The sequence below is a fragment of the Rhinolophus ferrumequinum genome, chromosome 7, assembly GCF_004115265.2.
Source record: "Rhinolophus ferrumequinum isolate MPI-CBG mRhiFer1 chromosome 7, mRhiFer1_v1.p, whole genome shotgun sequence".
NCBI lineage: Eukaryota > Metazoa > Chordata > Mammalia > Chiroptera > Rhinolophidae > Rhinolophus > Rhinolophus ferrumequinum.
The window spans coordinates 40,737,111-40,809,199 of NC_046290.1; the positions used below are offsets into that span (position 1 = coordinate 40,737,111).

General features: G+C 37.7%; 1 protein-coding gene and 1 pseudogene across 1 annotated transcript; one reads left to right on the top strand and one right to left on the bottom strand.

Moving 5' to 3' along the window:
* The first annotated feature begins 9,518 nt into the window (after positions 1 to 9,518).
* LOC117025392 (uncharacterized) lies at positions 9,519 to 9,714 on the top strand (annotated as a pseudogene).
* Positions 9,715 to 26,454: 16,740 nt separating this feature from the next.
* On the bottom strand, positions 26,455 to 30,990 carry HTR1A (5-hydroxytryptamine receptor 1A). The gene has a single exon (XM_033109873.1). It carries the CDS (start codon positions 30,402 to 30,404, stop codon positions 29,136 to 29,138), a length of 1,269 nt encoding a protein of 422 aa, XP_032965764.1. The 5' UTR covers positions 30,405 to 30,990; the 3' UTR covers positions 26,455 to 29,135.
* Between the last annotated feature and the right edge of the window lie 41,099 nt (positions 30,991 to 72,089).

The window sequence follows — 72,089 nt, forward strand, 5'->3', positions numbered from 1 at the left end:
AACTAAAGGCATGTCAGAACTGCAGGAGTTGTAATTTCAAAAGGAAAAAGCCACTGCTGGAATCATGAGGCAGAGGTTAAAAAAGGAGAGTGGGAAGGACCTAGAAATACCATAACCTCATTCTCCTCTGGCTCTTACATCTGCTATGGAAGCTTCCTGTTGGTGGAACCTTGTTAAAAGTCAAAGCAAGGGAGCCTACTAACACAGTCTAGAGCAAAGAAGGAAAAATGGGCACAGAGTGGAGATAACCAGTTTACTGACCTTGCAAAACAATGTCATTTCTGGTGCTTCCAAGGAAGACTAAGGACTGTCTTGGAAGTCATGTGGGTGCAACTGGTGTGGGGTGGGAGGCACCTCAATAACCAGCACTTTTGTATCTCCCCCATGAGATAAGCTCATAATCCTCCTTGGTTTCATTCTCTTTTGGTGGCGAGGGGCACTTTTATAAGGTCAAACAAGTAGAATTTTCCACTATGGTTCTTAAGCTGCTTGCTGATTTCACAACCTTCTGCCTGGTCTATCGCATTTCCAAAGGCAGCATTTTTATTTTTCTCCGAGAATGGCAGAGCATTATATGGGAATCCTGGAAGTGTGACGGTATCCAGCAGTGTATCCCCTAATCCTATGCTTAATCCTATGTGGAAAAGAAAAAGAGAAAAACACAGTTAACCCAGCTGTACCCTAATCCTCATTATAGACTTTAGTTTCAACTCCTTTATAATCAGGGATGCACAGAGAACTTCATTTATTTAATTGAGAAGAAAATGGAATAAAGACAAAGGAGAGAAGCTTGATGGAAGAATTCTAGCAAAGACACTTCACCTACATACCACCATTTTCATATCTGCAATGTAACTTGCACATATTCAACAAGAAAATATGTTTCCAAAAGTAATTTAAACTTAAACTAAACAGTGGGTCTGAAACAAAAGCTAGTCTTCAAGCAATTTTTTAATGTGAAATGTAAAGCTTGGAAGAATACTTTCTAAAACACCCCCACAGTATACAATGTTAGTGAAAATTATATGCTGCTGCAGGTATGGGAACAAGCTGAGCATATATTCACCCACTATTTCCTCATAAAGATAAAAGGGAAACTAACGTCAACAACAATAATTTAAAGACATTAAAGCTTCAGAATTATTCCAGAAACCTATGCATTCCCAGACCGAAAGCTGTACTTGAAGCTAGAGTATTTCTCTTGCCAGCAGAAAGCTTATTAGCTAAGAATACCCTATAGATCTGAGAAAGAACCTTCTAACACTGAGAGGAAGTGACTAGAAAAAACAAAGTTATAATTATATTAGGTAGAAATTGCTCTGGGACATGCAGGTACATGTTATACCACAATCCTTTAATTTTTTTTTCAAATTAATTAGAAGGAGCTCAATTCCCTACCCACTCAAATTGGCAGGCAGACATAACTAGTCATTTTGGGCTCTCAGCACCCTCCCTAGGATTGCCAAAACAGATTCCATAAATTGATAGATAGATAAAATAGACCTTCAAGCTTTCCAGGTTTTGAGCACAGAAGAGACTCAGTCTGTGGCTGCCACAATTGTCATTTGTTCTTTGGGGCCACATGACGCCACTGTGAAGCACTAGTCTCTCACCATCTGTCCAAGCTGGTGTATCATCTGTGGCCTAAGCCAACAAGCTCCATTTGTTGATGGGAAGCTCTCTGGCAGCTTCACTCACTTTCAGGCCAAGCCTGGCCTCTGGAGGCTTTGCCTGTCACTAATACACAGTTGTTGTTTCTTTTTGTTTTTTGTTTTTTTTTTTTTAATTTATTTATTGGGGTGACAATTGTTAGTAAAGTTACATAGATTTCAGGTGTACAATTCTGCATCACATCATCTATAAATCCCGTTGTGTTCACCACCCAGAGTCAGTTCTCCTTCCATCACCATATATTTGATCCTTCTTACCCTCATCTCCCACCCTCCACCCCCCTTACCCTCTGGTAACCGCTAAACTATTGTCTGTGTCTATGAGTTCTTGTTTCTCCTTTGTATGTCTTGTTCTTTCGTTGTTTTTGGTTTATATACCAATACACAGTTTTGTCCTCAAGAGTATCTCTTCAGACTCTTGACTCTCAGAGGTGCAGCATCTAAGTGGGTTTAGGACTTTCCACCTCTCACGTGTCCTAAAACCCTTTCGTCCTCTCACTCCTGGTAACACCAAGGCAGACATTTTTTTTTTCTTCTCATTTTAACACTTTTAAACCCAGATTGGTATGTCCTCTCTTTTGGGGAAAATTAGACCTAATTGTTTTAATTTCCTTAAACACATACACACACACACACACACACACACACACACACACACATACCCTACACACACACACCACAAGTCTGTCTATTGGCTTTTTTCAGAAGGGTCCAAATTAGCCTGCCTACATCACCATGGTGAAGACCCTCTGTGGGTAAGAACGACTCAGGCATGAGGAACCCAAAGATTTGGAGAGAGGAAAACATCCATGTCCTTCCTTCCTGATGAGATTGCTGCAAAGGAAAGTGAAGCACATGATTTTTTAGAAGGTAACCCTACTCTACTAATTTCATTATAAATCTAGTTGTTCACTCATTTAGTCAAAAATGTTTACAGAACTCCAACTATGTTTCAAGCAGTGTAAAAGCACTTGAGATGGAATAGTGAAGGGGAAAAAAGTGTTGTCTTGCTGTTACAAAGGAGTTCACAGTCTCAAATTACCAGGATGGAAACCAGTACACTCATCTCTGGAGAAACAGAAAAAGTGCAAGACAAGGTGCTCTGTGTTTGAAGGGTGTTTAAAAATAGCTAAGATGAGATAAGTACATAAAATGATAGATGCTAAAAACCAAAAGTGCGAAGTTTCATTCAAAATTCTACGAGTGACTAAATAGTTGCCATTTTTGAGGAAATCAGAAATAATTTCAGGAGGGATAGGCAGTTGAACCAGAACCCAAGGAAGATGAAGAACCTTGACAAATGAAAAAAAAGAAGAGGAAACTATCAAATTACAATAAAAAGTGAGAAAATACCTGAAAATTCAAGATATTCAAAGAGCTTAATTTCATGGGAGGAAAAAGCACTTACTTTCATTTTGTTTTAAAAGACTGTTTAAAATACACAGACTCAAATTTCATCTATCCTGTAGAAAGCTACCTTTCGCTTTGTTTTCAACTAGGAAGTATCAGATAAATTCATAATCCATTAAACTGTCTCTCAATTTTCATTTATGATAAAAAAAATTGTGTTTCTCTTATTCTTCCGCACCTGAAACAATTAGAGAAACTCCCCTTCCAAAAACAAACACGTTATATAATCTCAATGGAAGAGTAAATCAGCAAGATCTTTCTAGAAGGTAATTTAGCAATTAGCATCAAAAGCCTAAAAATGGGCAAATCATTTGGACTATAAATCTACTTTTAGGAATTTATATAGTGAAATAATAAAAAATATTCACAATGATATTGGTGAAAGACATTCATTGTTTTGATATTTGTAAAAGTAAAATAAATTTAAGGCAACTTAAATATCCAAAGTTACGGATATGGCTAAATAATTTATAGTGTAGTCACATAAAAATGATCTTGAACATATTTAAGGATATAAGAGAATGCTCACAAGGTGAAAAGAATCAGGCTATAAACTATGAACAGTACGCTCTCAAGTATATGAAATATTATGTGTATATACTATATAGAGATGGGACGAAAGATATTAAAAATGCCAAGACTTGCTGTTATCTGTTGCTGGTAGCATTATGAGTGAAATGTGTTCCTTCCTTATGCTTTCCTGTATTACTTTAGATTTTCTACATTAGCTATATGTTGGGAAAGACAGTCTGTGCACTTAGTCTTTTAACCCCCTACTCGGCCATATAAGAATTACCCTTGGACCTGGAACACTTCCTTACCAAGAGAGAGAATCCTCTCAGGCCTAGTATCTTGTGTAATATCTTTCCGTTTCAGACTCAATGTATAGTCCTTTGTTCAGCTTAAGCTTGTGCATCATATGGCACTTGGCTAACCCCACTGCTATATCTGTCCCTGTGGGGAAGGAACGGGATCCTTTCTTCTGCAGCACAAGAGAGGTGTGACCAGGTCAATTGCTTTGCATCAACCGTACTGATAAATACATCAATATGAATAATCTAACACACCAATTAAAAGAGAGAAATGTTCAGATTAATAAAAAAAAAAGATCCAACTACATGCTGTCTATAAGAAACCCACTTTAAATATAAAAACTCCAGTAAATTAACAGGAAAAAGATTAAAGATGATGCACCTTACTAACACTAGCCAAAATAAAGCTACCATTGCTGTATTAATATCAGATGTACAGAATAAGGAATATGATCAGGATAAAGACAGACATCAAAAATAGAGGGGTCAGTTATCTAAGAAGACATAACAATACTAATTGTTGTAGGCACATAACACCAGAGCTTCAAAAATACCTAAAGCTAAAAGGGATAGAACTGACAAATCTATAATTACAACAGGATAGAACAGATAGATAGAAAAATCAATAATGATACAGAACGCCCAAACAGCCATATCAACCAACTTAACAAAATAGACGTTTATAGTAGAATGCTTCACTCTACAACTGCAAAGTACACATTCTTTTCAATAATAAATTGAACACCCACCAAGAGAGATATTATACCAATAAATCAGATATCAATAGATTCAAAAGTACAAAAATCATACAAGGCATCTTTTCAGAGAAAAAACAGAATTTAAACATCAATGACAGAATGATATCTGAAAAATCCCCAGATATCAAACAAAACATTTCTAAATATCCATGGGTAAAACAGAACCTATCAGAGTGATATTGGCAAAAGGATAAACACATAGATCAATAGAAAATAATAGAGTTTTCAAAAATAATCCTGCACAGATATAGTCAACTAATATTTGACAAAAACCAAAAAGAATTTCAAAAAAGAAAGGATCACTTTTTCAACAAATGGTGATTGAAAAACTGAATATCCAGAAAAACATGAAAATCAGTACATAGCTAAACTCGTCTTCAAACATTGACCATAGACCTAAATGTAAAAAGTAAAACTCTCAAAATTCTAGAAAAAAATAGGAGAAAAATTTTTAGACCTCAAGTTAGGCAAATATATTTTTAAAATATGACATAAAATATTCAGTCCATGGGGGCAACGATAAATTGGGCTTTATCAAAATTATAAACCTCTACTTTATAAAAGGCATTGTTAAGAGAATGAAAAGACAAGCCACAAACTGGGAAAAAATATTTGCAAATTACATTCTAACAAAGGACTTGTATACACAGTATATAAAGAACACTCAAAACTAGGAAATAGGAAACAACCTAATTTTTTTTTACTAATGAACAAAAGATCTGAACAATTAAGCAAAGAAAATGTCCAGATGGAAAATAAGCATGTTAAAAGATGTTCAACATCTCTGATCATTACTAAGTGTAAATTAAAACCACAATATTACATGAATATACATATATTAGAATGGCCAAAAAAAAAAAAAACCCTAATTACATCAAGTTCTAAGAAGATATGAAGAAACTGGAACTCTTGTACACTGTTGGTGGGAATGTAAAATGTACAATCACTTAGAAAATTTCAGTTTGGCAGTTGCCCATAAAGTTTAGGGTATAGTTACCATATGAGCCAATAATCCCAATCCTAGGCATTTACCCAAGAGAAATGAAAAATTATGTTCACACAAAACCTAGACAGGAATATTTATATCAGTTGTGTTCATAATTGCCAAAAACTGGACACAACCCAGATGTTCTTCCACCAGCGAATAAATAAAATGTGGTTCATACATACAAATAGAATACTACTAACCAATAAAGAGAAACAAATTATTGATTCATGCAACAGCATGGATGAATCTTAAATAAATTTTGCTAAGTGAAAGAAGCTAGAAACAAAAGGTTGTGTGATTTCACTTATACAACTTTCTGGGATACACAAAAGGATAGTAATAGAAAACAGATCAGTAGTTGCCAAGGATTGGGGGTAGAGAGTGAAGTTCAGTAGCAAAAGGATAGGAGAGACTTTTTGAGGTGATGAAATTTCCTATATCATGACTGTAGTGGTAAATACACAGTTCTCTGAATATGATTAAATGCATGAAAATGTATACCAAAAAGAGTACATTTTTCTTTATGTAAATTTAAAAAGAACCAGAAATAAATGAAACACAAAATAGAAAACAAATTGTAATACATGAAATTAACTAAATTACAAATAAATAATATCACCTCAGTGAAACAGATGGGAAAGAACTAACCTAATTTTACTTTGAAAAATAGTATTTTGACTGGATACTGTAATGCTAAAGACAAAAGAACTATATAAAAACTGTCTAGTTGGTAAATCTGTTTCTCACAGGGTTACATGTTAACAATTAAAAAAAAACTTTATGTGTATACTAGAGATGAAAAAATAAGTTAATATGATACAGATAATAAAGCCATGTTTCTCACTGTTGGAGAAGTAAGTTACAAATTAAGAAATTTGGAAGCCTAGAAGGAGCCTTGTGGTAATTGATTGGAATCAGAGATAAGTGTATAATCTAATGGTTTTTACTGTATACAGAGACATAGATACAAAAACAAATATAAATGTATTAAAATATATCAAAACCACATTCATCCATGATGCACTGAGAGGGACACTACATCATTTTTGCTCTGTTGTTGACAAAAATGGATAATCGCAATCTAAACATCAGAAAACATTAGACAAGTACAAGTTGAGGGAAATTTGACAAAATAACTGACTATTCTTCAAAAGTGTTATGGTCATGAAAGATAAATAAAGATTGGGAAACTACCACAGAATGAAGGAGACTAAGGAGAAATAACAGCTAATGCAATATGAGCATCTGGATTGGATCCTGGTAACAGCAAAAGGACGAGTAGTGGAAATACTGATGAAATCAGAATAAAGTCTTTCGTTTAATAAATAGCATTGTGCCAATGTTAATTTCTTCATATTAATACTATGGTTTGTGAAATGTTAACGTTAGAGGAAAATGGCTGAAAATGCATACGGGAATTCTCAGTACTATTTTTGCAACTTCTCCATAAATCTAAAAGTATTTTGAAATAATTCAAAAAAAAAAAAACTGGGAAAGAAATGACCCCAGGTAGCCTAGGCCATGTATACAGAATGGAGACACAGCATTTTCAGTCACAGCAGCCAGATTTGTAGCTAGGCACATAATCTTGAGCATCAAATCCATTGGTCAAGATAATGATGGATATCAAAGAATCAACAGCCAATTCTGTGTCCAAGAAAACCAAAGCATAGCATATGGAATTAGAGAAAATGAGAGGTGAGTGTGTCATGATTTAGTTCAGGAATACAAAACATAAACCAGTGTATCCTTTCACGTGGTGTCCAGAAAGTTCTTCACAAGCAGCCATAGTGAGTTAATGGACCACATTAATAAGTCAGAATCTGAACTCAGGAAAACACTGTGGATTGTGTTCTTTCTTACCTCCTCTAGGAAGGAATACCGTTTCTCTTCAAGCTTCATCTCCCACTTTTTCCTATTACATTATTTTTCAAGTTTGGAAACACAGGGGTCTTTCTGGTCTCCTCTCTTTGAGTTATTAACCACTGCTGATACTTCCTTGAATGATTTCACAGTCACTATCCTGGCAACTTGGCACCTATCATAGGTCACTAGCTTTGTCATTGCTCTCCTGGTCTCCAGTCTCTTCACTTAATCCCTCTTGTATGGAATAACTTTACTAAAATGCCACTTATATCTCATTTCTCCACTGTTCAAGAAGCCACAATAATTTTCTGACACCTATTCCATTGTAAATTATGGATTCATAATAAAATTTATGAATTCTTCCTAGCTTACCATGGATCTGTCAACAAAAGTTTGTTGCCACCAATCCAATACCAATAGCAGTCCCCAATCTGGGGTAAAGTAAAAGGAGATACTTTATTCAGGTGAACAGTTTGCAAACCTGGGAAACACAGCCTCTGGGGGAAACAAGCAGTGTGCTCCCTTGAAACAAAGGGGAGGCCTGCATATATAAAGGAAGTGACTGCCCTGGTCCCTGATTGATCCGTTTTTATGCAAATGATAAATCCAAATTTGTACACTTTGGTGCAAATAGTTCTGTCTTGATTGGTTGGAATCACATGGCCCAATTGGTTGTTATAGAGCTGCTCTGATTGGTCAGTAAAGATGCAAATGAGGATATAGTTGAGCAGCTCAGATTAGACAGGGCAGGTCTCAGCCCATTGGTTGAAATATGATTCCAGGAACTCCATTATAAGGGTTGACTCAGACAGCAGTTACACAGTGCAGGAGGCTGGCAGCTGTTTTTGGCTTTTCCTGAAATGCAGAGTATATGAGAGGCCTCTGCCAGCAATACCTGCTAGTCTCTGATTATGAATTTGAGCCCAATTAAACACAAAGAATCCTTCTTGGCAGGTATATTCCTTCTCCGAGTCAACAGTTCTAACCTTATTCTTTCTAATATGCAAAGAAGGTCTAATTATACCAACCACTTCCTTCTCCCCTCATAAGTCATTAATCTCTGCATCCAAAAAACCCCTTTCATCTGCTGAATCCAACCCTACCAGGCTGAAAGCCCAGGCTCATCTCCCTTCACACAAAAGGCAGAATGAGCTGACTCCTTGGGACTTTTTAAATTCTGTTTACTGACCTCCTGATGCAAATCGTATCACCTATATCACTTACATTGAGTTATTTATTTTCATTTCATTCCATCTAATGGTTTCCTGTGTGTACACTTGTCTCCACAGCTAACATATTATGGAAATAAATTTTTAATGGGTTATAGCTACATATTAAATGCATCCCAAATGGCAAAAAACATTTGCTTCAGAGTCTCAAACGCTGTAACAAATATAACACACATTTTCTATAGAAATAAAGTATTTACTACCACTATTAAATTTTTCACTTTTTGTATTGCACATCTTATGAAAATTAATGATAGAAAAAAAAGATTTTAAATCATCCTTAGTCCGACCACAGAAAGACAAACACTGTTAACATGTAGGTATATATTCAAGACTTTTTCTTATTCATACGCACAAAATATTTCTTCATGCACAAATATTTTGTAACTTGCTTTTTTCTCATTAACAATACATTTGTGCTTACACATCATTTTGAATTACTACATAGTATTCCATTGTATGGATTACCATAATGAATTCACTCAGACCCTTATTATTGAACACTAACCTCTGTCCAGTTTTTCTGTATTATTAACAAATGCTACTATGAACATCTCTATAAATGCATCCTTGATCAGTGGTCTGATTATTTCCACAGAAGAGTTTTCTAGAAGTGGAATTACTAAGGCAAAAATAGCATACATTGAAAGGTTCATGATATATAGCAGCAATTTTTCTTCAGGAAAATTTGTATTAATTTACATTTTATTAACTATGTGTATGAGTGTACATTGTCATCACACTTTCACTGAAGTGAATGTTATTCTTTTTTTAAAAATCTCAGGAGCTTTGCGCCATGGCAGTATCGTAGCCAATGAGGTTTATCCGAGGCACGATTATTGCTAATTAAAAATCTCAGGAGCCTTTTACATCATCATTTCTTCTACCAGTACATTTTTCAGTCATTAGTAGGATTAATATTTGACTTCTACTCACTGCCTACTTCCCACCCAGGCCATGCCTTCAGCTTGGACTTTGAAGGATATTTTTTAGAGATGCTACCGAGGTAATTTTTTCACAGGTCCCTATCTCCACTGCTACCTTACTGTTCCAAGCTGTTCCAAGTCGTTTTCGAAGCCATCTAGGCAACTCCTAAGGGGCCTACCTTTCTATTCCTACCCACCTACATCTCCATCCAGTAGAGAGCTGACTGACACAGAAATCCTTCTACAATATATGGCACAAATCAGGTCATAGCACTATACTGCCCCAAACCTTTCAAGGGTTCCCATGTCGATAAGTAAAAGAAATTAAAAGGTCCTTTTCAGGGCCTACAAGGTTTTAATTGTTGACTCTAACCTCTGATTCAGGGGTGAATCCAAATTTTGAGGAACCTAAGTTTATCCAATTTGGTGGGTCCAATTCAAGAAAAATAATACAACAGTAGGTTCACGGTCTTGCAAGAATGGATGCAAGAGGGACCTGAAATTTATATTTTGCTACCTTGTAGTAAAGTTATCTCTACTTGGATCTCTCATCTTGTAATTCCCTCCTTACTCCCCTTCAGTCACGTTGAACTTTTTTGATTCTTCTTAGCCTTTGCACTCATTATTGCATCTGCCTGAGGTGCTGTTCTTCCAAACCTTCCTGTGGTTGATTCTTTTTATTATTCAGATCTCAGCTCCACCGTCATCACTTCAGAGAGGTCTTTCCTGAAAGACAATAACATAAATACAGCTCCATACCTCCACACCTCTACTAGTTCTCCTCCCCTCAGGAATCCTCTTCATCACAATATTCTATATTTTTATAGTATTTTATCAGCATTTGAAGTATCTTGTTTATTTATTAATTAATTTGTGTATTATGTCTTCCTTCACTAAATTCCATGAAAGCAAAGATTGTGTCAATACTGTTCACCTTTGTGATCTCCAATACCTCAAAAAGGGTGTGCTCAGTAAATATTTGTAAACTATATAAGTAAATGAATAACTGAATGAATGAATGGATTCTGAATTAATTATATTCTAGGAATGTAGATATATCCCTCAGAGCTGGTATTATTTCTCCTACATCTTTCAGAAATGCCTCAAATTATTAACAGCTAGTTGATGGCAGCTTCACCGCTTTATTGCCACTGATATAATCATGTGGATTTTTCCCCCCTCTTTTTCTCTTTGATTGCATTAGGAATTTAGAAAAGGTGAGAATTAAAGGTGGGAAGTCAGATAACTATCAGAAACTGAAAATTCTTACACAATTTTAAGTTTCCATTTTTAACTTTAACAAATTAAATTGGAGGCATGATGGAAACAATCTATAAACAACTTTTAACAGCAAATTTATTAGGGTGGATAGGACAGCAAGGACAGTTATACTGCAACAAAATTAACATCCATCATTATCCAGCACTTAGTCTAATCATTTAACTCCTTAAAAATTATTCCTAAATTTCCCTCAGAGAATATAGTTTTGGTAAATAATCTGCATTTCTAAGTACATTCCTATTAAAGTGGTGACAGGTTAAACAAATTATTCCTCCTAAGTTAGTACACATCTACAAACAGCGCTGTAAGACAAATTTACCAAAGATTTAGGACAGCAGAAGATCAAATTTTTGTTTGTCAATATAATAATTGACCTATCTCACTGCTTCTTATTATTATTTCCTGCTTGGTCATTAGTTATTAATGGATCAATCACCTTCCTCATTCTATAGGTCCAGGAATGTGGTTTATCATTCACAAACTCATATTTGTAAACTTCTTTAACCTTCCATAAATATAATTTCTACAATATATGTGTATATACTGGGGTGCCAAAAATATATATATACATGACTTGTATTCATCTTTTGTTATCGGTATATATTGAGTATTACAGTTTCGTGCTTTCTTAAAATGTGTAGACATGTTTTTGGCACCCTCTGTCTATACATCTCTCCTTCCTGATACTGAGCAGTGACTGTTCTGCGATAACTGGGCCTTGTTGTAGCTGCCAGACGACAGCATTAACCTTTTCATCTCGGACAGTCATTTTTAAATTTCATAAGATTTGAAACTAATGCATTTGTAAAATGTAGATATCCTAAGTATTGACCACTTTGTTTGTAAATCCATTTACCTTAGTTTCTATTTATGCTGAGTTCTAACTTGTTGCCTCAAAACATATCTTCCACAAGGGCAGCCCCTGAAGGCTACTCAGTAAATCAGAGGACAGTGCCAGTGGCTCTTTATTGTTCTGGGTGGCTTCCCCAGCCACTTCTGTGCTGGTTCCAAAAAGGCTCCCTGGGATAAGGAGACCAAGAGTAATGTTTTACTGGACTTTTTTCATTCTCCCCCAAAACAGTAGATAGCCTCAAATGTCATTTATCTTTGCTGTAAAGTCTCAGACTCATAAAGTTATCATCATCTTGAAGCACACACCACATCTTCGTGTATGATGAGGTATCTAAGATGCCATCAGACATTTTCTAAACTCTTTGTATCTCTGGTTTCCTGTATTTCAGAATTGCCCATGGAATTTTCTTTGCTTTGTTAATAACAATTCCTCAGGACTAACTTTAGAATCGATGAACCAGAATCCCCAGGTGGGGTGCAGTCATTCATATATTTAAAAACTCCCCTGATAATTCATATTAGCCAAGATTAAGAACGACCATGTGAATATAAGTACTGTGTTTGCAATCAACTCCTCCATCTTCAACATACTACTTCAGTGGATAATGTGGAAGTTTTGGTCACAACTCACTTCCTAGTTGTGATCAACTTCCCATTCAAATAAATAAATAGCTTGGAAATACTGCTGTGGAGTCATTTCACCCTCTGATTTTCCTTATCCTCTTACCTTTCTCTCAGTGTTTTGCCCACCTCCCATTAAGCTGCAAATTCCTTGGAATTTCCCTTTTATTTTTGGACTCTGACAGCCTTCATCATTTCTCTCTGATACTAGGTCACCTCCCAATGGATATTCCAGAATTTACCCCAACCTACAGCCTAACTAGTACATTTTTAACTGCAGAAAACATGTGTGAATCCTCTATGCCTCTCTGGTGTATCCACAGTGTGAGATATCTAGTAGAAACTTAGTAAATATATTGAGAAAAAACACTTACTCCAATCTGTAGACCCTAAATTTTAGGAAAACTTTGATTGACAAATGAGCAAGTTAATAAGGTAGGATGAATAGCTTTGTAACTTTTCCCTCTGCATTCACTTGCAAAGGTTTATACAAGTTGTTGGAAAATATTTAATTAGAACTTATTCTGAATGATCGATATTTATACAAAGATAGTTGAGACTAGAGCTCTATCTACTTCATTTAAAATTAATTACCTCAACTATTAAAACATAAGGTATTATGTCATAATGTTAACAATTTCTAAGTTAAATCTTAATTATCTTAGTTCCTGGCCAACACAACACAGTAGGAGAAAATTTTTGATGGAAATGACTGTGGATTTCTCCTCTAGGTTCAATGTTCTGAAAATCACTGACACCATTATCCAAGATTAGCACTAGAGTTATTATCCATTGATGTTTGTTCCATTTCTCATTTAAATCTATATGCGGGCCAATGGAATTCTGTGACAAATGCATTTATTATTCAATAGCTAAAAAAGGAGTCATAACTTAGAACTTGCTGAGGAAAATCATGGAAAGGCCATATTGCTTGAGCTGTCTCAGTTTTAGCATGGTTACATTACCACAATTTACAGCATCAATTTGAGATTTACTTCCCTTGAATACTATGATTAATATTAAATATAAACTTAGAGTTAATACAAGTGAATTTAATTCTCCATCAATAAAGAAATGTTTTAATTAAAATGATAATGTGAGATTATTCAGTGTTTAATAATAGACAGAATGGTGACCTTATTCCTCTTGGATTTTTCACATTACTGAGGAAATGGGAGAAGTAGAGAAAAGACAAAGCAGGCTTTTAGCACACTTGCACTACTAGCCTGTTTTTCTCTTAGGAACATAAAAAGTCCATTTCTTTATTCCACTCTTACCATTATATTGGTAGATATATCTTTGTCTCAGGGGCTTCAATGCTTTGTAAACAGCAAACTGGGATTGCTAATCAGTAATACCTGTAAACTTAAGAAAATCACTTAAATTCTGTGTCTGTTATGCATCTGTAAAAAGGAACATTTATTTAGAAACTTCCATTTCCCATCTCAGAGACAGTATAAGAATTATAAGACATTCTAAGGGTGAAAGCTTCTGAAAAGTTAACAAGCATTACAAAAACATGGTGGAATTTATGACATTTTTGATCTTGGATTCTTCCTGTTTGCATGTACTACCTATTTGCTGGCCATAAAAGTACATTTGGTGGGAATGTAAATTGCTGCAGCCACTATAGAAGACAGTATAGAGATTCCTCAAAAAATTAAAAATAGAACTACCTTATGACCTAGCAATTCCACCTCTGGGTATTTATCCAAAGAAATCCAAAACGCCAATTGAAAACTAAATATGCACCCCTATGTTCATCGTAGCATTAATTACAATAGCCAAGATAGGAAAGCAACCTAAGTATCCACCAATAGATGAATGGATAAAGAAGATGTGGCACATCTGCAATGGAATATTATGCGGCCATAAAAACGAATGAAATCGTACCATTTGTGACAACATGATGAACTTAAAGAGTATTATGCTAAGTGAAATAAGTCAGAGAGGGAAAGGAAAACACCATATGATTTTGTATATATGTGGTATCTAAAAAACAAAATAAATGAACAAACAAAACAGAAACAAACTCATAGATGCAGAGAACAAATTGTTGGTTTCCAGATGGGAAGGGTGTTGGGAGGAGGAAAGTGAAAAAGGTGAAAAGATTAAATACAAATTGGCAGTTATAGACATTGTCACAGGTATATAAAGTATAGCATAGGGAATATAGTCAATAATATTGTAGCAACTATGTATTAATATACCATCAGATCGGTACCAGAGCTATCAAGATGATCACTTCATGGGTTATATAAATGCCTAATCACTATGTTGTACACCTGAAACTAATGTAATAGTGCATACCAACTGTAATTGAAAAAATTTTTAAAAATTTTTAAATACCTCAAATTTTTTCTTTCCAAAACATGAAAAGGCAATCAATCACAAACTCATCCATCTAGACCAGGATTTCTGAACCTCAGCACTGTTGATATTCGGGGCCATATAAGTTTTGGGGTGTCCTGTGCACAGTGGGATGTCCAGCACATCTCTGGCTTCTACCTATGAGATGCCAGTAGCACCCCTCCAGTCGTGATCATGAGGAACGTCTCCAGACATTGCTAAATGTCCCTTGGGGTGGGGGAGGCTAATCACTCCCAGTTGAGACCCACTGACTTATATCCTATTTTATACATGTGCACATAAAAATTCTTTTGTAAAAAGTACATACTTTATACGATATGCTTAAGTATGCCAAGTAATAAATTATATGTGTATATATGTAAATGTTCATGAAAAAATCAGTGATGATGCTGCCAAATCCACTGTTAGCACACTAGATGTTATTAAAATATGATTAAAAGGGTAAGAGGCATATGAAACTGATTGATTGTCATTAAAAGTTACAACAAAAAATTATCAAGGTAAGACACAATATTAGAAACGCATACCAACTGACTATTTGAATATGATCAGATACCATATCATCAAAGCTTAAATGCAAAATAAGGAAACAGATAATTAGGTCAATTTAAAATTAATCTTTTTCCTAAATTGCTAAAGCAAAAACTGTATTGTCATCACATAACACCAATCAAGTGTGTGTATTTGAGATCAAGGCTTAATTATTTAATGGTGAAGAATGAGAACAATGGCCCAGACTCTCAATACTTATTTAATTTCACAGTCAGCTCTTGAAGTCGACATTATTTAATGGCCCTCTGTCAGGACTAAAATGCAACAAAAGAAAAATAAATTTCTTCATATTTTATAGTCTATATTACTGTTTCTTTGGCAGCTCACGTATAATACATCAGCCATCTGGATCCTCTGGAGAGGTTTTACAGTGGTAACTGTTTGGTCCACTGTGAAAACCATCACGAACTGAATGCAGTGATCAGCTTCCCACCCTCCTAGAGCCAAAGATGAGTGAGCATAGGAGCTAGCGAGCTAACAAGAAAATGTCACACGTCAAGGTCAGGAAAAGGCAATGCAAAGACAGGGAGAGAAGAAGGCTGATGCTACATTTTCTGGTATTTTACTAATTACCAACCTCATTCTTAAGTCTTCTTATTTTATTTCTTTAAAATGAAAGCTCTATTTTTTGAGCAATGATAGGTTGTAAATGCCCTCGTATTTCTTCCTCAGACATTTGCAAAAGTCTTTAATAACATCCAGGTAAGTATGACTTCTACTTAATTGTCTTCTGTTTCATATGATTAAAAAAATTAGGGTATTACATCTAATATTAGATATACTTTTTCTTCCTGCTCTACAACTACAAAACCATTGAATGACCCAATGAATATTAATTTAACAGTGGTACTCAAAAGAAGAAGTAGGAATGGGGGAAAAGAGAGAATGGAAGACAATTGGGGAAACTATAACAATCATGTAATCATCCAGGTATAAACTAAAACCTGGAATATAAATATGGAAAATTAAAAATATAGAGAGAAAGGGCATATATGAGAGACATAAAGATAGGGCAATAGGACTTGTTAATGGAGAAAGCTGGGGAAGAATCTTGAAATAAGCTAGGAGTCAGCCAGTCAATGGATCTAGTTTACTGCAAAGCCAGACTGTCTAACATCAGCTGAAAATTCAGAGGAATTTGACAGTCACTAGTGCAATTTTAGTTGCATTAACTATTCTAGACCTTATTTACTCTGCTGAAGTCATTGTCTCCACTTCTATTTGTCCCCACTCCTATTTTTTAACCTTATTTCTTGCATTAAAAAAAAATCATCAGGCACAAATTCCTTCTGTTTGTCAAAATGCCAATAATTATGAGTCCTACAAATTCTTAGAGAAACAACGGTGAAGTGGAGGAAACCAGAGCAACTACCTTGCCCTATAATGTGCCCATAGGCTTTGATTCCCCATTCCCTCAATTTTGGATCACATCAAAGGTGGTGGAGGAGCAAGTTAGGCCATGAGGGACAGGAAAAGAGGTCGTATGTGCTAGAGCTTCAAGGTCAGCACACACTCTCTGGTATCGTTCAACAAGCACTGCTGTAGCCTCCTACTTCACTCAATTTTATCTGGCTCCCACGTAACAGACTCTCCAATGCAGAGGGGCTTCCATGGGCATGGAATGCCCTGGGGTACCCATCCAGACATGTAATTCTCAAATGAAACCACTGACAAGTAGATCCTCGTACAGTATCTTCCTTTCTCCCCAAAACTCGATTATATCTCTCTCTCTTCCCACATTCTCCCTTAATCTCCTATCTCACAGAATGTTTCCATCTCAAAGCTTTCCCCTTCACCTTCTTGCCTTCTTCAAGACTTTGCACCTTCAATCATCCCCTCTTCCACCAAAATCTTCCGTTCTCACTGTCTTCAATCTTCCTTCTTTGTTGTTTCCATTTTCTCAGTCTCTATAGACATACAGGTCCCATTTTATCTGAAAGAAAAGGAAATGTTTATTCCATCCAACCTTTCCCTTGAGTTCTTATAACAACCTCTCCTCTCACTGCACTGTTCCACATGCAAAGACTGTATGGCATCTCTGTGCCCCTCAGTGTCTCCTAAGTTTAGCTGGTTTCTTCCTCTTTCCTACCACTGAAATCAGAATTTTGGGAATTTATCAAAGACCTATTTCTTCTCTCCCAAAGTAGCACCTTCTGTTGCTAATGTCCCTATTTCTTGTCTATTCCAGTCTCCTCCAACCTCCAAATGAGGGTTACTCTTTAATAGCCCGTTTCACATCCAATCAGTCTCCAAGGACTCTCAGTTCTCTCTTGCAGTCCTCTGTTATTAATCATTCCCTTTCCAGTCTTTCCTCCATCATGCTAGCCTAAGCTAATCCAATGGCAATAGCAACCTAAGTATGCTAGGGAATTCTTGAATGCAGTAATAGAGGAAGACTTCTTGGTCATTTGTCCCCTTGTTAATCATCTATCAACATGTACAAATACATGGGCTTGGAAAATTGTCACTGGAAAAGAACGATAGAGCGAGAATCAGATAATTTCATTTCCTTTCGGATAATTTATATATGTTATAACCATGGGAATACTCCAAATCACAAGATGCTCTGTAGTCGTTTTTGCTTTTTGTATGATGTCGTAACAATAGGTGATATCTCTATTAGAGAATATAGAAAGCTCCCCTTCTCAGTTGTCCAAACGATAAAAAAAAAAGTTCTCATTGTATGTAATCATTGCTAGTGAATCTAGTCAACGTTCTGTCCCTTCTGTCCTGGCTTGCTCCTGCATCACCTTTGGCATGATCCAAAATTGAGGGAATGGGGAATAAAAATGGCAAGTGGGAAACTTCAGAAGGGAGACATGTAGTTTGACTTTTGAGAGAATGATGTAGAAAGCATAATGGAAGAAAAGGATGCCTCAAAGAAAGCGAACAGCATTAAAAATCAATCGTGCCTACTTTATAATATTCCCAAAGACCCAAAGAGTGGCCAAAGATGTGGCTCAAGGGCATTACTATAAATGCATTCTGCAAAACTAAAGCCAAAGCAAAACTAAGTCTCTGAACTAAGGCACCGGTGATGGGGCAGTAGGCTTCCTCTTGGCTGCCCAGAACACACATTGAAGATGTGTCGTCTTGTCCTATGTTCATTCCTGCTGACAGGTTTGTGATCTTAACCAAAATGGAAAGCGGCTGTCAGTCACGTCAATTATCTAGTGCAACCACACTGACGGGACACTGTAAAAGTTTCACTCATTATATTAGTTATGGATATTTTCTATTGATAATGGTAGACGAGCTACTGTACAAACAACCCCAAAAATCTCAGTTTAATTAAATTACAGTTAGGTTGCATTTCTGTTCATATCACGGTCAAAGGCTGGTTGGCGGGGCACGGGGTGGGAAAGACTCTGTTCTACATAGAAAATCAGAGATCCATGCTTCTTCCATCTGTGGTCCCATCTTCCTTTAGATCCAGGGAGTCCTCCCCCTTTACATACCATTGGAAAAGGAGACCACTCTGGAGGATTTCACATTCTTACACTTAAAGTAGTGATATCACTTCTGCAAATATCCCATAATCCTGACATACACACCCTACAAAAAAGGAACGTTGGAAAATGTAGTCTAGCTGTGTACCCAGGAGGAAAAGGTCTTGGGTATTGGTGAGCACAAGCAGCCTCTGATACATTATTAAACCATAATAAGATGTTGCTGTCACCAGATAGAAAGTATGAACACAAATGTCAGTGTCATTAATGATTATTAAGTTTGTTTCTAGTATTATGGATACCCACCAGATCCTTTATAGGGATTAAAATTCATTAGGGCCTTTCTAATGAAACCTCCATGCATGGTCAATCCCTCCTAAACCTTGAACTGCCCATACATGTCCATAAATAGGTTATCATTACACATTTTCAATGTGATATGCACACAGCACGTCTAGTCATTATTAAAAAATGATGGATAGGGTAGGATTATCCTAATACCCAAATCAGAAAGAGCTATAACAAAAACAGAAAACCACTAACAGATATTCCTTATGAATGCAGATCTTTTTTTAAACCCTCAAAAAATACTAGCAAACCAAATCCAACAACATATAAAAAGAATTATACACCATGACCAGGTGGGATTTATCCCAAGATATAAGGTTGATTTCACATCTGAAAAAAAAAATTAATGTAATACACCATATCAATAGAATGAAGCCAAAAAAACGAAACCAAAAAAACAACCCACACGATCATTTCAGTCGACCCAGAGAAAGTATTTCATAGAATCCATCAGCCTTTCGTGATGAAAACATTCAGCAAAGTAGGAAAATAAGGGAATTTCCTCAGCCTGATAAAGTGCAAGTGTGAAAAACCCATAGTAAACATTCTGAATGGTGAAAAGTCTGAGTGCTTTCCCCAAAAGATCAGGAAGAAGACAGGATACCTGGTCTCACTATTTTCATACAACCTTGAACTGGAGGTTCTACCCAGGGAATTAGGTCTTTCCCTAAAAATAAGGCATCCAGATTAAGGGGCAAAAAAGGAAAACTATTTCTCTTTGCAGGTGACATGATGTTGTAAATAGAAAATAATAAGACATTCACTAAAAGTATGTTGAATAAACAAGTTTAGCAAGACTGCAGAAGAAAAGATTAATATACAAAACTCTATTGTGCTGGCATACACTAAAAATGAACAATTTGGAAATGAAATAAAGCAATTTCATTTACGATAGTATCAAAAAGAAGAAAATGTCTAGGAATAAATTTAACCAAAATAAGTACAAACTTGCATTCTAAAAACTACAAAACATTGTTAAAATAAATCAAAGCAGACTTAAATAATAGGAAAAGTATTTATGTTCATGATTAAGATTTAATATTGTTAATATGATGATATCCTCCATATTGATCTATAGAGCCAATGCAATCCTTATTAAAATCTCAGTTATTTTTCTTTCTGAAATTTCCAAGTGGACCGTATAATTCACTTGGAAATGCAAGGGACACAGTATAGCTGACACAATCTTGAAAACAAAAGAACCAAGTTGAAGAATTCATGTTTGCAGATTTCAAAACATACTACTATAATATAAAGCTATGGTAACCAAGACTGTATGATGATGGCAGAAGCATAGACATACAGATCAGTGGAATATAATTGAGAGTCCAGAAATAATCCCTTACATTCATGCTCAACTGATCTTTATGATGAGTGCTAAAAATAATGCAATGAGGCAAAACAGTAGTTTTTTCAACAAATGGTACTGGAAGAACAAAAATCTGTAGGTAAGCCCCTGTTTACATGATAGATAAAAATTAACTGAACATGGATTAACTAAGTTTAAACCTAAAACTATAAAACCCTTAGAAAAAAAATATAGGAGTAAATGTTTGTGATCTTCATAGATACCACACGAAAAGCACAAGAAACAAAACAAAAAATAGATAAAAAGGAACCCTTTTACACTGTTGGTGGGAATGTAAAAAGGTGCAGCCACTTTGGAAAACATTTTGGGAGTTCCTCAAAATGTTAGAGTTACTATATGACTCAGCAATTCTACTCCTTGGTTTGTACCCAAAATTATGAAAACATGTCTACACAGAAATACGTATATGAATGTTGATAGCGCCATTATTTACAATAGCCCAAAGTGGAAACAACCCAAATGCTCATTAATGGATTAATCGATAAATAAAATGTAGTATATCCATAAAATGGAACATTATTTGGCAATAAAAAGAAATAAAGTATTGATACATATTACAACATGAATGAACCTTGAAAACATTATGCTAAATTACAAAAGACCACATATTATATGTGTGCATTTACATGAAATGTCCAGAAAGGGCAAATTCAGAAGACAGAAAGTAGATTAGTGGCTGCTTAGGGCTTAGGGTTTAGTGGGACGTAGGGAGTTTAGTTTTTGTTTATTTTAAAACATCAAAATGTTCTAAAATGGCTTGTGGTGATGGCTGCATAACTCTGTGAACATACTAAAAACTTTCAAATTTTACACTTTAAATGGGTTAATGTAAAGAACGTGAATTACATTTCAGAGATCTGTTTTCAAAATTATACAACATAGCAAGATGGCAGTGGTAGCACAGTAGGAAGTGAAACTCAGGTGACATGGCTTACCAAAGGCAGTATTTTTCACCCTGCATGCCAGAATTTAGGGGTTATGGGACAATCTGAGACTTGGTAAGAACCCATTCAGGACTTCCCACGATCCGTCTAGGCCTTATCCTGAACAGGTTGAATGCTAATACTTTCAAGCTAAATGAGTCTGCTGTCAGAAACTGGGAAAATTCTAGAATTTGAGCATACAGAGCCCCAAATCTAAAATTTCCTAGCATTTTTTATTGGAAATATATCCTTTGTAATTTTCACAGTAAGTTGTTTAAGATTTATTTGTTCCAGTGTTCATTTTCACGAAGCCTCAATCTCATACCTCTGATAACTCTTTCAAGTGTCCATTCGAATGTCACCTTATCAGTTAGCCCTTCCCTGAAAAAACAGCAGCACCTTTCCCCTCTACCTCAGCACTCTTTATATATCTTACTCTGGTGAATTTTTTTCCCCGTCATTCTGATCACCATCTGATATGTTACATATATGTGGCTTTGTTGTTTTCTCTGTCTTCCTCTGGAATGTAACTCCTTAAGGTCTGTATCTGTCTCACTTAGCCTTTCCAGTATGACAAACTACCCCTCAAATTTGGTGCCTTAAAATAACCATTTATTTAGTTCACAAGTCTGTGCTTTGACAGTTTGGAATGATGAAGGTGGGAGGTTCCTCTGGTTGTAGCTGTGCTAACTCTTGTGTCTGTAGTTAATGGCTGAGTCCATTGAGATCTGGCTGGTCCATGATGGCCTTAGCTGGGATGACTCTTCTCTGCTCCAAGGGAGTCTCTGAGTCTCCAGCAAGTGAGGACAGGCTTATTCACATGACAATTGGGCAGGGTTCTGGGGGAGCATGTGGAAGAGTGCAAGGTCATGTGAGTTCTGTGGTCAGAACTAGCATCAATTCTGCTCTGTTTTATTGGTCAAAGCAAGTACAAGGCCAACCCCGATTCAAGTGGTGAGAAAGCCTCTATATCTTGATGGGAGATGCTGAAAATCACACTGCCCTAAAGGTGGATACATAGAGGGGAACAATTGTGGCCATTTTTACAAACAATCTACCAGAGAGACTTTATCTGATTTGTTCACTACTGTATCCTAAGCACCTTGAACAGATCTAGCCTAAAGGTGCTCCAAAATTTTTACTTGAATGAATGAATCATCTGCCCACCACTCCTGAACCAGAGGCTGTCCCATAAGTTGCTTGTCTCTGTTGCAAATTTTTACAATATATTATAGGCTGGCAAGAAACTACACTGCTTGTGAATATTTGCACTTGGAGTACTTTCCCTACTGTTCTTTTACAGCTAAAACCAGCATTCACAGTTTGCTTTCTCTCTTCTTTCAGTCTTGCAAATTCAGATTCATTGCTCCCACAGACCATGAAGCACACCATATTTCATAGAATGCTTTTCCTTCTAGGACCTTGGAGAAGTTTCAAAACACTTTCTCATCAATCTCCACAGCTACATAACAAGATAGGTGAGGCCTGTTATTTACTCCTTTTCCCCTCCCCTTTTTCTCCCAGCCAGCCTGCTTCCTATTTTTATTCAAAGATGAAGCCAGCTGAAACACAACAGAATGATCACTTGCCAGTGCAAGACAGCTCCTTGAAATCCTGGCCTCGGGGACTCTCTGAAAGGCTGGGAAATTGAACAGTTATCCACAAGTGTCATGGAAGTGACTGAAATAGGATCAGATATTGAAATATCTGTAGATTCAATTCGTTTCCCCATCCCTGCCATTGCCACATAAGCAGAGTTAGAAAATATAAGTAATTTACTGGCTACTTCAGCGTCATGGATCTAGATTTTCTAGAAATATCTATTCTAAGGATCAAACAGGTCGCTATGGTTCTTGATAAGTGGACTTAAAGAGCAAACTAGATTTCTTTGTTTTCCTCTTGGTCTTCTGAAAGTCTTCTGGACTTCCTGTATCACTGTTAAAACACCGTGTGTTTGGGGTTACTCTTCTTGAAAGGCTGTTGTAGTTCCTTGGAATCGTGCCCTCTCCAAAAAACAATGTCACACACACACACACACACACACACACACACACACACACACACACACAAATGCATTGATAATCATTGAATTGAACCAATCATTACTCTATGAGGTAATGTTCCTCATATTCCCAAATGACAGATTGCTCAAAGGCTGTGACATATATCAATACCTTCTCCAGTAGGCCCTTTCCATTTGGTCTAGAACTTCTTTTATCAAAGGACAAATTGCTTTTATATTTACAGATAGAGCTGAAAAAGCAAGACCCATAGGAGAAGCAACTTTCAACTTTCCCTTTTCTATTATTTACCCAAATCTCCTTCGCTCAACACCTCATCAGTTTCTTCAACTCCCTCTCTTCACATCCAGACGCAAAGTCCTGCCAGTTCTTACTTTGATGTATTTTCCGAAGCCTTACTTGTTTTCTTTCCTTCCACAAGGGTCCCATATTCAGTCCTTTATTGTTTCACATCTGATTCATTGAAATTACCTCCAAACTGAACAGTTCTGCTTTCATTATCAGTGATCCCCATTGACTACAACTATAGTTCTAGCTTGTTAACCTGAAATTATAATTCTTCCACATATGATCTCTAGCACGTTTCTTTTTCTATACTTATCTACTACTACATGAACCTTCTGTTTTGGCTAAAATGGTCTAATGGTATTCCTAAAAGGATCTGGCACCTCAAATTTAAATGGTGTATTGTATGAAAATCACTTGGCAAAACACAAACATTATGTAAGTATGAATTATTTTGACCAGATTGACTCCTGGTCAATCTGTTGACACCCTTTAATGGTTTAATGATTTTTTCCCCTTATTCATATGCTCTGCTCTTAAGTCTGCTCAGAATCTTCTTCCTCTTATCTGGTTACCCCGATCCTCATTACTTTGACTTCAGATGCATCTTTTCTCTCTCTCTCTCGCCCCTCAGACCCTTTGAGTTGACACAACAGATGATATGTTTTGAGCCTGCATCTCTATGATCACCACTTCCATAATCAACCCAGGCAACTAGCAGCCAGCACTCCAGACAAAAATTCCATGCCAGGATCCCACTTGACAGGAAGAAGGGATCAGGCTGTCTTGGGCACCTTATAAAGAATATCTCTCTTTTCATAGCTTCCCCCTCCCCCGACCCTACACTGTCCTTGTACCCAGAGTTCAGTCCTGGAGGATCCACACAGCTTTTCCTACCTAATTTTTTCTATCTACCCACAGTCCACAGTGATCGTTGTCCTATGAATTCTTATAGAGCCAGACTCCTGTGATTTGTCCTGTTTAGTGATAGTTATATTCTGACATTCATGTTTAGTTAGCCTTAGTAGTTTTTTCTTGTACACCCAAGTAAGTTGAAAATTCTTTCAAGGTGACAAGAGTATCTTATGTTATAGTCCCACATTTCAATATTTTTCAACAGAGCCTGACATGTGATAGCTGCTAATTGATTATCTGGGTTTGTTAGTTACACTGGAAGTGACTAATAACAAGTCTCTCTCTCTTTTGGAATATTGATAGGGAAGAACTGCAGAAAGCCAAAAGCCACTGTCCCCTTGGAGGAAGATATGCCAGAGGAGTGAACAAGGGCCAAGAAGGGAGATGTGCAGGATCTAAAAGACAAATGTGCCAAATGAATCATTTTACTCAAGTCAGGGATGCATTTATGCAGCACTTTTCAAGTGAGAAACTCAAGACAGTTCTTGTTCTCTCAATTCCTCTGTCTTTACTTTTCATTATTGGGAGAATATTGATAATGGAAAGAATAAAATGAAATAAGCATTGCTCAGAGAGTCACTGAAAATAGAGTCAGGAGGCCATTAAGGAGGTGGGGCCTATGCACACCTTGTACATCATTCCAAAAGCCACTATTCCTAAACCTGTTGCTAAACTCAGCTCAAAACATCCTGGAACAACAACCTCTATATGGATATATGAGTATATGTAGTTTTCAGCTCCCTCATTTGCATATCAGAACTAACCAATCCCTGTGAGCCTAGCTAGCAAGCCTTCATTTGCATGCAAAAATTACATTTTGTGGGTTTGGCCATTATAAACCCTGCCTTTCCTTGTTCTCTCCAGAGCAGAATTTGGGTCGTTACCTAAGTCTACATGTCTCAGATTGCTATCCTTTGCTCAAATAAATATTTATTTATGTATTTATTTTTTTATTTTTATTTTTTAAAAGCCTATATCCTTTTTTGGTTAACAATTTGTATATACATACATTGCCTGACCTAGGCTTCATACAGCTTCACAGTGTTCTTTTCTGTGGTCATAATACGCCTGAGTTCTGTTTTACCCTTGGGGTTTGCCTGAGTTCACCTTGTAGCCATCATTCTGATACCAGAAAGCAGTGGAATTAGCAAATATAACATGAGAAACAAGAGGAAATCATTACTGATGATTTCAAAAGGGAAAAAGAGAGTGACCGTATGAATTAACTTTGACACAGTAATGGAGCTTATATAACGAAACCCACTATCAAATGAGACACAACCAGAAAGGAAAATGCCCCTCCAACTTTAATTGAGTGACAAACCCCAAATAGTTACTTCTTTTGAAACGAAGGGAGGACATTTTTTTTTAGCTGGACATTGTGGGGAAGACAAAGTAGGGACCACAGCACTGTCCACTGCTTTGAAAAGGCAAGCTGGGCCTCTGTTGCTTTTACCAGAGGTTGCATTTCTCTTCGGGATGCCCCCCACCCTATCCATGTCCATATTAATCAGACAGGCACCTAAATCTTATCTGTAGGTGTCGGTCTGGGGCAACGCATGGTTTCATGGCTCACCGATGAGATGTGACCTTCTCTCTCTAGAAACAGGATTTCTTAAAAAGAGAAATCACTCATCTAGAATGAGTTTCAGTGCTAAAATCTAAATTTATTTTTCTAAGTGTCGGATCCCTCATCTGTATAGAAGGATCGTCTCCTGATAACTGTATTCTTTGACATCAACTTTAAAATTATATAAATAAATACAAGTAGACAGTGATTCTGATTAAAATAATGATGCATGTATTACTTGTATTCGTTTATTATAGCATTACCATTATTAGAGTCCTTTATTGTCACAGGGAAGAATGAAGGCCAATTGTGATGCATATATACTTTACCTTAATATAAATACTTTAAAAGAAAAAAAATCACCAGGGGCTCTTTACTGCTATGCAGCTCTTTTGCATATATTCCTAATTTCTCTATTGCCTTGGCAATTGTACTCCAATTGGATGCTCCTTCCCTATTCTTGTGTAAATCCTCCCAAACAGGAAGAATATCCTCAAACCTTTGCCATGCAGTTCTGTAAAAGACACAAATAACTGGAAGTCTTAAAACTTCAAATGTAATATTTGCTGGCCAAGGCATAATTTGGATGAGCAAACTTTGGACTATTTATTTTAAATATGGAATTTGTTCTAAAGATTTGGGAAGACATACAGAAAAGTTTTTTTTTTGTTTTTTTTCATATAGCTCTACTGAAATTATTGTTAGAAAAAAAGAAATTGAATTTTCAAATGAATAATTGTTAGACTGGACAAGTCGACCTTATTTTCTCCACCATCGCCCCTTATCGACATTACATATGCATAGACAGACCATCCACTGAGTTCCCAGAGTTCTTCATACTTTCTCTTTTTTTAACGGAATGTAACGCTTACTCTCAGCTTAAGTTAGAGCAAAAGATACCAAGTGGAGGCTTTGTTCAGTTTAACAAACAATCAAATGGCTTCAAGTGATAGAGCTGTCTTTTCACCTTAATTTTAAACACAAGTGAACTTTTCTCTGGTAACTTTTCAACACGGTTCTCAAAACAGGGATGCAAACATTCAAAAGGTACATTTGAAGGGAGAGGGGAGTAAGAATCAGTAACTTCCTACAACAGCTGGAAAACGAAACCATTATTCATCAGAAAATTAGAGGCCAGCTCTAACCATAACAAACCTCTTGATCCAGTCAGGTCATGTGGGTGGAAATTTACATTCAAACAGAGCACCGAAATAACTTCCTTTCTGGGGCAGTGAAGATTTTAAACGGTTTCTTATCAGGAGTGGCAAGGCTGAAAGAATAACTTTCAGTCGAGAGAAAGCTTGGAGTGCTCCAGAAATTCAAAGAGCAAGAAGCCGTTTTCCGTAGACCTGTGGGGAAGGTTAATCAAGCCAAGAAGCCAGTGTAACCCTGTACAAACCTCTCTGGGTCTCCCCAGGGAGAATACCCCTAGCTAGGCCTTTAGAGTCCCAGTATTTGAGGTAACCGCCTATTAGGTCACAGATAGTGCTAAACTTATCAGAACCCGTTCCAGTGCAAGCCCAGAATTCCTATTTGGAAACCAAGGTCCTGGTAACTATGTGTCCTGGACGTCCTGCAGAACAAACCCTGTGTAGTGTTAGGACTCCTACACAGAGCTATTCCCCTATCCGAAAAGGTCGAGGGGATGAATTAGGAGGCAAGAGTCTGCATCCTTTGGATGAAATTACCCTTTCAGGTGCCTCGGGGAGTGCCTGGCCCCGCGCACTGAGGCGCCCTGCCTCCTGGATGCCAGACCACGCCACCCCTTGGGCCTTCTGAGTCTTTCGGCTCCCAGAGCTCTGTGGCATCTAGCGCCGCCTGCACTGGCAAATAACGGTGTCTAGCTGCACTTCCGTTTGTCCAGGGCGTAGGCGGAGGAATAGACCTAGTTGGGATCAGTCCTCTGGTCGCTGGCGGAGCGCACACCAAACCGCGGACGCCTGGGAAAGCGCTCGGATCCCAGGCCGCTGGGCGTCTCCAACGCGCACACTGGCCGGCGCGCGCCTCCCGCAGCAGGTAAGTGGCGATGCCAGCACGTGTAGACTCACCGGGAGCACCCAAACAAACAGAAGTCCGATCTCCCTTCCCGCTGTCACTTTCTCTGGTGAATGCTGACCCCAAGACAATCGCGGATGAAATCGTTCCGCACTCCTTCCTCACTTTTTCCCACGGTCCAGCCTTGTACTTACAAGTTCACTCTAAGAGACAGCTTCTGGCCACTTGTTTTGAATCCAGGAAAACAAAGCAATGAGCTGTGCGCGGGGGTGTTATTCTGCGAGTCTACAGAGGGAGGCGGGGATTCCAGGGGACACCACAGCCACCAGGGAAAGCAGACCCTCCCACCTTTTCCCGACTAGTAAATAGTGCACAGAGTCTGGCAAGGGCATAAAGGGAAACTGGGAAAGGAAAGAAGCGGTGAAACCGATAAAAAGTGAACGTTTCCAGGGCAGGAGTAATGTGCATGGGGCAAAGCCCTGAACCTTAAGTCCAAGTTCTAGCAGTGGGGCAAGCAGCTGGGATCCATTAGTGGGTGTGGCGGCTAGGTGTACAATTTCTTTTTCTGTGTGGATTTTTTGCCCTGAACAGCTGAGTCTTAAACTGCCGCCGCGAAAATCTGTGGAGCAGAAGGAGGAGGCAATTGCTGGGACAAAACTAATTTTGAGGCCAAAGTCAGAGACAAGGTTGCTGCTCTCAAAGCCGGGAAGTTTCCCGGGCCCTCCAACCACGCCGTTTGCGCCTTTTTGCACTGAGTGCCGTCCCTCTGCGCAGAGGATTGGGCGGTGGGGAGGGCAGAAGAGGTCTGGAAGCCGAAGGCGGAGCAGCAAAGTCAGAGAAAAAGTGGCAAGTTACTATAGCTGTTGACTCTGAGGGCTGGGGGGAGGCAGGGTGGATGGGGCCGGACTACTCGCCGGCTACATCATCATTGGCGGCCGAATTTGCACTTGATGATCTTCTTAAAGGCGTTTTGGAAGTCCTTGTTGAAGTAGGCGTAAATGACAGGGTTAAGGAGAGAGTTGGAGTAGCCCAGCCAGTTGATTATGGCGCCCAACAGGGTGGGCATGTGACAGCTGCTCTCGCAGAAAGGCAGGACCAGGGCCACGATGAAAAAGGGCAGCCAACAGAGGATGAATGTGCCCATAATAATGCCCAGCGTCTTCACCGTCTTCCTCTCGCGGGCCAGGGCCATTTTGCGCTTGGCCTCAGCGTTGCGCTCATTGTTTTTCTCGAAGGAGGTGGGGGCGCAGGGGACAGCACTGGCCTCGCTGGGCAGCGGCAGGTGCTCTTTGGAATTGCCCATCCGGTGCACTTCGATCACCTCCAGGGCTGCGCCGTCGTCGCCCCGTCTCACCGCTCCATTGGCGCACTGAGTCCCCGCACTCTTGTGCCCCCCGCCCTGCCTCCATTCTCTGCTCCCCGGCTCCCCATTTACGCTCTTTTTGGGCTGCGGGGCTGGTGACGCCCTAAGGGAGGTGTCCGCACTCTTCTTCTCCACCTTCTTGACTGTCTTGCGGATGCGGAAGCGTGCGGCTCGGAAGATGCGCCCGTAGAGAACTAGCATGAGCAGCAGCGGGATGTAGAAAGCGCCGAAGGTGGAGTAGATAGTGTAGCCGTGGTCCTTACTGATGGTGCACGCGTCGGGGTCCGAGCGGTCTTCAGGGGTGCGCCAGCCCAGCATGGGAGGGATGGAGATGAGGAAGCCAATGAGCCAAGTGAGCGAGATGAGCGCAGCGGCGCGCCGGGGCGTCCTCTTGTTCACGTAGTCTATGGGGTCCGTGATGGCCCAGTACCTGTCCAGCGCGATGGCGCACAGGTGCAGGATGGACGAGGTGCAGCATAACACGTCCAGGGCAATGAACAGGTCACAGGTGATCTGACCCAGCGTCCACTTGTTGAGCACCTGGTATAACGCGGCCATGGGCAGCACCAGCACCGACACCATGAGGTCGGTGACGGCCAGCGAGCCAATGAGATAGTTAGCCACGTTTTGCAGGGAGCGCTCCAGGGCGATGGCGGCCACCACGCACGCATTGCCCAGCACTGCACAGAAGATAAGCGTGCCCAGCAACAGAGAGGTGACCACTTGGTAGCTGAAAGTCACGTCGGAGATGCCAGTAACATTGTTGTTTGTCCCGAAGGGACCTTCAGAGGATGTGGTGTTGTTGCCCTGTCCAGGGCTGAGCACATCCATGCCTGCACGCCTGGAGGGGGGAGGGGGAGGGGAGAAATCGCTGCACTGGGATCCCCCTCGCCCCTCCCCCTGGGGTCTGCCGCCCCTCTCTTCCGGGAGTTTCAGGGAGAGGGGATGCAGGGGCTCAAGCAGGAAGTTCTTACTGCTCTGGCGAAGGCATCTCCGAGGAACAGCTTCTAGGGGCTCCCTGGGCTCCCCTCATCCAGCGCTTTCAGGGACTCTAGCTGGGAAACGAGTTGGCCAGAGAACAGCTCCGGGACCTCTCGGCGACAGAGAGGTGGCTGAAACGTCTGTCTCTCGCTGTCCATTTTATTTTGCCGCTGCCCAACTGGCTGCCGGAGCCTGAGTCTCCTCACCAACAAACAACCTCCAATCCTAGAAGCATCTGGAATATTGAAACACCATCCTCCACGGTCACTCTGTGACCCTCCTCTCCCTGCTTCTCTCCCTCTCTCCCACACTCCTCTCCTCTATCCTCTTTCTCGCGAGCCTCCTCCTTCCCATCCCCTACTTCCCACTAGCTTTTCTTTGCAGTGTCTCTCTCTCTCTCTCTTCTCACTCCCCTTTCTTTATCCCTCTGTGTCGCTCCGACAGTCAGTCTCCCTCCCTCCCACACTAATCCTCTCCTACTAACACTTCCCCAACCCTGAATGTCTCTTTCCTCTCGATCCCTGCCCTCCTCTCCCTTTATCGCAGCGTCTTAACGTTCAAGCCCCTTTTGTCAACAGACTCAGAACTGGCTTACACACCCCAGATCTCCCGGTCAGACCAGTATTACAAATAACTGCCTCTCACCCAGCCAAACTCGAGGGGGAAATCTAACTATCCATTGTTTCATATTTCTGTCAAATTCTTAAGTAGAGTCAGCATCACAGAGTGGAAATAAGAAATGAGGGAAAGAGGCACTCGGAGCCTGAATAGGGAGGTGGACAGCCCTGGGTCAGACTGTAAATTATTATTAATCGATGGAAAGAAAACGGAGTGTCAGCTTCTAAAAAATCATCCCTGTTCATCATTTTAAGTTCAGCCTAACTCCCTTGGGAAGGATGTTGCCTGCGACTTTTTTTAACCTTGGGAAATTGGGGGAGAAAGGAATTATCAAAGGACATATCAAAGGACAGGTAAATAGATGCATCTCCCAATGAAGAAAATACTCAGTTCGGTTTGAATTTTGCAAACACATGCACATATGCCTTTCCATCACCATTTTCCTTTCAACTTCAGTGAACATTGCCATCTCCCATAGCTTTGCGGCGAGTACAACTAGGGAAAATAATCTTTCGCCTGTGTGTTATAAATGATGTCAGGCATTTTGTATGGCTTTTTGCTTTTCTTACCAGAGCCTGCAAACCTCTAAGGGAGAAGTTGGTAGAATCCCTGTTTGCGGCCACTGAGTTTCCCTTAAGCTCTGAAACTGGGTTCAGTACCTGGGACAGCTCTAGGCAATAAGGGCTTATGCCGCCACCTTCTGGGCAAATGCTTTAGAGCGCCATCTAGACACCCTTGTCTTGCAAAAATTGAGCAAGTATGAGAAAATCCCATGACTTCAAGAAAGAAAACCACGGTTATTAAAAGAAAAGTAACATGGAGGTTTGTATTTTTATCCTATTTAAAAATTTCTTTTAGTATCCTCTTTTGCTCTAATCTTGTATATCAAGCTTATTATATTGTCTAGCTCTTTTTGAAAGCCTGTAGCATCTGTCATTCACAAGTTGTCTATGAATGTGTTTTTGATAGACGTAGGCAAACACCTTCAGACCTTCATCTGCATTGACAAAGCCTGCATTTTGGAACTCACTCATTTCTACACATTCATCAACAAGGGGATAACAATATTGGATTATTTGAGGATGACTTCACAAAGAAAATAAAGAGGCTGCTGCAATAGGTTAGTTCTAAGCTGTTTCCTTTACCAAGAAAGCCAAATTTAATCCCATTTGAACATAGGAATGGGATTCCTAATCCACTGGAATAGACATATGACACAACAAATTCATGTATACATTCTGATTGCATGACTGAAATAAAGGAAAAGCGCAGAATACAATCCCAAAAGCAGATGATTCTAAACAATGCACAGATTCACTACAGATAACAATAGTCTTAATATTGTGTTCAAATTTGAGTTCTGAATTTCATTGCTTTGAACTCCCCAAGACCAAACAAAAGAGCAATAAACAAAACGTCAGAATAAATCTAGTTGAGCTGATGCATATAGTGTTTGGAAATGGATTGTTTTACAGTGCTGTCCTGGGCACAGATTCCACTCAATCACTTCAGCATGCCACAGTAATGAACCTGACATTTGTAATTCATGGCACTGAAAAGAAAGAGATAAGTATACGTGGTGATTCTGGCTACAGGCTATGAAGAAGTCTTTTTAATATTTGTGAAGGTTCTCATTCTCTTTTTACAAATCGCTTGACAAATATGGAACTAAATAGCTCTGTTAAAATACAGTTGCAGATCCAAAACAATTATAAAAGGAAAATAATTAAAATCTGGATTAGCCAAAGATAAAACTTTGGAAATGTAGTTGATAAACAAAGAGTAAAATAAATTTAAATTAAAAAAATAAATATCTGTATGTATACATATACATATTTAAATAGTAAATATATACAAGGACATAATTGAATAGGAATTGTGTCAGATTTAGCATATATAAATAAATATATGTCAGTAAATACGCCAGTCAGCAATTGTGCATTTTCTTTTTGGATCCCAAATGGTTTAATAACTGACAAATTTATTTTTATTTTTCAAGATATCTGAAATGCTATAAATCTGGAGTTAATATTCATGAGGTCTGGCATTTATTATTCTGCTTTAATATTCTACAGTACAGCATTTTTGTTCAAGTTGAAAAAATTCTCAAGTAGTTTATATTTTCCTTAGAAATCATGTACATAATATTTCAAACTTTTTATGTCTTAAAATTTATAACAAGTTGTTTTAGGCACTGATGAACACTAGGAAGAAAACAGAAGTATGAAAGGATATGCAGCACTGACTATGGTTTCATATACCCTTCAAGTAACTAATACGTAATTATGTATAAGTTTTACTGAATAATACTATAATATATATTAAAAGCAGAATGATGTAGCATTTCTTCATGTTCACACTTTGCCCACTCTTCTATATTTAACCCTTACAGATAAGGAAACAAACACAACAAAAATCATGCAAACTACAAATCCTGGATAAATAGTTAGGCTCTAGTTCCTCAAAGTCTCTGAAATTAGCCTAAAGAAGAGAGAGCCTTCAAGTGGATATCATTGATGACATCATTTGAAAACAACACTTCCAAAAAAAAAAAAAAAAGAAAACACTTCCAGTCATTCTGCTTTGATTTGTTGTTTGAATGTACTAGATGCAAGCATAAACTTGTCAGTTATGGATCTGGGGTATGATACGTCATCCATGATATGAAATTTCTCTAAAATTGTTTATTGGAGATAAAGATTTTTAACATTTTCACAGGAAATTTGATACAAGCCCAGCATTTCAATGTAGTTCTTTGACCAGGGACATAAGATAAAAAAATATTAGGCTGAAGTTTCGCTGTAAACTCTGAATGTCCTATCATTACTTGAAGGCTCAGTAATTGTTGAAATTTCTCAGTAATTGATATGTTTATCCATAATTCCCAAATTGTGGCTGGTTTTCAGTAACTTGTGTAGTAAAGAGCTGAAATTTTACTTAGGAGATTACAAAAGTGATTTAAAAGCCCCTAGTAAAAAACAAGTTTTTATCTTGTTTTTTCCAAGTAATTGGGCACTAGGATATATTATTTTTCAAACTAATAATACCATTCTGAATTTAATTTTCCTCCATCCTCAAATACTAAAGCAATAGAGCAATTGTAGTTTTCACCAGAACTGTGAAGTTGTACTGGAATTCACTAGAAAAAGAGAAAACTTCAAAGAGAAATATTTGCTTATATAATTTAGGAAATGTGATCTTCCCATTATCAGGGAGAATTATCTGGTCATTTATAAGAAATGCAACCACCATACAAGAGAATAAATTCTCCTTTAAAACGGAACACACTTTTTGTGTGTGTCTAATCCTCACTGTCCGCTTTCCTCCGATGGTATCATTCCTTCACTGCTACTTGGACACGGTCAGGCACTTGCAGAGGCTCAGCCCTGGCTTTTCAATGGCAAAGCACTAACAGTAGCGGCCTCATTCTGCTCCTGAGCACTGTAACATTGGCGTGGTTCATTTAGCACACATGCTGAAAGCACAGCACGTAGAAAGTGAAAGCAATGCAACATGTATTCACTAGGTGCGTGACCTTGTTATTTAACCCTTCTGTGTTCTCAGTAGTAAAATGGGTGTAATAGACTTGTGAAGATGAGATGATTTAATACACTGCTGGCCCAAAATAAACACCCAGCAAAGGTTAAACGATGGTAGTAATAATAGCGATGCAAAGTACAATAGGGCAATTGGGCAATAGTGATTGCAGTACAGAGAGGAGAATCATATTCTCTCTGTACTAGCAATTTCTGAGAAATGTGGGAAAAGAATTATGTGGGCATAGTGAAAGAGCAAGAGCTTGAAAAAAAAAGTTAGGCCCGTTCAGGCTAGGATTTATTATGAAAACAATTTGCACATGAATGTGACCTTGCTACTCCTTACAGTATTTGGAAAGCTTTCAATTCTCTGGGGGATTCTGAGTATGAGAGAGGTGAAAAAAGTCATGGCCTCTGCATTCTGGAACTTCTTGACTTAAATCAGACATTACTGAGGGGGGAATAAAGAACATGTCAACAAAAGTTCAATAATCAGTATTGAAGAGTAGTCTGCCCTTTTTCTGGGAATTCAACCATTTATTCAAAAGGGCAAAATAAATCATTGAAATTCATAGATGCCAATAAAATGTTTAAAACGACAGTAAAAACCAAAGGCAATATTTTTGTTGTAGGTAATTATCAGATTAGAGTGAGGGGTGTTAATGAATGTACTTTCCCAGCCTCCATTCCGCTGTGCTGCTCTCGCTGACAGTGTTTTCATGGCTCATTCTAAAAGGCTGAGAGCATAGTTGAGATGAGAGAAATGTTTGAAATGTTAGCTCAATATTTTCTGTTCATCTAATTTAATGAAATTAAATTCAGTCAAATAATTACTTGAAACCAAAATTAATTACTGTATTTAATAATAGTGGAGGGGAAATGCCTACATTTTTATTAGCTTTGGCAAATAACATTTTTGTTATAAAACTAAAACCAATAGTTAATGCATTGTGTTAGTCTTAGTTTAAAACTTCCTACTTATATAAAACCAATTGTGATTACAAAATATCAGTCTATAACTGTGCCATTTGCTCATTTAAAACACTAATGTGTTAGTTGGGAATAGTGGCTAAGGGTCACAATTCTGGATTCAAATGACTACTCTGTCATTTACCAGCATTCAATTTGTCCTCAATTTTTTTCTATTTTATTATACATTATATGAGTTACCAAACATTTTAAGAATAATACAGTACAGATGATAATACAGTAAATAGCTATATGATTAAGAAAACCTAAGAACAAGAATAGTATTATGCCGTTGAAATCCCCATTTATTCTTGAATTTGATGTATATCACTCCCATGAATGACTTCATATTTTTATACCTATGTATGTGCCACTAAGCAATATAGACAGGGTGTTATATATATTTCTGCAACTTTTTTATTGCTCAACATTGTCTTTGTGAAATTCATCTATATCGATACAAGCACTTCTAGTTCATTTACTTTTACTGCTGTGTAGATCTAAATTATATGAATAATGCCACAATTTATTTATTCATTCTTTGGTTAGCAAATGTTTATGTCTTTTCCAAACATTTGCTTTTCTAAACAATACTACTTTGAGCATTAATGTGTATTTTTTTTATCCATGTAACTTAGAGTAATCTAGATCAGTGCTTTTCCAACCAAATCACATGGGAATCATAACTACAATGGAGATTTTGACACAGTAGGTCTGGGGTGGGGCCCAAGACTCTGTATTTCATACCAAACTTCCAGTTCACATCATATTTTTGATTCACCTAAAAAAGGAAGGAAGGAAGGAAGGAAGGAAGGAAGGAAGGAAGGAAGGAAGGAAGGAAGGAAGGAAGGAAGGAAGGAAGGAAGGAAGGAAGAAAGAAAGGAAACTTACAGACAACTTTTACTCATGGACTTCGATATAAAACCTAAAACAAAATATTAGCAACTTAAGCCTAGGAATAGACTGGAAATAGAACTTATATCAAGGATCTAAGCATTCAGAAGTGGAATTACTGGATCCCCTAACATGCCCAGATTCAACTTTAGTAGACATAGCTTAATTCTTCTCCAAACTGGTGGTATAAAATTTCAGAACCACTGTTATGGGTTCAACTGTGTCACCCCCAAAGGATAAAGGATTCAATGTCTATGACTGTAACCTTATTTGGAAATAGAGTCTTTGCAGAGATAATCAAGTTAAAATGAGGTCATACACACACAATTAGGATGGGCTTTAATCAAATGACTGATGTCATTATAAAATGAGGAAAATTTACGCACAAAAAGGAGAACATCATATGATCATACACAGATATCCAAGAAAGAGCACCATGTGAAGACAGAGACAAAAAATAGAATACTGCTGGCACAAGCCAAGAAGCTTAGACAAATACGTGGGATGGAATTTCCCCTAGAGCTGTCAGTTTATGCTATGCCAACACTTTGACTTCAGATGTCTAGCACCCAGAATAGTGAGACAATACACTTCTGTTGATGTAAGCCACCCAGTTTGAGGTACTTTTTAAAGCAGTCCAAGAAAATTAATACAACCACTAAAAAATGTCTCAGTTCCCATTGCTTCATCAAGATTGGGTGTTGTTTCACTTTTCTTCACAGTGAATTATTTGATTATATCTTTTGGTTACCTTTAAATTGGGCCTTTGTTTTGTTTTTTAACTTAGTGATTTTTAAAGTCCATTATCAATTATGGATATTAATCTTTTGTCATTTGTATTATTGAAAATATTTCCTCCTAATCTTTGGCACAAATTTTCACTTTCTTTTTGTGACTTTATGAAAATATTTTTTAATTAAATTTATTGGAGTGACATTGGTTAATAAAGTTATATAGATTTCAAGTGTACAATTTTATAATACATTATCTATATATTGCATTGTGTGTTCACCATCTGAAGTCAAATCTTCTTCCATCACCATATATTTGACTCCTTTTACCCTCTTCTACCACCCCCTCGCCCCTTACCCTCTTGTAACCACTGAACTGTTGTCTGTGTCTATGAGTGTTTGCTTATTTGTCTGTCTTGTTTATTTGTTGCTTTCAGTTTTATATCCCACATATGAGTGAATTCATATGGTTCGAGACTTTTTCTGTGACTTATTTTGCTTAGCATGATAATCATAAGATCCATCCATGTTGTCACAAATGGCAGTACTTCATCTTGTTTTAAGGCTGAGTAATATTCTGTTGTATATATCCAATCATTTATCAAAGGACACTTTGGTTGTTTCCATGACTTAGCCACCGTAAATAATGCTGCAATGAATATTGGAGTACATATATCTTTACAGATAAATATTTTCCATTTATAGGGGTAGATACCCAGAAGAGAAATTGCTGGGTCATATGGTAATTCTATTCTTAATTTTTTGAGGAAACTCCATAATGGCTGTACCAATTTACATTCCCACCAGCAGTGTATGAGGGTTTCTTTTTCTCCACAGCCTCTCCAACACTTGTTGTTACTTTGTTGATGAGAGCCATTCTAACAGGTGTGAGGTGGTACCTCATTGTGGTTTTGATTTGCATTTCCCTAAGAACTAGTGAAGTTGAGCATCTTTTCGTATATCTATTGGCCGTCTGTGTGTCTTCTTGGGAGAAGTATCTGTTCAGGTCCTCTGCCCATTTTTTAATTGGATTGCTTATTTGTTTGTTGTTGAGTTGTTTGAGTTCTTTATATATTTTAGATATTAGTCCCTTATCGGAGATGTTGTTTGCAAATATCTTCTCCCATTCAGTTGGTTGCCTCTTTGTTTTGACGATGGTTTCTTTCTACATCCGCCAAATTTTGACATATACTGTCATCATTATTCAATTCTAACTATTTTCTACTTTTCATTGATACTTCCAAATTGGGTAATTTGGAAGCATTTTTTTAAGTGCCAATTAAATGAAATTGTTCTTAGTTATCTTTTGTTATTGGTTTGTAACTTAATTTCATTGTTGTGTGAAGTAAAATTTATGGATTCTTTTAAAATTTAAGATTCATTTTATATGATTTATAATTATATAATATATATTAATATTTGTGTATATATTATAATTAATATAAATTATAATATTTAAATATAAAATTATAATTTATGTAATTATCATAAATGTCACATGTGTAATTGAGAAGACATATCATCTAATCACAATATACATGGTTCTGTTCACATGTGTTTGATATAGCTTGTTAATTGTAATGTTCAGAGTTTTTATATTCTTACTAATTTTTGCTTGATCTCTCAGACAAAAATTAGTAAGAATGTAACATAGGGTAGGATAGGATAGGATAGCCTCTCACAATGACAGTAAATTGGTCAACTTCTGTAGTTCTATTAATATTTGTCTTATTTTAAGGACATACAGTATAGTAATAAGTACATACATTATTACAGTTAGTATATCTTCCTGCTGACTTAAATAGTTACCCTCTTTATTTCTAGCAGTTTGTTGTTTTAAAGTCTATTTTGTATATACCAGTCTTTTTTTGGGTAAGTATTTGCCTGGTATATCTCATTTCATATATTAACTTTTATCTTTTCGGGGTCTTCAAGTTTTAGGTGAGTCCCTTGTAAAAATATTAGTTATTTTCTTACCAAATCCAAAAAATCTCAGTGTTTCAGCAAGAGAATTGTCTTAATTTTACTGTGACTTTTCCTACGTTTGAAGTTTTCAGCCATGTTTATTTATGTTTTAATATTCACCCTGTCTTTTCTATGCTTCTCATATACCCATTCCTGGCTTCTATTCTGCTGGCTGAGTTTCAAATTAATTTTCTTCCTTTATTGTATTAAATGTTCTGTATTCTAGCCATAATGTTTCTTAAAACTTTAACATGCATAAACAGCTTAAAGCACAAAGATTATTTATGATTCTCACTACATCCTAAACCATACACGTACCTGTAAATAATCCAGACCATTTGTATCTAAGGTATTATTGTAAAATAATTAGTTTTATTATGATTTTGAGTTTGATTCTCTTATTTAAATATGATTATTATGCTATACAGTCAATGTTTGGTTTGTTTATATTTGCTCACATGTTTACTGATTTATTTGATTACCAATCTTTCTTGCATCTCAGGTATTTTTTCTGGGATTATTTTCCTTCAGCCTTAAGAATATCCTTTAGAAATTCCTTTTACGAAGGCTTGTTAGCAGTAAGCTCTCCTAGTTTTTTTCTTGACTGAAATGTTTTTGCTTCATCATTGATCACTATTATGTTTGGTGATGTTATATTGAGTTTATGTTTCACCAATCTCTGTTTATGGGAATCCTGAGAATCTTGGTTCAATGGACGTTCTTCCAGGAAGATTTGTTTTTCCTTCTGTTACATAAAACAGTATGCTACTAATCTGTGTGAGGGCATCTTCTATGGCTAAATATTATCAGTTTTTATTCCCATGTAGGAGTCAAGCTAGAGAGACACATTGTTCTCACTGAAGCTCTTTGAGTGTTCTAGCTTTATGTAGCTGTCTTCATACCAACCCCACACCCCCACCATCTTTTATATATCTTTGGATTTGTTCTGATTCATTGAAGAGACATTAAACCTTCGGGATTTAGGTAACTTCAATCAGCAAATGTCTTGAAGATACCTATAACTTCAATGCTGGCTAATTATTCTGGTTTTGTTCTCATCATTTGAGATATTGAAGATTTTTCCTAATTTCTCAAGAGCTCAGCTCTGCCTGTTGGTTGTAATTTATCCATCATTCTTTGATATTTTTCAATAGGAAAAGTTTGAATACAGAGCCTGCAAGATTTACCAGAAGCAGAAGTTAGAAAAATTTCTACCTTATTAGGTTGCATCAGGATTAAATAAGAAAAATGTCACTAAATAACTTAGCAGAATTCCTTATATTATGTGTTCAATACATATTAGTAAAATAAAAATCTTATTTAAAATACAGATTTTAAGTTCTCCAAAATATTTACTCTATTGGGCTTTCTTCATCTTTTTCGTTCATGTGAAATATATTTATTCTCCAGAAAAAAAGAAATGTCTATTTATATGTGCAAACAGTAACTAGAAGTTTTGTTTTCCATTTAAAAAGACAGCTATACATATATTAACTTATTTAATCTAAAATATATAGGGAAATTTTACTGAATCATGTTATTTGAATTTATAATCAATCATTTAAAAATTATACAGAAAAGAACTCTTTATACTAAAATTAGTCAAAAATTGCTGTTAATGATTTATCAAAGGTAATTACTTATTTGAAAATTTCCATGACCTAACATTTTAAAAAGTTGTTTAGCAGTGTTTATTCATTTTAAAGTGAATGATACGTGTCTTCTAAAATTATTATATTCTTAGTTTTCAATTCCAGGTTTAAAACTAAAAACAAATAAGTAGTATTTTTAAGCATAAGCTACACCTTTCAATAATTTTAATGTGAATGGGAAGTCGTTTATCCCAGACCTATCACATAACAGGAAATGAGACAATGATTCTCCAAAGACATAAATATTCAAAATATCTACTCATATTACAGAGAAGAGGAGATAAGATGCGATAGTATCTGATTGTCACAAAATAGTGTTGATAGAATTTTAATGTCAAACACAATAATATCAATCTTTTTCTAAAAGAAATCTAAAATTGAAATTTGCTTCCAGATTGAGTATCTCTTTGTTTTGGTTTATTTTTGGATTCTGCAGCTTTTCCAAATTGTTGTGGAAACACAGCTGGGCTTATTAATATACTGAGGCATTTTAATTGAAGAAGACTGTCATCATGTGTTACTTCTGGATCTCTTCCTCTGGACTTCATAGCCAACTGCTCTATCTTCATCAGAAATAAATGGAATCAAATGCCAGTATTTGGGATTAAATATTTTGGCTTCTAGATCATGACGTGCGCAAGGTAATAACAGTGGTAGCCAACGTGTTTATTATATGCCTGATACTATGCTGGTCCCTTTCCATGCACTGTTCTACTTAATCTTCACAATAGCCTAAGCCTCTTCAATTTTTCAAATAAATAAATGGAGGCCTAGAAAGGCCTCCTGCTTGTATGGTTTTTGTTGGTTTCACTTTGTTTTGTTTTAATGTGTGAGTACACTGAGAAAATAGAATAGAATTCTCTATTCTGGAAAACTACTTCCGACGTGCAACCACCTGACCGGAGCAACTGTTGTTTCTCATTCATTCAAGATCACCATGTAATGAGAAGGGGTGCTGCTCAGCAATCAGTAGGCAGGCAGAGAGAGAGGACAATATACAGAGGGTGCCAAAAAAATGTATATACATTTTAAGAAAGGAAAACTGCATTAAAATTGTAGTACTCAATAGGTACCGATAACAAAAGATGAATACAAGTCACGGTTGACTTCTGCAGTTTCAAGAGGTGCTCAGAGTAGTTACCATCAGTGTCCGGACACTTCTGACTATGGTGAACTACTGTTTGAGCAACGTTGACCAGTGTCCACTGGTATACATTTTTTTGGCACCCCCAGTAGTTATCCTGGGTAGAAAGCCCATCTTCCCTGTAAACATGCCCCAAGGTTGCCTGGATCATTCTTAGTCATCATGTTTTTTAAAAGTAGCCTCTCATTCTAGTAGGATCCTGGCTACTACCTGGATTATCTGCTTGATGGCTTCCTCAGCATCCCCTTTCTGACTCTCTGTCAGGTGATATAGCAGATATTTCAAAATAGTAAGGGACTACAGAATTCTTCTAACCCAAATTTGATCATTTTGCAGAAAAGAAAACAGGGTTGTCATAGCTAAGTGATTGGTCCTATGTCATACAATGGGTGTCTCATGTTAGCCTGCCTGCATCAGTTAAAAGACCCCCAACATGACTACCCAGGTTTTGGACTAAACTGCTGCCAGCTCCAGTTGAAAATTCCCAAAGAACTTGAAACAGACCCAAAAAGTTAAAGTTTGTGTTAATAATGTATTCCTTACTTGCTCCCTCTCCTCATTCATTTATAAAAGCCTCATTGTACGCATGCTCTGAGCCAAGCAGTGTGACATCCACTAAAACCATAAAGACGGGAAACCAGAGTCCTTGCCTTAACTCATGCACGGAAGCGTGTTCCTCAGCCACCCTAGGGGAAGCCTCATCAGGAATCGGAAATATCCCTTCTATCTGTATGTTTATTGAGTCCTTCCTATTTCTTTCTAGGCTTTTGGTATGTAATGATGAATAAGACAAACAAGCGTTTCTGCACTCAAGGACCTTACACAGAAATTAGTAGAAACAAACTATAAATAGGTAAACAAATAAGTAAATAAATGAGATAATTTCAGGTGCTGATAATATTTTGTTACTGTAGGCAGAAAGATCAGGGCTGCTGGGGGAGACTAGAGGAAGGGAAGGAGGAAGTGCAGGAAACAGAGGAAGGAGGAGATGAGGTCATCCTTAGGAAAGGTGCAGCTACCAGACGGGCCAGAACTGGATTCCGGTGGCCAAGAGCAGATCCAGGACATCATCTTGCCCCTCAAGGTGAACTTTAGCTATTATAATGGATTACAGTATTATTAGCATGGCAGCCAAGTAAAATCTCCACCCCCGTGTTGCTCTGACAGTCTGACATGGGCCAAATAAAGACAAAAATCCCTCCTCCTAATGTGAAGGACTCAGCATAGACCCACTCTGGGAACAACTGTGACACCACCCCTGAATGTTTCCCACCATCATTCGAATAAATTCCTGTTTTTTCGTTCTTAGGAGCAGTGGCCCTTTTTCCTTGCCTGCCCACAGCCAATATTTTGGGAGTGCATTCTTTTTCTTTACTTTAATAAATCTACTGCTTCTTCGGCTTTGTCTGCATGGCTTTGTACGTCCTGAAATGCCTTCCTGCGATGACATAATGACTGTTTTGTTCTTCGGTAACATCGTGAGGAAGATAAAATTGAGTAACACGGTGAAGTGTCTGGAGGCATGTACTCTTGTGGGATTGATAAGGTGAAGCTTCTCTGAAGAGGCGGCATTTGAGTTGAACCCAAACGACATAAAGGAAACAACCATTAAAGTTCTCATCGGTGGTATGCTGCAATAACATATGGATCACCGCAGCCTTTGAGCCCACAGGGCAGAGCCTGGGGAAGCAAAGCCTCTGAGCAGTAGTCGCCTTTATTAGTCAGTAGCCTTCTCTGTGTACTCCAGTGTGTTGCAGTAATGCTTCCGTTTTCTATGTGTTGCATGTTATGAAAAGCACTGGGAAGCAGAGTTCTAGTTGAGAAAATCCAAGCGAAGAAAAGCAGAAAAGATCAAGCTTGGTGTGTTGGGTAACTGAAAGAGTAGAGTGCACAACAGGGAAAGTGACAGGGAATGAGGTCAGAGAATGGGCGGCAGCCAGATTACATAAAGCCTTGAAGCCTTGGTATAGAAATCAGGGCGAAAGATGGATGGACGTAAATGTTATATTTGTCTATTTCCAAAACAGAAATAGATACATTACTGTGTTAAAGCACATGTTAAATGGTTAATCAAAATACAAATTAAAAAGAAATGTTGGAAATAATACAAAGAGTGGAGAAAGGTTTCATGCGGAGCCTAGTGTGAACAATAAAATTAACACTGAGTTTCCTAGTAATCAAAGTCTCAAATAAAATATCATAGACCATGTGATTTTCTTTGTCTGGTTAAAGGAAACATGAAATTGCATTCAACTATTTCTTGATACCTAAATGGAAGAAATGTTTTGCAAAGCTCATCACCGAGTAATTTAGTAAATTATATATATATACATATATGTGTGTGTGTATATATATATATGTGTGTGTGTGTGTGTGTGTGTGTATATATATATATATATTCCATGCCATTTTGCAAAAGTTCAGATATATTTTTCAAATGCCATTTCATGAAAGCTAAAGTTTTATCTTAAGAAGGTCTTTCATCAGAAACTGAGTATATGAAATAGATAGATGATATAGATAGATAGATAGATAGATAGATAGATAGATAGATAGATAGATAGATAGATAGATAGATAGATAGATGATTGATAGATAGATAGATAGACAGACAGATAGATGATAGAATTATATAATCTCCATATACATTGTTTTCTGGTGACAAAACCTAATTAAACTTGAATGCACTTGCCTTCTGGACCTCCCCATATGTCCATGCCTCCATATCATTGCTTACAGTGCCCTCAGTCTGGCATATTCATCCTCATCTTTTGCACCAAAGAAATTCTTACCTCCAACACAGAACACTGCCCAAGCCCAAGCCCTTAGTAACTCCACAGTAGTTTTCTACTTTAGTTTGAAGTTAGTTTGCTTTTAAAATAGACAAGTACCACCCCAAACCAATTTCTAGAGAGGAGGGCCTGGGTGTTGGAATTTTTAAAGCTCTCCAGGTGATTCTAGTGATTAAATAGGGCTAAGAATTGCGGAGCTAGTTAGCGCTCCCTCCTACTTACAGTGGGCTCTAAAAAAATGCAGAATTTCACCCTTGCTCTGTGAGTCAGATGGGTTTCCCTCCTGAGAGAGGAAAAAATAACCAGCCAACTACAACAGAATGTGTTTCAAACAAAGAAGTCTTTATAGCCAACTAACCATGGAAAATAAATGAGTAATTACCTCCTTGACCTTGAATTTAATGAGAAAAAATGCATAGCAAATTGTCTTTGGTTCTGGCTTCACTCAAAGTCTGTACAGAATTAGACATTTCAGTGATTCCTTTTCACCTTCTCATTGAGAAACTAGGAGAACACATTATAGAAAGATTGCAGAGTGATAAAATTGAAGTGACTATCAAACCTAAGTATGCATAAAAATCACTTGAAGAGCTTGTAAAAACACAGACTCTCAGGCCCCAGCTACGGTGATTCTGATGGAGTAGTTCTGGGGTAGGTCCCAGGGATCCGTGTGAACAAAGGGCCCTATGTGATTCTGACACCAGTGATCCACAGACCAATGGAAATAGTTTACAAAAAGTTGCCCCTTTTTGGTAATGTACAAGTGCCTCTTCCTGATTCTCACACAAGCCCAAGGGCCGTTTGACCACTTCTGAGAAGAAATAGAATTAATAAAAATCTAAGTTTGGAGGCAAATTCCAAAAACTACAACAGAGTCATGCCAGCTGAAGTAAAAGGACAGTAGAGAGAAAAGAAGCGCAACTGGGAGCTGACGTCTCTGGCATTAGAAAAATACTTGGGTGGGGAGGCCAGATCTGTGTTCGAGTAAAGAAACATGTTATCAGCCAGAGCATATCCTCTGTGGTGAGCAGGCTGGAGAATAATGTGCCAGCTACTCTCCTAGAAGTCAGATGTAGTGATCCTGCCCTTCTTAGGTGCAAACTCCTTTAATCAAAAATATACTAACTGTGGTCTGCTATTGTCGGCAGAAGGCTAATTTGGTTGTACCCTGGGGTTTTAATTCTGACATCCCTGTCAGAAACAAACTGCTTCAAGTTTAAGAAATGTGAGTCTCAGGAAGTTCACTCAGGAAACACACAGTGGCCTCTCTGTGAGGCAGAGAAAGGGGAGGAACAAACAGCCTGGCTTCTCCAATTAAGCCATAGAATAGATTGTGGATTTCCAGCACCTACTCTCTCCACTGGAGTCAGCAAAAAATAACAGAATAGAATGCAAAGTATAATAACCCAGAGCACGCCAAATACAGAACAACTATTGATACCCTCATTCATTATCTCATTTGCCAATCACCATTTTTTCTTTTTATTCCAAAATATTTTTAACCATTTACTGTATGTGCTTTAGCGTAGTTTTCTCAAAAGCAGAACCCGAGACAAAGATTTGGGTACAGGTAGTGTCTTTGGGAGGGTATCCCCAGGAAAGAAGTGAGGGAGTGGCCAGAGAGGGAAAGGGGAAGAAGAAAAGCCAAAGAATATACGCACACATTATGGAGGGCATCACTATGGGCAAAGGGAACTCAGGTTTGCTGGGCTCCCTCAGAAGCATCAGCCTGTTGCCTGGAATTGTCTCCTAAAGGATGGGGGGATACAGCAATTATCTGAGGGTTCCAGTCCCCCATGATGGAAGGTTAGCCTGTGATTGTTAACCTTTTCCACTCTTCTAAGCTCCACGTGCCGACAGGCTAAGGAAGCCCCACCCTCCACCCCCTTCTGGGGTCCAAAGTCATGGAAGAGTCTAGGGCAGAGAGCAAGGTGAGAGGCTGTCAGGTAGAGTGAGTTGAGTTTGCATGGACTTCCGCGCCCTACCCTCTGAAAGCTAAACTCAGAAGGGAGAACGAGAGAATGCTAGGTGGAGCTGGTGTGTGTCTGCTACATGTCCGGCTTTGCTAAGCTACAAAGATGAATGAATTATGTCCTCTGCCTTCCGAGAGTTCTTGGTCTTGTAAGGGAGAGGAATATAAAGAAAAAGTACCGTTCAATAAATATGAAAACTGCTATGATGTGTAATGATATCCAGAAAGCTTTATCAGAAAAAGGAAAGGAAGACATTAGTTGGTAGAGGGGAGATTTGGAGAAAGGAAAGGAACAGTAAAGATAGGAGAATTGATAGGGCGTTACATACATGGAAGCTGAACCTTGAAGGATGAATCTTCTATGTCAGCAAGAGAACAATAAAAGAAATGTGTGTTCATTGATAAGAACAAGGAACATCCTGGAAATGGTGTTGAGTAAAGTGTGACTGAACATGGTGCTTATGTGGAAGAAGCAAGGAGAGGAAGCTAAACACATGTATCCTAAAGGCAATGGGAGGGCTGTTGAAGTTTAAGCAAGAGAGTGACTCAAGGGAGTTGTTTCCTTTTTTAGTGAGCTTTCAGAAAAGATCACATAACTGTAATTTCCTGAAGACTGTTCTTTCATCACATATTCTGAAGCACACATTAAGTATCAGGGATCACACCAGGTGCTGAGCACACACTGGTGAATGAGGTGTGGTCGTTGGGGTCAGAGAGAGGGACCCTTTGTAATACAGTCTAAACAACGCTACTGTGTGTCTCATTGTAGGGGACTTAGGGCATGCATAGGAAGGCTTCCCTATCCAGCCTTTGGGGGTCCCTGAACACTTCCTGGGCAATTTGTGTTGTTCATTTTCCAACAGGCAGAGGACTGGAGCCTGACTACAGAGGCAGTGTCTCTGGGAAAAAAGCAGCATGAAAAAAATGATGGTGTTTGGGATGGAGAGTACTAAAGTGTAGGATGTATGTGGTCAAGAATACTTTCCTCTTCCCCGTGCCTGGTATGTCCTGTCTCATCATCCCCCCTTGTGGGCTTACTCAGCCTTCAGTTTTTAGTTTGAGCATCACCTCTTCCTGGAAGCCTTCCTGGACCCCTCAGGTCCAGGAGGTCAACCTAAAGGTCCAAACAGATTCACAAATTGTTTACCTTTTGTTTGTTGTCTAAAAGGAAATATGCATATAAGCAAACAAAACTCTTCCAACCTCCTAATTGTGGTAAGGACAGTACATGCCTTATAATATTGTACATGTCCTGTACATGTCCTATAATATTCTGGTCTTGCCACAATGAATCAGTTGCTAAAAGAGGAAGGCACAGCAAAGTAACATCATATCTCTTTGGTATTCACAAGAGATCTCTCTCTCTCTCTCTCTCCCTCTCTCTCTCTCTCTCTCTCTGTCAGAAGTTCAGTCAAAGGAATGCTTATGATTGTCCAAACATCTTCCTTTTGGGCTCTGCCCTTCACACCAAACTTCTTCCAGTCAGGGGATCCGTGCCCAAGACAGCAAAATGCATTCAGTCCCACCTCACACAAGGTACCAGACTCCACACTCGGGCACTCTCCCATAACCACTGTCCCCATAAGCTTCTTTTATGCTGCTCTAGTTCCAGAGAAGCTGGCTTCCTGGAGTTGGAACTCAGTCTGATTTGAAACATCTGGTCTAGCTTCCACCTCTTCACAGATAAACATCCAAAACAATTAGGAATTACAGTCCTGTTGTTTCTAATAATGATAGCAATAACTAACACAGAGTAAATACCATGCACCAAACACTGTTCTAAATGTTTTACAAATAATATTTTTCTACTTTCAGCACCTTTATGAGGTAGGTAACATTTTAACCCCCGTTTTAAAGAGGAATAAACTAAAGCACTGAGTTAAGTAACTTACCAAGGTCACACGTCTAATAAGCAGTGGAACAGAGCTTGAGAATCAAGGAGACTGGCTCTAGAGGTTGTGCTCTTAATCACTGTGCCATTCTCGCTCTCAGGTTTCTGTCTAAAGCAATCCCTTCTGTCAGTATGTCACTGATACTCTAGAAAGTACATCTACATCATTGCAACCTCCATATTCAAAAGACCCCTTCATCTTCTTTCTTTTCCCAGGACTAAACCTATTTCCCTTGACACTTTCTCACAGGAAAAAACTTCCATTTATCTGGAAATTTTACTGATTAATTTATTTTTAAGAACTCAATCATAATTAAGTTTTAGCAGTCCCTGTAGCAATCCCCTGCATCTATTCTCCTACCCCTTGATCCAAGCAATTTGACAATTTTCAGTTGTGGTTTGTCGTTTACCAACATCCAATAATGCTTTTCTCCCAAGGCAGCAACCTTCCAGATTTTACTGGTAACCTAATATTTTGAACACAGCATAATCACCGATTCATGGTCTTTCACTGAACTGAAATGGCCAACATCATTTATTTTCCCCTTTTCCATCATTTGGTTGTTACTGTAGTTTGTGACAGCTAGACAAGTGTCAAATCACTCTCAAGTTTTCTGCATTACCTTTAAAGATAAACACTCTACCTCCTTGATCTCTTTGCCTCCAACTAACATTTTCATTTTGTACTTACATAAGAGAGTTATTAACGATTTTGAAACATTGGGAAAAGTTTCAGTGCTAACTGGAATTTAACTCCTTGTGTGTGGTCTTCTTTTCCTGCTACCTTCCATTTACCCCCGAAGTATTGTCTTTTCCAAAGAACCCTGCCTTCTCATGATGTGCCCAAAGTAGGACAGCTTCAGTTTTGTTCTTTTTGCCTCCAGCAATGCTTCAGGCTTAATTTGCTCTAGGATCCACTTGTTCATTTTCCTGGCAGTCCTGAGTATCCGTAGAGCTCTCCTCCAACATCGTATTTCAAATTAATCATTTTTTACCCCCATCAGCTTTCTTCACTGTCCAATTCTCACATTCATACATAGTAATTGGGAATACGAGGGTGTGGATGATCTTAGCCTTGGTCTTTAATGAAACATCTTTGTTCTTGATGATCTTTCCTAATTATTCTTCTCAAATATATACCAAATATATTGAAAGAAAAAACATAACCATTTCCATGAGGTTTTTAAAATGTAATCTTAGCTCTGTGGAGTTTCACCATTGTATTTCATAGATATTTTTGTTCCTTGTCAACAGATATACTTGCTACATCTATTTTCTGAATGTTACCAGCAGTGACATTGGAGTTTACTGCCCTTCAGCTTTGGGCTACAAGTGATAGATGACAAGAACTAAAACTAGATTAAAGTTAAGCATATTGACCAGTTCTCCTAGCAAGAAGGATGGAGGGTGGGTGGGCTCTAGGTATAGGACCTCCTGGGTTAAGGTCACGTTTTTACTTTTGGTTCACTTTTGGGTTCTCTTTTCATTAGCTTATTCCTCAGAATTGTTTTCTATAGAAACTGGGCAAATACTTCCTTTTTCATATCCAGCAACAAAATAAATAAATAAAAGCAAACCGAAGCACTTCCTCAAGCACTTCCTCCTCAAGTATGGTTGGGAGTCTTTTCCATTTTAGCCCAGTGGGCAAGCCTCAGTCATGTTCCCACCCTTGGGAAGAAAAACAGTATATGATCTCAATTAATCCATTAAAAAGCTCATGATAAAATTCAACACTCATTAGTTATAAATCAATATATTTGGACTTTAATCATAGAAAGCACTTTCTTTGCCTGGTAAAAAGAATAACTTATACCAACAACCAATCACCATTTCCACTGGTGAAACTTCAGGAATATTCTCAATAAAGTCAGTATTATACTAAAGGCCCTAAGCATTGTAATAAGAGGAGAAAAAGAAACAAGAGGCATAATAATAGAAAAGTTACAGGAAAAGTGACATTACTTGGCAAAAATGTAAAGTTTGACAATGCCAAATATTGGCCAGTTTCAAAGGGAAAGAGAGACACATAAATTATAGAGGGTGAGTATACATTTGCATAACTGCTTTGAAGAGCGATTATGTCTTTGAACTGTTTCAAAGAGCCACATGCTGTGTCTGCTTTTAGGTATACATTGCATAGAAGCTCTTACACATGTACTCCCAGGGCATGTACAAAATTGCTCATTACAATATTAATTGTAATAGCAAAAAATAAAATGGGGGTACACTACAATACTATGTAGTAGTTAAAATGAAATAATCAGATTTAAATGTAGTCACTGAACAGATCTCAGAACAATATTTAGTGAAAAAATATGACTAACGTGAAATAATTTATGAAATTTTGAATATCCACATACCAAAAATATGTTATTCACAGACAAACATACATAATAAACATACACTTGAAGAATACATACTAAATTCAAGACAGTTGTTTGGAGAGAAGAAGGGGAAGGAAATGTACTACAAAGGGGTGAATGTAATCAACTTTTTAATATTCGGTTTCTTCTATTCGGAGTATATCTGAAGCAAAAATAACAGAAGTTTAATATATATTAGTTTGGGTGGCATAATCATGAATATTAAACTGACTTCTGCACTTTTCAGTATCTTTAAAGCTTTTTAAAAATATTTTTAAATGCTACATATTTTAAATGTTGATAATTATAGGTTAAAGAAAAATAAAACAAAAGGCCATAAAATGAAATGTCTGTATTTTCTACATTCCTTTTTTCCCCTACAGCTAAATGAGTGAAATAACTCTGTTAAGACAGTTTACACTTAATCTCATGTTGGATCTGAAGGCTTATAAACTTACTTGCATCTGTCACACACATAATGCCATGATTCTTTCCAAAATCAATGAAAAAGAAAGTATCCCTGGCTAACAATGTGAGCAAGCTGCCTAAGAACCATTGCTCTACAAATGATTACTTCCAAGGGTCATTATCTCTGCTTTCATTTAATTCACAATTAAGATTGAGTTCTATGATGCAGTAGAAATGTACTGTTAACTTTAAAAACCCCAGGATGTCTCAGGGTTTTTTTTGTCCGCCCCCCCTCCCCCCCGAAAGCTTTTTTCTTTTTTCTTTTTTCTTTTTTAGCATATGGGAATCAAAATATCAGAGTCTCAGAAAACCCTCCAAAGCATCCAGAGCTAACAAAACCCTTACCCTCTAAGCATTTACTCCCAATTTCACTTTATCCAAAGTTCTCTCCAGAAAAGGCAAAGTTACTTAGAAGTAATTCAAACATGCATTTTCTCATAAGAATAACAGTACTTTAAACTTGGTGGCATTTGCAGCCAGTCACTTCCCAATAACCAGGGCAGAGCAAGTCCTTGAAATAGGATTCCCCCAGAAACAATAAAGTTTATGACACAGCAAAGCCTGCAGAAAATATACTCAAATCCTTCGAATGGCTACAAATGCCTAACTTAATTGATCTGTATTCCTCCACTGAATATTATTTTTGGTATTTTTTTTTTAATTTTGAAATATCAGACTTACAGAAAGTTGTAATAATGAGAGAGAGAGAGAGAGAGAGAGAGAGAGAGAGAGAGAGAGAGAGAGAGAGAGAGAGAGAGCAGAGTCCAACCCCAGGATTATACATTCTATTTTGTTATCATGTTTTCAGTCTCCTTTAATCTGGATAATTTCTGTCTGTATTTGTTTAACATTCTCCTTTAAAAAAAATTTTGAAGAGTACCAGCCAATTATTTCATAAACATCTTTCTTAATGTGAATTTATTTGTTGTCCTTATGATTAGATGTATTTTGGGCAAGAATATCAGTATCATATACCCTGCTTCCTCTTTATTTTCTTTCTCCTGGTTTTATTCATCCCTTTATTTTCAGGATTTCTGAATCACTTTGGTTTATAAAGTATATAGTTGTATCTTGCTTTGGGAGTCAAATTATAAATAATTATTCTTTTGATAAATGAATTAAGCTCATTTGTATGAGTATTTATTGATATGGGTGATATATTTGGTCTCAACTCTGTCATTTTATTTTGTTATAAATACTATATATGAGGTATTTGCTGTTTATTTTCTCAACATTTGCTCAGAATTCCTTGAGTTCTTGTATAGTTAAAAATGGGTTTTTTTCAGTCTTGGTATTTAAAGGGTATATTGGCAGGATACAAAATGCTTGGAACACACATTCTGTTCTTGAGTTTTTTGAAAATGCTGCTTCATCATTGCTTTTTTCCTTGTAAATCATTAGATCTTTTTGATTGAAAACACTGGAAGTTTTTTGGACTTTAAAGTTCAAAAGTCTTACTAGGATATATCTCAGATTTGATCATTTTCTATTAATTTTCCTAGGTGAGCCCTTTTTCACTGGTGAGCCCTTTCAATATGTAGATGCAAGTTTTCTCTTATTTCTGGAAAATTGCCTCAGATTATTTGTTTAAATATTATAATAGTTCTGTTTCATTGTTTTGTTCTTCTCCTTTGAGGCCATCAATTATTCATGTACTGGCTCTTCTTTGCCTGTTTTCCGTTCTAATGGCTTTCTTTCTGGCCCTTTTTATTTCTTTAACTAAGTTTCCTTCTTTTCATTATTGCCCTGCTCTTTTCATTGACACTTATTAGTTTTTATCTAATTTATTCATCATTGAGCAACTTGTAATTTAGTCTCTTTTTCTTACATTTCTTTCCTTAATGGAAGAAAGAAATACTCATTTTATTTCATCCTTTTTTGTCTTCATTTATGCTCTTAGAAAAGAAATTCAAGGCATTCTTTTTCATATTGCCAAATGTTTATTAGTAGTATTTGATTCAGTTTATGGAGTTATATAACAATATTTTTCTGGTTTGTGGTTGGCTTCTGGAGACAATTTTTATCCAGTGAAATATTTTGATTCTAATTCTCTATGTTCTTTTTAGCATTAATGAAGGTGGCTCTTGCATCTACGAGGTCTGACAATTATGTTTGCAGACTCATCCTAGAAAAAGTGCTACATATCTCATTGCTGAATATCACTATGGTTGCCTTCGAAGTAGTCCCCTTGGGAAGCTATGCACTGAATCCAGCACCTAGTCCATGCTTCACAGCAATTTTGGAGCTCTTTTTCTGGAATGGCCATCAGAGTTGTCATTGTATTACCCTTGATGTCCTGAATGTCATCGAAATGTCTTCCTTTCAGTATTTCCTTTATCTTCTTATAAACAAAGAAGTCATCAGGGGCCAGATCAGGTGAGTAGGGAGGGTGTTCCAATACAGTTATTTGTTTACTGGCTAACAACTCCCTCACAGACAATGCCGTGTGAGTTGGTGCATTGTCATGATGCAAGAGCCATGAATTGTTGGCCAGAAGTTCAAGTTGTTTTTGTCTAACTGTTTCACGCAGCATTTTCAGCACTTCCAAATAGTAAACTTGGTTAACTGTTTGTCCAGTTGGTACAAAATCATAATGAATAATCCTTCTGATGCCCAAAAAGGTTAGAAACATCATTTTGACTCTTGATTTGGACTCAGAACTTTTTTGGTTGTGGAGAACTGGCTGACTTCCATTTTGCACTTTGACGCTTTGTTTCAGGGTCGTATTGGTACACCCATGTTTCTTCACCAGTGATAACATGGCCCAAACATCATTTTGTCTCTCCAAAAGGTCTTGGCAAAGTTCGACTCTCCTTTGCTTTTGTTCATCGGTGAGCTCCTTTGGGACCATTTATGCACACACCTTTCTCATGCCAAGATTTTCAGTTAAGAATTTCCTAACTCTTTCTCTATTGATGTTTACTTGATCTGCTATGCTTCTCATAGTCAGTCTACTATTTTGACACACAATTTGATGAATTTTTGCAATGTTTTCATCAGTTCTGCTTGTTAATGGCCGCCATGACCTGTCTTTATCGGTGGCACGTTCTCTCCCCTCAGAAAAGTGTTTAATACATTTGTACACTGCCATTTTCTTCATGGCATTATCCCTATAAACTTGGACTAACATGTCCCTGATTTCACTTCCACTCTTGCCAAGTTTAACTAGAAATTTAATGTTAACAAGAATTAAATCTAATTCAAGCTCAGACATTCTTGCAATGGCACAAAAAAACACGCAACAATAATAATGAACGCCACTCAGCAAGACACCGCCACACATCGACATGAACACAGCTATGAGACACTGATATACCAAGGTTATGAAATCTTACCAAGCTGTTTGTACAGTGCTGCCAAAGTAAGCACATGGTGACAAGTTCGAGAACTTGATTATCAGACCCTATAGGTATTTAGTAATCAGGGATGAAAACTTGGGAGGTTTATAAGATTACTAGTTCTAGATCACCCTCTTCTGTCAGTGTAGCAAAGCAAATGGTGTATTAGTGTTGGGGCAAAGTGGAGAAAAATGTACCTTATGATATTTTTTATTTGTAAATATCTTACAGGATTCTAAATTTTCCTTCTTGCTTTATTTTTCCTTTTACTGTGCATTTTCCAAAGAGCTCTTTTCTCTAGGCTTTTACTCTCATCTCTCCAGAAGTGTTGCCCCAAGTTTCTCTCTATTTTCTCTTCTGCAGAGTTTTTCCACACTTTGCCCTCTGGAAATTTTGGGGTAGGAAGTTAAGAAAAAACTGACCTCAAAATTGGCTTTAATTGTTTTCCTTATAGGTAAATTGAACTGTGTACTATACTCTCACTTATAGTCATTCTGAAGAATGAGACTTCTGTGGTTTTAAATTTTACTTCTGTTGATTTATGATGCTTTTACAGGATGTGTTGGGACATTCAGAGTTAGGAGGCCACCATCCCTTGACCTATGTCCCTGAATTCTTGATTCTGTCAAAATCCCCACATCAATAGAAAAAATAAGGTTTTGAGATATTAGCAATGTGAAAGTATTCCTCAAAATGTTAATTTGCATTTAATTTTATAGCCTTTTAATGTTTTATTGTTGATCTTAACTCAAGTATGTATAATCCAATGTTACTAAAATACTCAGCAATCTTCAGTTGCCACTCTCTCTAGATATCTTTCTCTACACCATTCACGACCCTTCACTACCCAAAACAAAACACAATATCTAAAGCAAGAAGCTCTGCAAAAGGTTCCTATCAAAAGTTTGAATGTTTTGGGATACCCTCAAAAAATTTTATAGATAATTCACAAAATTTTAATCTGTAAAATGAGCCGGTTCTATAGACAAAACTCCAGTAAACTCAGACTCATATCGCGCGAAAGTATCGTGAATTCAAAATTAATTTGGCTGATCCTCTCGAGCATATATGCTTCATCTGTATTCCCACCACTCTTCATTTCCCCTCTGCAGCAGTCAGTATCCATATCCCAGCCATATTCCCTCAATACTCACCACGCCAGTGCATGCCAATGGTTTCTTACTGCAATTATCCACAATTCTTTTGTTGAGGGCTTTCTATGGTCATAGGAACTGGAGGGCAGTACTTTCCCAGTGCAGACCCAAAATGTCTACTCCCGGGAGAAACACTCCATCAGTGACATATGGGAGTTGGTGAATAAATATCCCAGGTTCCTTGCCCCCTCACACTCTAAGTAATATTCTACATAGAATCTCAGAGGTCCCCATCAGGCATTGAGCACTGCTTGTCTGTCGCGATAAGATACCCCTCCTTGGCTTACATCCTCATTTCCCAAAACTGGTGCTTCCTGGGATCATTCTCTCAGAGAAACCATTTGAACTCACATCTTTCTCTCAGGGTACGATTATGGGGGAACCCAATTTAACAAGTATTTCCACCAGTCCATTAAAATGTATATTTTATATCTTTCCCAAGGCCTATTATTCAACAATAAAGACCAAAGATAGTAATTTTTGCCCTTTAGGATACTAAATTCTGTGAAAAAGATCTTAGTCTAGACTGTCTGGATTTGGGGCTATTTAATTTCAGGGACTTCAGTTCGCTTGGAAGATCCCCAAATCCTTGAAATCCATGAGGGTAGTACTTAAATGGACCTGATTAAATTAAACTGAAGTATACATCTCAGGGTAGCTTCAAATGGAAGCATATTTATAATGCAGCCCTTGGTAAGATATGTCCACCATGTATATTACAACTAGGAAACAACAGTCTGAGCTCTGACACTTAAGTAGTTAGATAGTCTTAGAAAATGCATTTCACTTCTCTAAACTTCAGTTTTCTAATCAGCAAAATGAGAGGTTGAATAAATGCTCTCTAAGCAGTTTTTCTTCTACAGTGCTCCTTGATTCTATGATTCTAAATAGGTCTCTGAGATCCATCATGTGTCACATATAATTCTTGTCTAATTCTTTTTCTTGGAAGCTAAACTTATCAACAGTGCCCCTTCTCAATACCTATTTATGAATTCAATTTAGTTCTGCTTCATCTGGCCTGAATTTTCACTGGTTAGTTTCTAAATTACGATAGCTCATACAATGCTAAAACACTCTCCCTATCATTAAGCAGAGATTTTAGGTATTCTTTCCACCCAGCCACCCAGAAATATTTTGGTATTCTTTGATTTCTGGAAATAAGAAGAGATTACATAGAGCAGCCATTCATTTTGGTCAATCTAAATTCATGGGCTGAATCTTCTCCAGTTATATAACAGGTGTTGCACAGAAGAAAGGACTCAATTATAATTAAACTTCTTTTCTGAACTGAGCTTTGAAACCAGTTTTTGTTGAGTAGAACATATTGATTCAAGAGAGAATCTGACATGGAATGAAGAGAAGGGAATCAAGTGAGCTAGTGGAAAGAAAAGGAATTAAATTTGTAAATTTAGCAGAGTGCAGGCACACCAGATCCTGAGAAGAAATAGAGGCAAACAAGAATAGAGAAAAGCTTGGTAATAGAATGGTTTGCATTCTTTTAATCATAAGAGTGAAAAGAGCTAATGACATAGTAGAAATTAGAACAAAAAAGTTAAATGCTCAGCATCATATTTTTTCCACTCATAATTATCCTGGCAATTGAACCATCACCTTAAGGAAATAACTTTTAAAAAAGGAAAATAAACATGAAATGAAGCAAAGAGCAATTCCTAATGAGCTCCTCCTGGAGGAATAGCTGGGGAAGAGTTTGGGGAGGTGTTTGCAGTGTAAAACCAAAAGGATGCAATGAGGTGGAAGAATTTAACATGTGTCAAAGGGTTAATTTGAGCCTACATATTCAAAAAGAGAACGATAGGCACTTTCTATTGATTCTTCTACTGATCAAACTGGTTTTAGGTGATAAAAAACATCTTTGCCATCTACACTGTCTTCACTTGGTCTACTCATCTACTTGCTTCTTGGAAAGAAATCCAGAAATCAAGAACCTGTATAAGAAAAGGTGAATGTCGTTCTCCCTGTGGGAAGGCTCAGAGCAATCTCAGCCTGCTGCCTGTGTCACTTTCTGTACCCCGGGCTTCATCCCCTAGGGTGGGCCAGATGAGTCAATACAGTGAGTCAACAATTGCCATTACAGTTGGAAAAGTATAAACTAAGTATAAAATTTCTTTTTAGAATTTGACACTAAAAAGTCACTTTAGGAAAAGACGCAGGTCTAAAAGCAAAAGGTGAACAGATCTCAGATTGGAATGGCTCTCCCAGTTTGCTGTGGCAACTCATAATTCTCAAAGCTACTTGGCCACAAACCACTCCAGCAGTCACAGCTGGCCTGAGTGATGCGTGTGGTCCACTGAAGGGACTTGCTGGTCAATTTGGCTGGTTATATGCACAGACATTGCCAACATCTGCACAAGCAGAAAAGGAAAAATAAAACTAGTAAGGGAAATCAGAACTTAGGTTGAAATCAGCTTTCCAGTTTACCAGAAAATTGGTGCTATTTCGTTTTACTCCCATATATATAGCCTGGCAGATGCAATCTTTGAATAAGTTGATAGCTGATGAGAGTCATTTTGGTGTACTGGCTAAAACACACATGTTTAAAATCAAACAGATCTAGATTCAATTTTTGACTTGGTCACTTACTAGCTGTGTGATCTTACACACATTAGTTAATCTCTCTGAGCCTCAACTTCCTTTACATGTGTAATGAGGATAATTATCCCTGCCTTGCAAGGCTTGATAAAAGAATGAATTTAAAACACCTATAAAAGGTCACCAAATGGTATCAGTGGTAGTAGCAGGAATAATATTAATGGATGTGTTAATGTTGGTAATTGTTTTTATTTCTATTACTATGAGGATGACATTTCACATTTTTCCAGTGAACATATTACCCTTTTCATGGATTTAAAGACTGTTCTGGTACTTTATTGTGTTGATTTTTTTTTTTTTTTGGTCTCAGCTTCAGTACAGGGGGATAGAGAAGGCTGATACTTAAAATTCAACATTTCCAGGATCCTCAACGCATAGTTACCTAGTTATCTTACTTTGGGCTTGGGTTCTTAAGTATAAGACTGGTAGTTTCTCTTGCCAGATTCAATCTCCAATACCAGTAGAATGAGAGAGAGTTGAGAGGATATTTTGGTCTTTTCATTAATAGTCTTACGTAATCAAGACCTGAAACAAAGAAACACAATGTAGTTTTACATTGTAATCATAATCCAAAGGATCACACTCCAAATGTTAATTACTGTTGAGTACCTTAAGGAATTAGTTAACTAGTCACTTAATGACAGTGTTAGCTCCCATAATAAACGTATAATGCCATAGCTGGTGCCTTACAGCAGCTTAAGAGTAAGGGAGGCCAGCCAGAATGTGTGGGGTGGGGAGCAGGAGTAGACAGAATACCGACTCAACAGTGGCTGACAAATAGGAAACAATCCACAAAAGGATGGTGGCAATTCAAGTTCCATTCCAGGAAGCAGACAAATCAAACAAAGCGTTGGAAGTGGGAGGAGTAGGTCAAGCCCTCTCTGGCAACCAGGATATAATGGGAGCATCACTTGAGGCTCAGAGTGTCCAAGGGAATTTAAGTGAAAGTGAGATAGCGAAGAACAAAAACTGAGCCCAATACTCTGTTTCCCCAAAAATAAGACTTAGCCGGACAATCAGCTGTTGTGCGTCTTTTGGAGCAAAAATTAATATAAGACCCGGTATTATATTGTGTTATACTATATTATATTATATCATATCATTTCATATCATATTATATTATAGACCTGGTCTTATATTATAGTAAAATAAGACTGGGTATTATATTAAGTTTTGCTTCAAAAGATGCATTAGAGCTGATTATCCAGCTCGGTCTTATTTTCAGGAAACACGGTACCTGGGAAACAAGACTGAAAGTAATGAAACTGGCAAGGAGGCCTCAATGTGCTGGAAAGAATACAGTGGGCAACTGAAAAATCAGAGCCAGCAATGGAACGTGTTGGTCTGTATCAGCATTATTCAAGGACAGGTGGGAGTGTTGCCCAGAGAGTTATGAAAGCATAAAAACTTGCAGTCTCAGTCCAGGAGCAGAAGAAACATGATACGCAAAGATACCATGTTTCTGATTCAAAAAAAAAAAATTAGATAGCATAACTCACAGCTAGCTGAACGCTCAACACAAATAGCAGAGATGGAGGTAGGCCAGGGCAGAGTCTGACATTAAGCTAAACATGACTTATTTGTGCATTCAGGTGCATCTTACACTTTCTCATTTTGATTGTTCTATAATAGTGAGGAAAAGGAAATATTTTAGTCTGTAATAGTATTCTAGAATCTGTAACATTAGTCTGAATAGTTTATGTGGACGTATGAGTCTGTTTGGATGTTATTTGGCTGTTCATATTGGAAAGAGTATTTCAAACCTGCAATGTATAATGATTCACAATTCTTTCATATTTTACTGTCTTTCAAATATACTAAAAAGAAAAATCATCATAGCATAACTGAGGCATGCCCTTACCAGTGTTGAGCTACTGTAAAGCTATTTGAGGGCTCAAACTGGAAAGGAAATGCTGCTTTGCTTTCATAAAAAGGTGTCACTCCAACTCTACTGTCATTCCAGAGAATATAAGGAGATGTAAGTTGTAAAACTGAATTTTAACAAGCATGTTAGAATTTTTATATCTAAATGAATGGTTCCTTCTCCAAAGCAGTTATTTTGGGAAGCTCTATGCTAATTTCAGAAGGCTGCCTGGACAGAAGGTGTCAATCATTTTCTCTCATTCGCAGTGCTTCTCTGAGAGCTGTGTCTTCTACAGCCTGGGGAGGTGCAACCTTATTTGCTGTGTGGCTTTACTCAGCTTCCTGGCTCTAAGCGCCTAAAATGTAAATGTCTGGTTGCAATTAGAGGTTTGGCAAGACGAAACCATGCCACCTCAGAATCTGCTTACTGGGGAGCTCAAACTGTGACATGGGAAATTGAATGAAGCCTTATTGGCTATGGTTAAAAGTTAGCTGTGTTAACCAAAAAAATTCCTTGGCAATTTCAAAGGGGGCTTTTATTTAGATTTGGAACTAGAGCTCATATGACTTTATTTTGCAAGTTTTTGCTACCACAGGACCCCAGTGGCAAAGGATAGTTCTATCATAAGCAAAAAAAGTCTCTAAAGTCTGTCTTACTTTAAAAAAAAATCATGTGAATTTTACATTGTAATGACATATATTTGTTTGTTGTAATATTATATAATACTTTCAATAATATCACAATTTAAATTTCTTAACTTGTCCCCAAAATCAAAATCAATAGCATCCCCACTCCATGGAAAACTTACCCTGTGGTTTTTGCATACATTCTCACCACTGTGTACTGCCAGAATAATTTATTAAAAATTATTTTAAATTATATAAAACTTATTGGCAATACTGAAGGGGGTGGGTCAAGGAGAATGTAGAAAATGAAAGGAAGGTAGTGAACGATAACACACAAAGAAATCACAATTTCAGCTTGTGAGACTGAGACATATAGTCATCATTTCTAGAGTTAAGCTGAAACTCAAAGCACAGGGTGATGACATGTCTTTGTCTTTTATTTCTTTCGTAGTCTCCGTGTGCCATAGGTGAAAGGAAGGGAATAGGGTCAGTATTGTCAATTTCAAGAAAATCTCATTCTAACAATCAAAAAGCTCAAAGCTTTTATTGGTATCAAACCAAATCAATCAGCACTGCCTTAATCTTCTATTCATTCTAGGAAGGCTACCCTGGAAGTGAAAGCAACTGAGATTAAAGCTATATAGCAAAAAGAAAAACAAAAATAATCCCAGAGAGAGGGCCATGCCAAGATAAAAAGAGCAAGAAGTAGTAATGCTTCTGCTTTCTACACAACCTTAACACTTTATATCAGAGGATGCTGCAGAGAAAGTAACAGCTCCTGGAGTTGTTCTTAAAAGTGCATCACTTTAGAAACAATTTGTCAATCAACTAATTCTTATTTGATAAAATATCTGAATAATAGCATCATGATATTTTTCTATTGTCCAGTGGTGATCACATTTGCAATGATTTTGAATAGTTCTTAAACACTGTAGGGGTTCGATTTTCCAGCATTTCTTTCATAGCCCATAAAACAGGCATGAAGAAAAATTTCTCATTACAACCTATAGTGATAAGAAAATTGGAAACAATGATAAAGATTTTTGAAAAGACTAAAAGGGATACTACAATGTCAATAGACACAGGGATACTATGACCAATTATTAATTTTTTTCATATTATATATTAGCATTTATCAATTTATAATTACAACTTTGCTAATAGTACAAGTGAGTTGTGGTTCTTTTTATAGGTCAAGCCATCATCTTTGACTGAACATATTAGTTTATTTTAGGATTGGTTTATCATTTAAGATTTAGCATTAGCCTTGGGCAGGTGCTAAATCCTAAATGATTCTGGCTCCTGAGAAAACAAATAACTCTCAAAAGAGGGTCAGCCCCTCTGATGTGAGAACTCTACTTATGCTTTTCCAACCCAGCCCAGGTAGAACCCTCTTAGAGATCCATTGATTCAGACATCTCCCCAAAGGAATCTTGGGCCATGAAGTTCCCATAATAACCCAATCCCTCTGGAAGTGTACTTAATTTTAGGAAAACTCAGTGTATGATTTTTTATTGTATATTTAGATAATTTATAAAATAAAATTCTAAGGGCCACACTTTTGGTCTTCTACCTCCCTGGTTTTCAACAGGAAGGGAACATAGGAGTTATCAAAATCACCCTGTGTGTTCTTAAAAGTACCTATGCCACGACAACCAAAGGCAATGAGTGATCTTTTATTGCATAAAAGATATAAAACAACAACAAAAAAACAGCCATGAAGGATATTTTAGGGACAATTAAGAAAATTTGAATGTGGACTGTGCATTAGAAAATATGACTTACCAATGTTAAATTCTTTGAGTGTGACAATGATATAGCAATGTAGGATAATATCATTTTCAGCTGATACGTGCTTAATTATTTTGGGGGGAGGTAAATTGTCATGAAGTCTATAATTTACATGCCAATGATTTTGCTTTTAATTTCATTGAAATAGGCATATTCCCAAAAGCTCAGGCATTTTTGATTCTTTGAAAGATACTGGAGTCTAAAAGCAAGAGCAACATAGTATCAGTACAAAAACTTGAGTGAAATAGTTAAAATACAATTTACAGAAGAAAGTCTTTGCACAAACATTTTCCATTCATGGTGGGGGGATACGAAGGAGAGCAAAAGGCCAGACTAGGGAAAGTTGCAATAGACTCTGTTTGTTAGATACTTAACATTTACCCTTGAGCTGTGAAGGGTCATTAGAAAGATTGGAGAAGAAGAAGAGGCAAAATCAGTGATCCTTAAATGAATGTCGAAAGGGGAAAAGCGGGTTCAAAGGGGTCTCTGAGACCCTTTAGAAAATGACTAAGAAAGTGAGCTTAAGCTCACTTAATAGATATAGAGAAAAATTGCAGCAATTTTTGCCAACTGAAAAAAAGTTGATATCTTCCCAAATGACCTAGTTATCTTTTTTGTTGCAGTAAACTATCCCCAAATACTTGTTTTTTTCCTCCTTTTATACAAAGTATATGCCTACCAAACATTATCATCATACTCGTATACCAGGAGGTTAGTGAGGTGCTTTCATGAGCATAACACTATGCCATGTTCCAGCGTAGATCCCATTTTCTTTTGGTTTCTTTCTTTCATTTTGAGTAATAATAACAACACCATTTATTGTAAACCCATACGTCAGTCACAACGCTAGGTATTTTATAGATATGTTACCAACAACCTAACAACTCTCCTACGAAGCAGGAATTACTATCCCACATTTTTATAGCTGAGGAAACAGAAGATTAGAGAGATGAAGCAGTGCTAGGGCCAGGATTCGAACCCCAGTCTGACACCTACTATGCTCTTACCCACTAAACTTACTGCTTCCTGTGGGAATACTTACAAACTCCCATATGCTTCTGCTTTCCTAGCTGGCCTGTCAGGTAACAGACGTCAGTCCTGCCTGGCATCCGTCACTTGCCTTGTTCCATGGCTGCCCACAGTCTGCCACTGACAGCACCCTAGAGAAGCTCCCAGCTTCTCAGAGATAAGTATTGAGGAAATATAATGCACTCACATCTCCGTGTATAGTTAAGATTCTGTCCTTGGAGGACACAGAAAGCTGGGAGAATCAATGTCTTAGTACAGGCTGCCCTTCTCCGGATCTATTTGCCCATATCGGGCTCTATTAATCTGTTCTACATAATCATATTCGATATGCTTTTCTGCTCTTTCAATAAAGGAGAGTTAATCGATGATAATTATAATTCCCTAATTAGTTTCTTAATGAAATTTTAGTAAGAGTATAAAACTCTGGGCACCCTTTTCGGTAGTTAGGAATATTTTTCCAAATAAACTCAAAACACCTTACTTGCCCTTACATATTCCTGCAGGATATTTTTAGTATTAATTGAGTCATCAAATCAAGTTTATCCACATTTTCCACTCTTTTTAAATTTCATTAATTTCTAACCTCCCTTAAGCATATATTCCTTTGCCAACCTCTCAGACCTGATTAGGTTCCGTTGCTTGTCTGAATTTTTAACGCCACTTCTGTCACTTTGCAGTACGTAGTTTCCTGTTTTAAATATTATTGACTTACTTATACATGGTCATTGAATTGACTGATTTTAGTCAAATTCTTAGAGTTAACTGTATTCGACATGCTTAGAGACCATTCTCAGCCTCTGCTTTTTAAGATCGGAAGTTATCCTTCTTCATGACCTCTGCTGAGGTGATGGACTTGGGTGGCTATATTTTGCCACAAGAGCCCCTTCCTTGGCCACTCTGATTGGATTGGGAGTGGAAACTTCCTCTAGTGGGAACCAGTCCATAGGCCAATCTATGGCAGACCAAAGTTGTGATGGGCAAAACTAACAGACTTGTAGAGAAAGCTAGTCTGGGAAAAAGAAGACTGCTGCAGACATGCAGATTGAAATGGAAATGATAGACCATGTGGCCATAGTAAGAAAGACGTTGTGCCTGGTCACTTCTCTGGTGGCATAAGACTTGGCTCTACTTCTAGTCGGCAGATACTTCGTGAGTTTCTTCTGTCCTTTCTTTAGCTCTCTGTCATTCTTTATTTATAGATAATCAGAATGACTATTGTGTGTACTGAGGACGTAGGACAACTGGTCTGGGTAACAAGGATAGAATCAAAGTGGTTTCAAGCACCTAGATGTGGTCACAGCCAGGAGATCAATCACTATAAGGAAAGAAGCAAGAATACAAAGTAAAGCAGTCTGGAATTCAAAGGATTGGCATGAACATAAAGGAAAAAATGTGTAAAGGAGGTGTAAGCATGCAAGCCATGCCAAGATATATTGAGTAAGAAAGGTCAGGCCCCAGGCCAGAGTTCAAGAAACACAAAAACACTAGGAAATTCTAGCTATATAGTAGATAGAGAACACAGAATGTGTTCTCTAGGGCTAGCTAACAAAAATTACAATGAGGTCAATAATTCAGGAAGATAAACTAACAGAATTATCATAATATCTACCAAGGTTTGGAGGAGATCACAACCAGAATTATAAAACCAGGGCAGAGGCCACAGGTGGGGGAGTAGCCATGCTTGAATAGATTGGTGGGACTGCAATGGGGAGCTGGGCAGATCCTAAAAATTGAGGAAATAGTATGACCTTTCTCTAAATGTCGTACCTTGGATGACTCAGGTTCCAGACATGATAGATCATTTGTTCATTGACAATGGAGTTAGAGCCAGAAAAGTACAATTCGACACAAAATGAGTTCTTATCTGGAAGTGAGTATATCTTTCTTGGATAGTCAGTTGGGCAGATGAGGTACAGCAAGGAAAACTGGCACCGACTATGGTTAGCTATGGTTAGCAGTGGTATGCAAGCTTCTGGCCGTCTGTGTGTATGTGGCAATGATGGGAGTTAATGAGCCAAATCAAGGCATGATTCTGCAGTACCACCCAACAGCCTGCACAGGTGCAGGGCAGAACTCCATCCTGGGAGTGAAAAGCAGAACAATCCATCAGAGTTAATATTAAGGGGACAACTCAACCAGCATCATGAACATGAACCATACAAGGTGTTATAGGAAAAGAGGGTCCTTGGCTTTGGGTAGGAAATAATTCAAATGTGAACTGGTATAGAGTTTAAAGTAAAAGTAAGTTTATTTAGTGGAGAGAAAGTAAGAAAAGAAAGGCCATCCCTGACAGAGTGGTGGTCTCTTATCTCTAGTGGAAGAGAAACCCCCTCCATTCCCAGGACTAGGGTTTATATGTGTTTTCTGTTTCCATGGAAAACTTATTCGAATGGGGGAAAGCAGGAAAGAAGAACAATGGTAAGTTTATCTTTAACTTCTGTAAGATGCAAGAATAGGGGCAGGTTTGTCTTTCCCTTTTGTAAGGCATAACCTGTGTCTTGTTTGTAGTCGGCTTAACTACAGAACAGCCATAGTGAAATCTCGGGATGGCTTGTTCTGTGTGATTGATTAATGTCTGCCTGAGTTCTGTGTCTTGCAGCATGTAGGTAGCAGGCTTGGAATCCAACCTCCTAGTTTCTTCTTTTGTAAAAATAGTCTTCATGTCCCTTCCCTATATTAAAGAGAAAGAGGAAGAAGAAAAGGAGTGATGGATCTCAGAATTAGTATGGGAACAAGTTGGCTGTGTCTGAAGAAACATTCTTCCTATACTTCCAAACGACTGGCTACCTACCTCCACCTCCTAGTTTCCTTCAGACAGAGCCAACTTGATTCCTACATCAGCTCTGAGATCCGCTGTTCCCTTTCTTCTCCCTTCTCTTTTATGGTTCCTGTTTATGATGCTGGCTGAGTTGACCTCTCAGTATTAACTGATGGATTGTCCTGCTTCTGACTCCTAGGATGGAGCTTCACTCTGTCAACATAAGAAACATCCAAACCTGTAGAGAATTTTTATGAGTTTATTTGAGCCAAACTGATGATGATTGCTGGGAAGCAAAATCCCAAAGGATTGAGAGTATGGTCTGGAAAATGGCAGTTTTACAGCTTATTTTATACAGTAGAATCAAAGGAGAAGACATAAGGAGGGTTACATGAAATCCATTGGTGGTAGATTAAGGGGGAGGGAGAAAACAAAGTGGGGAAATCTCTGGGATTGGATTAAAAGTCAAGTAGAAAGACACATATTTCTCTTACATTGGCAGGTGCAGGATAGTTAATAATTAACATTTACAGCACATAAAGATGGTATTCAGGGAAAAGATAACTGTGAGGGGTTCTGTGGTCTCATGCCCTGGGGCAAGTTGTACCCTGAGCAGGCTGGGAAAAGGGGATAATTCTAACATTCCAAGATTATGTTATCTAAGATGCAAAAAACAATAGACAGGCTCAGGGAAGGTAAAGATTGACCTTTGTCAAAGAAGCTATAGTCCCAAGATATGACTACTTGCCATGATCTGCTTTTAGTTAGGAATTTTTAAGTTCAGACCATCTATGTGGTCAATTTTGGCTTCTGAGTTTGTAAGTCCCACGATGCTGGCCTCCCCTGAGCTTATCATGTTTAGTACCAAGTTTCCCCAAAAATAAGACCTACCCAGAAAATAAGCCCCAGTTAAGATCGTCAGCCAGATGGATTCATTTAGTACATTATGACGATGTTCCAGAAGAAGACGCCATCACTGTATTTGAATAAATGTAGATTGTTGTACATGAAAAAATAAGACAGTCCCTGAAAATACGCCCTAATGCATCTTTTGGAGCAAAACTTTATATAAGACCCAGTCTTATTTTCGGGGAAACACGGTATGTGGCCCATTTTTCGCCCTCAGCTCTGTCCAGACACATTTGCAGCAGACAGAGGGAAGAGGGATTTTACAGGCAATTAAGATATATTGTCCTTCTGCCAGCTTTGACTCAAGGACTGGGACTATCATGAACCTGCACATTGGAGCCATCAGAGGATTCAACATCAAGGAGAGGGAGAAGACAAAGATAAATAATACCAAGTTACCTCTCATTCCATCTCAGACTACCAGGTGAGGGATAGGGGTTGATGTATAGGAAGAAATGGTAGGAGCTGAAGAGATTTTTCTTGACGTATGTATTGTGGACTAATAAGCAAAAAAAAAAAAAAAAAAAAAAACCCGCAAGTTCACTGTACTGATTCTCTCTGAAGTAAGTGATAACCAGACCTATTTTCTTCAACAATCTTCATGCTTGAGGATACCCTTCTTTTCAAAGTACAGAACGCACAAATTTCAATACTGACATTCCGTTTTCCCAGAGGCAGTTTTGACCACCTTTAGGGAATTTAAATGCAAAATAATTCAACTGAATAGCAGGTATATAGTTATTTATAATGCGTTCACACCTAGGCAAATTGCCCTACTCCTCTCCTAACCAGTTAAGGGAGTTAGTCCCTCAGGCTTGTCTTACTTTGTCACCTTCAATTAATGTCAAGTTCCTCCATAAAATTATATCTGTGGTCTGTATATCCACACCAATATCACAGACTACATTGTATTCAGCCTTTCAGATGATGGTTGTATAAATCCCCAAAGGGGAAAGCTCCTCTGGTTCCTGACAAAAAGCAAGACTGTTTCTTCCTGACCTTCTTCTCTCTCCTGGCACCCAATAACACACACAGCACCACCACCACCACCAGCACCACCACCACCACCATCACTTCAGAAACATCTACTGGGGAATTCTGTTGCCTGTGTTTCCTCAGAGTATGTATTTGTATTCTATATGTCATTGAATAAAGACTGGTCCAGAATGGGGTATTCTCTAAGTAGTGACTAGTGAAAATGCCATCTACCTTTACAAAAATGTACCATCTTAATATGTCCATATGAAATTCACTATTGGTAAAAATTGACAACTCTTTGTATTCACAGTTTATAAACTGCCGATTCCGAACGAGTGCCCCTTACTTAGTATCTGACAGTTTTGGTCTCTTCTATTTTTGAGTCCAGAGGATTCTACATAGAACTGTCAAACCATGTTGGATACAGAAGCAAGACTTAACGCTACGATCTCTCTTCTTTAAATTTCTTCTCCTCCCTCAACCTGTGAACTGAAATATCTTCCAGCCTATTCTGCAGCCACCGAGGAAGCTAGAACACGGAATCTCTCACCTCCAGCCCAGGATTTCACTGTATACACAGTGCATATGGTAGCCCTAGTTCCCGAGGAAAAAGGTGTGAAGAGAAGCAAGGGAAATAGCCAACGACATGAAATAGTAATTGCTAAAGACCAAGCGGATTGTCCTGATAAGTCATGCTGTAAGGGAGCAGAAGTTCAGTTTACCTGAGGAAGGGATTGTAAAATAAGTGGCTCTGAGCTTGACCTTTAGGAAAATGGTTAATAAGAACCTGAAATGCAGTGGTGGTTGTAAGAATGTGAAGGATAAAAGAAATGTGAAAAACGCCTTAGGAGCATAATGGAAAGACTCACAGAATCACGTAATGAAAGTGATGCAATATGGGTACACAACCGTGTAGCTCCCTTCCTGCAGCTCCATCCCTGCCAGAGGGAGACGTGTCCGCAGCACTCAGACGTCCTAGAGCACACACACTCCTAGTGACGGCTTCCTTACGTTATGGCTCAGAACCTTCCCAAACTACTCTTCATGCCGTTCTCCACAATGACAGCAGTTGATTGTGAGTTGCTCTGCCCCTGACTACTACTGACCTCATTCGCATGTGATTTCCTTATGCTAATGAGCTTCATATGACTTCTGTCCTCGTAATCGAAGCAACCAGAAATAGTGAAACCACAGTTGAGGGAGACTCAATCTCGTCCCCTGAGCCTTTTGTTATTCGGTCTCACAGACCAAATCGTACCACGCATATATATACCCAAGGCTCCTATACAATAGTCCCCCGTTATTTTCAGTTTTGCTTTTTCCATTTATTAACTTTATTGGGGTGACATTGGTTAGTAAAATTATACAGGTTTCAAGTGTACATTTCTATAATACATCATCTATATATTGCATTGTGTGTTTGTCACCCAGAGTCAGTTCTCCTTCTATCACCATGTATTTGACCCCCGTACGCTCTTCTACTACCCACCTTCCTTACCCTCTGGCAACCACTAAACTGTTGTCTATGTCTGTCAGTTTTTATTTCTTTCTTTGTCTTGTTTGTTTGTTGCTATCCATTTTATATCCCACATATGAGTGAGGTCATATGGTTCTCGACTTTTTCTGTTTGACTTATTTCACTTAGCGTGATAACCTCAAGATCCACCCATGTTGTCGCAAATGGAAGTATTTCATCTTTTTATGGCCGAATAATATTCCATTGTATGTATGTACCACATCTTCTTTATCTAATCATTTATCAAAGAACACTTTCTTTGTTTCCATGTCTTGGCCACTATGAATACTGCTGCAATTAACATTGGGGTACATATATCTTTATAGATAAATGTTTTTAGATTTTTGGGGTAGATACCCAGAAGAGGGATTGCTGGGTTATATGGTAATTCTTGCCTTAATTTTTGAGGAAACTTCATACTGTTTTCCATAGTGGCTGCACCAATTTACATTCCCACCAGCAGTGTATGAGGGTTGCCTTTTCTCCACATCCTCTCCAACAGTTGATATTACTTGTCTTGTTGATGATAGCCACTCTGACAGGTGTGACGTGGTATCTTATTGTGGTTTTGATTTGCATTTCCCTGATAACTACTGAAGTTGAGCATTTTTTCTTATATCTGTTGGCTGTTTGTATGGCTTCTTGAGAGAAGTATCTGTTCATGTTCTCTGCCCATTTTTTAATTGGACTGTTTATTTTTTTGTTGTTGAATTGTACAAGTTCTTTATACAACGGGTGCCAAAAAAATGTATACACATTTTAAGAAAGGAAAAACCTGTATGAAATTGTGATACTCAAAAGACGAATACAAGTCACATTTGACTTCTGAAATTACAAGAGGTGCTCAAAGGGGTTACCATCACTGTCCAGACACTTCTGATTACGGCAAACTACCGCTGGAGCAATGCTAACCAAAGTGTTAACATCTCTTAAAATGTGTATACATTTTTTTGGCACCCCGGGTATACTTAGGATATTAGCCCCTTATGGGAGGTGTTGTTTGCAAATATATTTTCCCATTTTGTTGGTTGCTTTTTGTTTTGTAGATAGTTTCTTTTGCTGTACAGTAGCATTTTGGTTTGATATAGTCCTATTTCTTTATTTTTGCTTTTACTTCCCCGTCTTTGAGGTCAAATTCATAAAGTCCTCTTCGAACTCAAGGTCCCTAAGTTTAGTACCTATGCTTTCTTCTAGGCAATTTATTGTTTCAGCTCTCATGTTTAGGTCTTTGATCCATTTTGAGTTTATTTTGGTATATGGTGACAGATAGCACTTTAGTTTCATTCTTTTGTATGTGGCTTTCCAATTTTCCCAGCATAATTTATTGAAGAGATTTTCTTTCCTCCGTTATGTGTTTCACTTTTTGAGGTTTTGGTTTCCTGTGGTTAATCGCAGTCCAAAAATATAAAATGGAAAATTCCAGAAATAAACAATTGATAAATTGCGTGTCATTCTGAGTGGTGTGATGAAATCTCATGCTGTCCCACTCTGTTCTGCCTGGGATGTGACTCATCCTTTTGTCCACTGTATTCACGCCGTACACACTCCCCACCCAGTAGTCATTTAGTAGCCATCTCAGTTATCATCTTAACTCTCGTGATACAACAGTGCTTGTGTTTAAGTAACACTTATTTTACTTCATAATGGTCCAAAGTGTAAGACTAGTGATGCTAGCAATTTGACTATGCCAAAAAGAAGCCTTTGTAATTTCCTTAGTGATAGGAGCATCTGACGTTGAGCTCAAGACAAAAATATCTCTTGAAATTTTCCGGGTGATAGGAACATCTTTGCTTCTAATGAGGTGACTTTCGGTGGGCTCCTGGATTGGGGCCTGGTCACGAGAAATACCAAGCCATGATGAGAAGTTTGTAAATTTCAGCCCTACCCACCATTCTCTGGAGAGGGAAGAGGGGCTCGAAATCGAGTCAATGATTGTAATAAAGCCTCCAAAATCCCATTTGTGCAAG

Coding starts and splice junctions, on each gene's coding strand:
- HTR1A (XM_033109873.1), bottom strand. CDS start 30,404: ATGGATGTGCTCAGCCCTGGACAGGGCAACAACACCACATCCTCTGAA.